The following is a 72,089-nucleotide window of genomic DNA, read 5'->3' as shown; positions in this document are numbered from 1 at the left end:
GGCAGTTTTATTCTCTAATCCACATTTTCCACTGTCTGGCACTGCTCAGGCAAATCAATCAGTGCAAAGGAAACAGGAAGAAAAAGGTAAAGGCAAAGGGGAATGAGCAGGCTTGTCTCAAACTGAATTGCAAAAATGGGCCATCAAGACAAGGGAAAGGCAAGAGATGGTGATGACTAATGAGATCATTCCTAGCCCTCCTCCTACAAAATGCCTGATCCAGTCAGCCATTCGTCTAGTTAGCTTTCTTTAAGTGTGATTTTAGCAGTATAAAAAGCTAGCTGTGTCACATGTCATCAGGTAAGAGTCTCTCCCTCTGGAATCAGCATCCCGTGAACTTTTCAGCAAAAGCTTTCAGGACATTACTGCTTGTTTCAGCTCAGCAGTGCTGGCAGCAATGGAAGAGGAATAGCTGGCGAAAGAGAGACAAAATGGAGGGGTGAAAAAATAATGCCCCAAAGGCAACAAAAACTCAAACACTAATCCCAACCACGTTTTATCTTCTTCCAGAGTTGTGCTATAACCTAGAAATGACGGCTAGGTGGTGACAAATACTCTTTTGAGTTGTAAGGCTTTCTAGCCTTTGCTTATTTCCTATCTTTTCAGAGGCCCTCTATTCAAACCCCTGCCATTCCCATTCATATCCCTCAACTTTGCCCAGCGCTATTCCTAATTCAATTCCGATCAGGCCAGGGAACTATGAACACATATAACTTCATGCTTTTAACAAAAAGCCAAGCAAGGAAGGTTGTGGAGAGTGGCACCTTAGATTACAATAACTATGGCAAATGTAAGAAGAATTTAAAAGTTGACTAAAAAGAGCACTGGCAAATAACTTATGGCACAGGGAACCAGGAGCAGATATGAACTCACTTCCTTGCCCCACTTTTATCCAACATTCAGTAATATACTTGAATGCATTCTCCTAGGCAAGGTGAATTTGTAATTATGTCTTGATGATTGGCACCGTGACATCTGATTCATGGGACCAAAGTTCTACCACTCTTAACCCCTGCAGTATCATTTAGTAACACATTCCTGGCTTTCCATGGAGATCACATCCAGAATTAAATCTATCAACGCCAAAGAATGCAGTTGTTCCATTTCTTGCTCAGAGTTTCTTGATCTTTGCCATTTTAAGATGTGTGATCTTCAACTACGTACTGGAATTGGTGGGTAACACATGCTGGCTGGGGAATTGAAGTACACGCATCTTAAAATGACCTCTTGCTCATCTCAGATCATCTGACATTTGTCCAAAGCAGAATGTTCCTGCATTATTCTTTCTTTTTCTCCCTCTGAAACTTGGATTCTTCAATGGCAATCCACTGCCGAGCTCAAGGTGGCCATGGTTTATAGATAGGATAAATTAAGCCATTAAAGCAGGATCCCACTGCCAGCCATATATTCCTGGATAACATATCTCCATTCCAAAAACTGGGATACCTCTTTTTTATTACACAAGGGTGATCTCTTTGAGCTGTTTCTCTATGTCAGGGGTGTCAAACTCAATTTCATTGAGGGCCACATCAGCATTGTGGTTGCCCTCGGGGGGCCGAGTGGGTATGGCCAGGGTGGGCGCGGCCTACTGGGTGGGCACAGCTGGAGTGCGTATGGCCTACTGGGTGGGCATGGCCAGCTCTACATCATTGGCATCAAGGGTGCCTATGGGGGCCTGGGCAGGAGTGGGACAGATCTGGGGGTCTCTTGCAGAAGGAGGGTCTCTGGGCTAGGGCCAAGGCAGCGGGGACCGTTCCCTCAATGTTTCCAGAATGGCTTCAGGGGCCACATAAAACCACTTTGCGGGCCGGATCTGGCCCCCGGGCCTTGTGTTTGACATGTCTGCTTTATGTCTTTCTTGTTGTCTGCATGATGTTGGAAGGTACAATAGAAGCTCCCCTCATTAGTTTTTTTCTTCATCAATTTTTTTTGTTTACCTCCCGCACTTGTTCACTGGTCAGGAGTTCTGACAGGCTAGATAGTCTTTGTGCTATTTATTTATATTTTATTTGGCAATTTTATATGGCTGCCCATCCCACGCAGAGACACCCTGAATAGCATGCAGCAGTTTCTTTGATGCCATGGATAGTAAGGAGTCTTTGGTGGCCCCTGGGTCTGAGGATTGGGTACCCTCACCTGACATTGTGCATATTGGGGCTAGCGGTCCTTTATAGCCAGTTGCTTACTCCAAATGAGGCTAGTGTGTTTGTGTGTGTGTGTAGATCCTAGAGATAAGGGAATTCTATGCAAAGTGGAATAATGTTGACTGATATTCCCTACAACAAGAGTTAGTTTAAAACTTAACATGACTGGGTTTGAATTAAGATAAATTTTACCTCCCCCTTTCCAGGTTAGCCCACTTTTTTGGTATACTCATGACACACTAATACCTCCCCCGAATTAAGCATGCATGGGAAAGGATCAGACACTTGCAATTAGGACATCTATTGTTGGCAGTTTTCTGAAGCACACAGAAATTCTTGGATTTCTACAAGAAAAGAAACTAATTCTATAGATGCAAAGACATGTGCAATTAGAACAGATAGAAGCAGATGTAACTCTAATATATATTGACAGATGCTTTTAGAATAGTTTCTGCATACCTGAATCTGTATTCAGTCAAATTCTTTGACAAGAGAATCTATGGTTAGCTATCAATCAGATTTTAGAAATAGCACTAGCTTCTGGGTATAACACAATCCCCAATAATTTAATTCATGCAATGTACTAAAGCCAAATGTGACTTTTTTTTTGCAGTATGGCTGAGCAAAAGTATGGCTTATTTAACAATTTAAGGTTAGATAAATATGGATAAGGAAGATACTTAATAATAATAAACCTTTATTGTCAAAGTACAACATGTGTACATTGAGATTAGCTGAGCCTCCCCCCGTGCTCTCTCCCCCCAACACACAGTGACAACAAACCCTCCATCCTACCACACCATGTGAACCAACTACACCACACACCGGCCTCCCAAGTCAATTCTGCATAAGATTATGTCCCATTTAAAAGCCTAACAGCCCACGGATAAAAGCTATTTTTCAGCCTGTTGGTACGGCTGGCTATATTCCTACTGTATATCTCCTACCGGATGGTAGGAGAGTAAAGAGATACCGTCCAGGGTGTGAGTCATCCCTGAGAATCTTCCTCACTCTTCCAAGGCAACAAGCCCTGGCGATGTCATCCAGTGGTGTCAGGGAACAGCCCACAATGTCTTGTGCTGTGCTCACTACCCTCTGTAATACTTTCCTATCTGCGGCTGTCAGACCAGCATACCAAACCACAATAAAATACGAGAGGACGCTCTCTATAGTAGACCGGTAAAAGAGGGTCATTAACCATTGTTCTACCCTGTTCTTCCGCAAGACCCTAAGAAAGTGAAGCCTCTGTTGGGCCTTTCTAGCCACCTGGGTTGTGTTAACTTTCCAGGTCAGATCTTCACAGAGGTAGACTTGGTAACTTGGTAACTCTGGACTGTCTTCCAATTGCTTTTGCAGCTAGTACTGCAAATTAATGGGAAATGTATAATATTAAGTGCTTTAACTGGGGAAAAAAGCTATATATAAATAACCAAGATGGAAGCAGTACTTTGCATTACTTCTCTCAAAAAACAGGCTTTCTCCCCACTCCTTTAAACAGATTGGGAAGACATCCTGTGAAGAAAATCAGATAATATTATATGCATGGCAAAGAAAAGGAAGAAAGCAGTCTTGTCTCTTTTTGCCTCTTTCCTCAATTAAAAAAACCCAACCACCTGACTATTCCTGCTGCAGTGCTGAAACAGGAATGCTTGGAAAGACTTAACAAAACCAATAATTTTAACTGCACATGTCTAGAGGCATGAAGATCCAGTCCCCAGGTATCAGTGGTACCACAGACACTACTGAAGATGTTCTGGAGAGCTGCAATCAGCTGCTGCAGTCAAGATGGGGCAGAGAATTGGTTTTCACTAGGAATGCAAACATATCCTTTAGATGCTCACCAAGGGTACGTAACTGAATGCAAGGATGTTTTTATACTCCCCTACAACAAAATTGCCCATGTGTTATAACCAGTGCTTTTGTAAAAGAAAAAGGTGCCGGAACTCACACATGTCATACAACCTGCCTTGCCTACCCTACAAGGTTTCATCCAAAAAAGGTGCCGGAACTTCGTTCTGAGCATTCTATGAGAAAAAAAGCCCTGGTTATAACTGTTGAAAAAGGTAAAAATGCAGATGCTCAGGTGCAAACCACAAATCTCATGCCCTTAAGAAGTAAGCATCAATGGAGGAACTGAATTCTATTACAGAACAGAAGCAAGGAGAAAAAGGAGGTGAAGCCAATGAAGTTTTAAAGAATGCTCCCCTTTTGCACGTCACTGAAAATTCATTGCAATGTACAATTTCCAGGATGGGGGAAAACAACTTACTTGTCTTTATCATTTTACTTCCAGGAAAGGTAGAACATTCTTGCATGAAGCTCCTGGAAAGACTTTTAACTTTCTAATGTAATAAACACAATTACATTTTAATGTGGCAAAGCACCACGTTGAGTGAATGCATCAATTAGCTCTCCTATGGAAAACTCTTACTAATGAAATACCCCAAAGAGATCTTTGCCACCATTTGGTTGTCAAATATACAGTATTATACTATTAACCCTACAAACCCTTAGCAAACTGCACTTTCTTACCACCACCTTTCATCTTCCTTCTTTCATCCTGTTGGCTCCCATTTCCATCTTTCTATGAATATCTGGAGGAGTGGAATTAAAGAACAGGAAAGCATTCCAAGAATGAGTTAACAAAATACAAATTGTCCTCGACTCAAAACCATTTTGTTTAGTGACAGTTTGAAGTTAAGGCACTGAAAAAAAAGACCCGATCATTTTTCACGCAACCCTTGCAGCATCCCCACAGTCACGTGATCAAAATTCAAGCACCTGACCCATGGCATGTGTTTGTGACAGTTGTTCTGTCCTGGGGGTTATGTGATTGCCATTTGTAACCTTCCCAGCTGGTTTCTGACGAGCAAAGTGAAGCCAGATTCACTTAACAACTGCAGTGATTCTTTAATAATTGTGACAAAAAAGGTCATCAAAGGGGGCACAACTCACCTAACAACTGCCTTGCTTAGCATTGAAAATTTTGGGTTCCATTGTGGTTGTAAGAAGAGAAGTGCCTGTGATCAATGGAACCTGGAGAAATATTGAGGCCCGTTGGCTAAGGGCTTCTGCTGCCTCCTGCTGCTGAGGACTCCAGCCATTCCATTCTTTTTTTTATTACTCCGCCCCCCTCCCCCTTATCTTATATAGCCAAAACTGTCCCCAGATTAGATTACAGATAGAAGTGATAAGATAGCCTTTGCCCTCAAGATTACAATCTGCAAGTGACAATGGTGGAAACTGATGAGGGGAGCTTTTCTTCCTTCTTCTAACAAACTGGTACAGCAAATATTTCAGGTAGCCTAATAAAGTGGCTGTTGTGTCAGAACAGACAATGGTATTTTAAAAAAGGTAAAGGTTCCCCCGCACATGCGTGCTAGTCGTTTCCGACTCTAGGGGCCGGTGCTCATCTCCGTTTCAAAGCCGAAGAGCCAGCGCTTGGCCGAGGACGTCTCCGTGGTCATGTGGCCGGCATGACTAGATGCCAAAGGCGCACGGAGCGCTGTTACCTTCCCACCATAGTGGTCCCTATTTTTCTACTTGCATTTTTATGTGCTTTTGAACTGCTAGGTTGGCAGAAGCTGGGACGAGTAACAGGCGCTCACTCTGTTACACAGCACTCAGCATTCGACCCGCCAAACTGCCGACCTTCTGATCGAGAGGCTCAGCGTCCTAACCCACTGAGCCACCGCATCCCTTTTGAGCCACCGCATCCCTTTGTTACTAAATGGTATTTAGTAACACACAAACCCATGCTGCATTTTCTACTTATTTACACATGTACTTATTTGACTGCATGTACCACTTCAGTACAGAGAATTTTGAGTACCGTATTTCACGTTTCCATCAAACAATAAGTTAAAATCACTAGACATTATTTCAAAAACAAAATAATAGTGAAAAGAATTTCAAAGAAAATAAGGCCACCAAGGGCAGAATAAAAGATCTTTTGTTACAAAACTTAAGTTTTTTTTTTCTCCAACTCTCAACCAACATTCCTTGGTAATACTTTTGTCTTCACCTTCTCAGCCTTAGGCCGCAACCCTAAAATCATTTACCTGGGAAAATTTCCATGGAACTCAGAGAGATTCACTTTTGAGCAGATGAGGACATGACAAGGATAAACTCTTTCAGGCTTTTAATTGACTACAGTGGATTTTTCTTTCGTAGGGGAAAAATAAAATATTCTAATGGAGAATGAGTGCAGTAAGAATCCAATAGACTAAAAGCCTAAATCTGAATTGAAATGGGCAGTTCTGTCTTCACATTTTCCAGTAATGCACATGAGTTCTCTGCCTCATATATGTCAAACTCTGAAAAAGCTACTTTGCTTTTTTAGCTGAATGTTTGTAGAACAAAAAGTCTCATGAAAACTATTTGCCCTGGCACTAATTCATTTTTGCCAGCCTGAACCAATCCTGTGTGACACTGTTGCAGTATCAGATTTTCTCAGATGTGACAGTCTGAACGGCAGGAAGCAAACCTATGCAGATTCATCAGCTTGTGCTATTCCATTGAGACAGCAGTTTCAAAATCTATGTAATTATTGAAAAGTTGCAAACACACATATATGGATTTCTGAACTGTGCAATGCTTTCTAATTTTGATCTTTTGCTAGTTTTGATTTTAATGCATGAAAAAGTTCAGTTTGTAACAGTACTTAATGATGAAGGATCTATATCTTATGTTGCTTTATTACAACTGTGAGAAACACTAAGTACTGTATAACATTCAGTTGGGTGCAGTGAATGATCTAGCTCAGGGTTGAGCAACCCGTTTTTAGCTTGGAGACATTTTTTCAAGGGAAGATTAACTAAGCAATTCACCAACTGTAAGAAAATCCATCAATTGTTAGAATCTCACTAACCCTTCCCACAAAATTTAAGTGAAATATATGATAGCAAACTAAAAAAAGAGAACTTAATTTGTAAAGTTAGAGTAGTAACAACATTTTAACTTGAATTAGCTCAAATGTTGGCTTATTGTAGTATGATTGTATTAGGCATGCTGCAGACAAAATCACATTTTTAACAAACCAATGAATAGTTAAAAATAGGACCTTGCTCCAAGCATTATTGCTGGATTAAAACCAGAGAAATATTCCTGTCTATAACAAGGAAGAAGTCATTATAGTCATTACTGACATTATACCTATATATAGATATAAGCCTTGACTGAGAGCAACAAAATGTTTTGGCTGTGATAAAATACTCCCACCTAATGTACACAGATGAGAAATGCAAGAAAAAGCTACTAAGCGCTTCTCTGACATACCTGTTTATCTAATTCCCCCCCCCCCATTCTGCCTGAAGAATAGCAATTTTTCCCCATGATCAACTCAGGTATTCCTAGCATTTGTCAGCACAAAATGGAGTTCCCAAGGAAGAGATAATTTAACGGCTTTTACTTAAAGCATCCTAGTCAATTTCTCCCAACAATGTGTACAGGATTTCTTCAAGTTGCAAGCAAACTTGACTACGAGGGAGGTTCATGCCAGCCAATTCTTTCAGGGTATTTATTTATCAAAATTATATAGACACCCATCTCACAAGAAGCATCTCTGGGAAGCGTACAACAAAGATCTAAAATAATAAAACATGTTAAAATAATCATTATTAAAATGTTTTAAAAGCATATGGCACACATGAGGTTAGACTAGCAAGGGAACCAGCAAAAGATCTCACTGGTCCCTAGCCCCCCCAGCTTTGATGGCAAAGCTAGATCTTTAGAGATCTCTGGAAAGTAAGTAAGGATGGAGCTGATCTCATTTGGGGAGGGAGGGGGAGAAGGAGAATATTCTATAAGGCAGGTACCAAGACAGAAGGCCCACCTCCTGGGACCTGCCAAATGTAATTCTCTAATACAGACATGTCAAACACAAAGCCCGGGGGCCAGATCCGGCCCGTGAAGTGGTTTCATGCGGCCCGCGAAGCCATCCTGGAAACAGTGAGGGAACGGCCCCCACTGCCTTGGCCCTGGCCCAGAGACCCTCCTTCTGCCAGAGACCCTCAGATCTGTCCCACTCCTGCCCAGGCCCCCATAATGCGAACGGTGTAGAGCTGGCCATGCCCACCCAGTAGGCCATACACACTCTAGTCACGCCCACCCAGTAGGCCACGCCCACCCGGCCCCCTGAGGGCAACCGCAATGCTGATGCGGCCCTCAATGAAATTGAGTTTGACACCCCTGCTCTAATAGATGGGACTTGCAGCGTGGCTCTTCTACTTGATCTAATGGGAGAAGGTGGTGTCATCAGGGAAAGGCGGTCCCTCAGATAACCCAGCCCTATGCCATGAAAGGCTTTAAAGGTCAAAAACAGCATCTTGAATTGGACCCGGAAGCAGATTGGCAACCAATGCAGCTCGCGGAGAAGACATCTTACATGTGCTGTTCTAGAAGCAGGTATGACTGACCACGCTATTGCATTTTGCACCTGCTGAAGCTTTCGGATACTCTTCCAGGACATCCCCACATTATAGTAATCCAATCAGGAGGTAACTGGGGCATGAGTGACTGTGAGGAGAGCCCTCTGATCCAGGAATAGATGCAGCTGACACCTAACGTCGAACTGTGCAAAGCCCTGCCTTACCCATGACCACCACCTGCTCACTGAGCAGGAGTCATGAGACCAGGAGGCCCCTCAGATCGCTCATCAGGTCTGTTTGGAGCAATGCAAGCCAATCCAGCACCAAAGATAGTATTTTATTTATTACACTTCTATCCCGTCTTTACAACTTTATAAGTAACTCAAGGGGGAGAACATACATAATACTCTATGGAGATTCTCAGCCATCCAGGCCATGGTTGTTTAAAAAAAAAGCACCTTTGGGACATACATAATACTGCCTCCTCCTATTTTTCTCACAATAACAGTCCTGTGAGATGGTGGGGCTGAGAGAATGACTGGCCCAAAGTCACCCAGTTCTGGAATCGGCAGGCCTCAAAACCCAAAGCTATTCAGTCATTTCCAGGGTTCAGTTGAAACCTGTTGTTCCCATTCAGACCCCTACAGACATCAGGGTAAAACATTCACAGCATTGCTTAAGTCATTAGGGAAAGAGATATATAATTGATAAATATATAGGATCAGTATGCTGAAGATACCTCATTCTATGGGAATGGATGAGATTGCCCAGCAGCCTCATATAGGTATTGAATAGGAACGGAGAGCGGACCTAACCATGCGGCACCCAACATACAATAATAGGGGCTGAAGGTGGGATCTCTCTTTCCCAATCATCACCAACTGGAATCGACCTTGAAGAAAGGAGGCAAACCACTACAACAGGGCTGCTCATGCTCAACCCTGGTCACCCAAAAGTGCCATTTTGAACCCATACTCAGGTCTGAATTCTGACCGAAAAGAATCCTGACAATCCACTTCAGCCACGTGTTTGGAAGTTCTCAACCAACTTCTCAACCACTTCCATCAGAACATGGAGGTTATCCTGGGTGAAAATTATCCAGTATTCTGGAGTCCAGCAATGGCTTCTTGAAGAGGGGGTAAACCAAGGCCTCTTTTAGAATAGGACCCTCTCACTCCAGCAAGAATTCACCACAAGAATCTACTCACACGATGCTCACCCCCCAAGCTTTTTTAACAAGCCAGGAAAGGCACTGATCTAAGGAGCAGGTGGCTGAGTTCACAATCCAACACACCCTGTCCACTTCCTCAATCCCAAGAGGTTTAAAGCATTTCCAGATAATCAGACAAGAGTTCTCCTAGGCCTCTCCTCCAGACCTGCAACAATGCTGGCATTGAACCCCAAGCAAATTCAAGTGAACAGATGCTGAAAAAAATTCCTTTGCACAGCCTTGCAGGTGATTCTCCGACCACCCTATACATAAGAAGGCACATGTCACCTGAAACAGAGCCAACTATCCAGATAGGGTGGCGAAATAGATGTTTTGCCACTCTTACTGCCACAAGCTAGGCCTTGATAATGGCTCTAAACCATGTTTGCTTAAGTTCACCTTTTGTGAACATCAGGAATACTCTAGATCAGGGGTCTCCAATCCCCAGTCTGTGGATTGGCACCGAGCTGCAGCATGCCAGCAACCGGGCCGTGCAAAACAAGCGAAGCCCCATCTTTGGGATGCAGGCATCTGCTCTAGATGTCTCTTTTTCAAATTCTTCAACTCTGTGAGTGGGAGACATTGCATGGATGTGATCTGATCTAAAGCTCAGCTGTAGCCCATTCCAGGCAGTGACCAAGGCTTCAGATGGACTGTGCAGCAGGCCAACAGGAACAGCCCCCAACTCCTTCTGAAACTCATCCAGGCTCATCAGTCACTAGGGATGGAGGAATCAAATGGGTCAAGCCTCCCTGCAGTGGATAGTGGTGCTAGAGAACTCCATGGTTATTAGGGGTTGATTTGATCCTCACAAGGGAGACTCCAAGAACTGCCCCAGTTTCAGAAGATATAGCCACTGCTCCCATAGGATCACCAGATCCAGTGTGCGACTACTGCCATTTACATTCTACCCTCATCCAATTCAGCTAGTATTTTTCTTCCTGATATTTTCCAATCTACAACTTTAGGCACTGGTTTCCCAACAATAAATAATTATATACAATATAAAGAATCAAAAGCATCACTGCATATACTGAACTGTTTAAAATACCAATTAAATTACTTCAAATGGATCAATTGATGGGAACAACCAACTGGTCAAGAAGAAAAGAATCGGAAAGCTGAGACTGAACACTACTCTTTAGCTTGTTAAAATTCGTTTTAAAATTGACATTCTCTTGTACTTCTTTCATATGACGAAAGAACATAGCTACTGGAGAATGCATATTCCATCCAAGTTATTAATTTCAAGCAAGAATCAATTAATCAATCCCCAAATTGCAGACATGAAGGAGTATAGATGCTGCTTGCCTCACGTTCTACATGTGCATCTCTTTCTACCCCTTCAACAACTCTTTTCATGTGTTTGTACATATAACTGTACACACCAGAGATAAAATACTTTTATATTCCAGGGATCTGATAAAGTGGGCTGTGATCCAGAAAAGATTAGCAGTCATAGATGTGTTAGCTTTTCAAGTGCCGTAAGTCTGTTGCTTTCTACCAGAAACTGCATTACAAGTTTTCAAAAGACAGTAAAATAAAGCAGTAAAAAATAGGAGAAAAAAGTCTTAAAGACAATTTCTAAGTCAATGTCACAAGATACAGGTGAGGTTCAATAATTATGTGTTATACTAGAGTACTTAACCACGCTGCTCACCACTGCTATTTTGACTCATAGTAGCTCTTCAAGGTTTCAGAGATCTTTCCCCTTATTTCCATTTTTTTTCTTTAGTTGAGAAGCCAGAGAATAAACTTGGGGTCTTCTGTATGCAAATCAGATATTCTATCCCGAGTCATTTTAATAGCACCATTAAGGCTGTAAATGTAGATATTCTATGGTGATATAGCCCAGATACCCTGTATTAGTATGTCTTCCAGAATGAATACATTCAGACTGGCGGCTTCTTATCTGTCACAACAGGGAAGTAAATGATGACAACTACTTCAGCAGATCATCTAGCGCAGACATGTCAAACTCACGACATCATGTGACGTGTCCGGCCTCCAGGCCGGCAGTTTGACACCCCTGATCTAGCGTGATCTGAATGTTCAAGGGGATCAATATGTATATCTCATGGAAAGCAGCTCATAATATTGAGGCACTATGCCTGCTGTTTACACAAGAAGTACAGTGATCCCTGTGGAAGTGGCTAACTGGATGGTCAATTGGCTGTTCTGCTATTCTTTCATTAACTGAGACATAATATTTTCTTCAGTGTCCTGCTTTTCTAGTAAAATGTACAAGCAGGAGAGTTAAAATACCTCAAAATATTTTGCAATCTCAGATAATAAAATCACCTTATGCTAAAGTTTTAAATCATTTTAAATGTATAAAAGGAGCAATACTCAGATTGGTGAATGTTTCTTAGAACATTCACCTTGGGATTTTAGCCACTTAGTAGATGTCAATTTAGTCCTATATATTTTATATTATGAAGACTTACATTTAAGCTCTGGCAGTGTCACAAATCTGCCTCACATTGAAATTAAGTTCACCATACCATACAGTATCGTACTATACCACACCACACCACTATACCATACCATACCCGGCCCCCAACACATATCACTATACCATATTTTGGACCTCAGCTAAAAGTTGCACATGGCTATTGTAGTTTTTACTTTCATTACCAAATATACAGAAAAAAAGCACCAAAGTAAAAACAGTACAAAACTTGATTCTGGTATAAATATGAGGTCTATTGAAACATCTTTACTTTCATTGCTGAATGATCCAGATAATATGTCCACTGAAAAGTAATTTAAGTATTCTAGTGTACTTGATCATTAAATCAAGACCTTGGCCGTTAAGTACTGTGTATCAACGGAGTCAGGTAAAAGTCTGATATTTGGAACGTCACTTCTTTTTCTCATTTTTTTGAGACCACCCATTTCACTGTCTGAAGATGGTTGAAGAAAAAGGATGCAATGTTCAGTTACGAACTATGGATTATCTTCTTCCAGAGCACATCAAGATGTTATCATACAAATCTAACATGTTCCCCATTACATTGGTCCAAACTGTGCTTTCAGCTCTGATGGGAAAGATATTATTTATATTATTCAGAGCAAGATGGTATTCAAGCAAAACTCACAAAATTAGTCCACTATGTATTGTGGCATACAAATCTTGAAATGTCTGTTGATATGTCAAAATATTACTAGTATATAACAGTCTCTGTTCTGTGAACTTATTCCAATAGGTTTGGGTGTTCAATCCAAGTAATCATCCAGTCTGGCTTCACACCCTGTGTGAATTCTCTTCGAAACCTTTAGAGAAAACAAAGTAAAATAATAAAGAGGCATAAGTCAAGCAAAAAACCCTTTGTGAGTGGCCTTTATATTACAATTACAAATGTAATATTAAAGTGGTGAACAAACATAATACTAAAAATAGATTTGGACTTGGCTGCCAAATCTCTCAGATAAGACTGCAATCTGACTTAAAATTGACAAAGCATGAAACATAGCAGAAGATTTCAAGAACATCTTAATAGTTGCATCTATTACTACTGCTATGTATAAATGAACATTAACGAAATCTGGAGGTTTATGCAAGTCATATAATTAGATTGAAAGCAGAAGGCGCATTGAGCATACATCGGAACTAGAAGCCCTTAGGCTCTTCCAGTAATTAATGTTGGAAGCTTTATTACGTTGACATAGAATATGGACACAGAAAATGCTGTGCAAAAGTAATTATCCAAATTACTTGTTCTCATTGTCAACAATCATAACTGATACTTTTTATTTATTACATCCCTTAATATAGTAATTTTAAAAAGCAGAGATGACTAGATTAGACACAAACATCCAATTGGAATCAGAAAAAAGCTATAGGAATGAACCAAAATATTTATTTATTTATTTATTTATTTATTTATTTATTTATTTATTTAATTTAATTTAATTTAATTTAATTTAATTTGTATACCGCCCTTCTCCCGAAGGACTCAGGGCGGTGAACAGGGCAATACATAATAAAAACAAGATACAAAAATTAAAAATTATTAAAAAGTAATTAAACAGTGATGCCCGTAATAAATTAGTACAGATTAAAAGTTAAGGACAATTTATAAAACCCAACCCCATCCCATCAGGTCAGGCCGGCTTGTTCAAAAAGGTGGGTTTTAAGATCGCGCCGGAAGGAGCGGAGATCAGGCGCCGTCCGGAGCTCGACCGGAAGATGGTTCCATAAATCCAGTGCGCCCACAGAGAACGCCCTCCCCCTGGGGGCCACTAGTCGGCATTCTTTGACCGGTGGCACCCTGAGGAGGCCCTCTCTGTGGGAGCGTACTGGGCAGAGGGAAGTTGACGCCGGCTGCAGGTGCTCCCCAAGGTATTCCGGACCCATGCCATGTAGGGCTTTGTAGGTCATTACTAACACCTTGAACCTCACCCGGAAGACAACTGGAAGCCAATGCAGCTCGTGGAGCAAAGGTGTGACATGGGAGTGTCGGGAAACTCCCAACACAACTCTCGCGGCTGCATTCTGTACCAGTTGGAGCCTCCGAGTGGTCTTCAAGGGTAGCCCCATGTAGAGAGCGTTGCAGTAGTCAAGACGAGAGGTCACGAGCGCATGAGTGACCGTACGTAAGGCATCCCGGTCTAGATAGGGCCGCAACTGGTGCACCAAGCGGACCTGGGCGAAGGCCCCTCTAGTCACAGCTACTATATGGTCTTCTAGGGAAAGCTGTGAGTCTAGGAGGACTCCCAAGTTGCGAGCCCTATCTACAGGAGGTAATAACTCACCCCCCATAGAGAGGGGTGGGATATCCTGAATGTCCCGAGATGCCGGTACGTACAGCCACTCAGTTTTGTCAGGGTTGAGTCGAAGCCTGTTCCTCCCCATCCAGACCCGGACCGCCTCCAGGCAACGGGACATCACGTCGAGGGCATCACTGGGGTGGTTTGGGGTCGAAATGAAAAGCTGGGTATCATCAGCATACTGATGATACCCAACTCCAAAGCCACGAATGATCTCACCCAGCGGTTTCATGTAGATGTTGAACAGGAGAGGCGAGAGGACCGACCCCTGAGGAACTCCACAAACGAGAGGCCTCGCGGTCGACCTCTGCCCCCCTGCCAACAACGACTGCAAGCGTCCCAGGAGATAGGAGGAGAACCACTGAAGGACCGTGCCTCCCACTCCCAATCCCCTGAGGCGCTGCAGCAGGATACCATGGTCGATGGTATCGAAAGCAGCTGAGAGGTCTAATAGGACTAGGACAGAGGAATATCCCCTGTCCCGAGCCCTCCAGAGATCATTCACCAGCGCGACCAATGCCGTCTCCGTGCTGTACCCGGGCCTGAAGCCCGATTGGTACGGGTCTAGATAATCCGCTTCATCCAGGACCAGAGGGAGCTGATGCGCCACCACACTCTCAACAACCTTCGCAAGAAAGCGAAGGTTGGAGACCGGACGAAAGTTATTTAATACAGCTGGGTCCAGGGCAGGCTTCTTGACATTTCTTTAGTAGTTGTACACACTTACTGTACGTTGTCCTTCAAGAACCGTTTTCTGCTAGTGTCTTTTAATTATTTGAATCACCTGAGGGTTTTATCTCTTTTGGCTTTGATTGTTCTACGCAAAGTCCCTTAGATTTTCAAAACTGTCTCCAAAAACCATAAGAAAACATGATAACTTAAAACCTTGAGCTTAAAAATGGAAGCTAATATAACTAAGGACATTAATGCAAAAAAAAAAAACAACAAAAAACAAACACCCACTCCAATTGTGATCACTACAAAAAATTACAAGAGAATATTTTTAAATGATACAAGATTCTGAAGTTTATGTGTTTTAACTATACCCAACAGAAAATTATTGGGGAAAAATGGAAATGACATAGACCCCTATTCATTTTCATTTTTCATTTCTTAGAAATGAAAATCTACACAATCTTCTGCTTAAGAACCATTCTCTCTAAACATCTGCTTCCCATTTAAAGCTAAGGAGAAAAGTATTCTTAACTGCCTTATTAAAAGCCATCCTCATATTATGATTTATGTGTGTGAATGTGGCTCTTGGCTTCCATCTCTCTTGAATAGGCACCGCCAACCACATGTTCTGCAGATGTGTTGGACATTTTTCATACATTATGCAAGAAAGAGAATGTAAGAGAGAATCCCACAAAGTATAATCAAAATCCTTTATTATATATTATCTTGTTACAGTATTAACTCTTCTTTCTTCATTTTATGAACCAAACCCATTTGTTTAGATACCTTTCAGGCTAAAATAAACTTATCAGAGAAATTGTCTGATAAGCAGATTAATATATATATACATAACTTCTCCTTTATAAGCTGATTATAAACCTTTGCCTTTCTGAAAGATCAACTTAATAATAGCTATTATTGGCTTCCTAGGCCATTTTGTTCATACTGTACTGCTTATGTTCTTTATTCCCTTCAACACTGACCTTCCAATAAATCCATTTTTTCCCCTTAAGTTACAGGCAGGGATATTGCTTAAGATGCAACAACATCATTTATATACTACAGAGCTAACCTTTTTAAAGTACACGGATTCAACTGAAGTTTCGCCACACCCCAAAAAACACAAAACCACAGTCAGATAGGAAACCAACGACTGACTTACTCGTAGTTTGCTAATAAAAGATGTCTTCTTTTTGGTGTGCTTTCACCTCTTAGTGCAATCTGGAATACTTTGGCTCCTTCTGGAGTCTTATCAGGGATGTCAGCACTGCTCAGATACCAGAAGGACATCAGGATACTAACAAACTTCCTGCCTGTTTGTGGGGCAAGATAGATTTGGAAATAGAGAAAGACATCTTATATGGAGCAACAGAAAAGGACATCTTTCTCTCTCTCTCTTTAAAACACACACACACACACACACACACTTAATAATTGGTGAACAGTGTGTTTTCTGGGTTACATTTGTAAAACAATCATTAACAATTGATTTCTATAATCCACATAATGGTTTTAGTTGATTTCCTCTTTTCCCAAAATATCCTCTTTTGCAAACATTGAGTTAATACAATTCTTATTGTTTTGATAGATGACAATTCAGTATCTATTTTTTCCCAATATTCCTAAAAATAATAATCACAGTGAAAGGAAAGCCTCGTGGCTGCGAGGCTGGAGGTGCTGCTGGTGGCGGTGGGGGGGGGGGGTTGGCGCTGATCTACAACCTGCTTGTGTCCATCAAAGCCAGAATGCACTCAGCGTTAAATCCACGGGGCAGCCCCACCCCATCCCCTGGGTGCGCGTGCAAGGAGAGTCCGGCGTCCCTGCTGGCTGTCTTGCCCTGCAGGCTGACTTCAGCCAGGATGCCGGCACCAGCCGTCTCCTGTGCGCACACACGGGGGGCAGGACACAGTCGGCGGGGCAGCTCCTTGCTGGTTCCAGTGGATCTTAGGCTGCGTGCGTTCTGGCTTTTTTTTTTAGACAAGTTTTATTAATTTTTTTTAAATATTTACATATACAAGTATTTGTGAAACAATATGGTGGTTGGGTAGTTAAAATAAGAAATAACCAGTTGTAAATAGTTATTGTAAATAGTTCAGGTTACATCAAAAGAGATGCCCTCTCTAATTCCCTTAGTTATTACATAGTCTGAATAGGCAAGTTAATACACTTCTAGTTGTAACCTAGTCAATCAACAAAACTTAAAATATATTTTCAGTAATACATATCAATATCCTGTTTTTAAATTTTATCTAATTGCAATAGGATATTCTAGAGTGGCCTATAGTATATAAGAAAAAGCTTAATTTTTGGGTAACCCACAATTCCCTATTTCAATAAAGAATAATTCTTTTGTCTACAAAACTTATATTGTTCATTACAAAGCATTCTTATGTTTTACCATTAAAGTCTAATTTTCATCTTAAGAATATGTTTTTTGCCTTAACCATTCAACAATTATTAAAATACTATCTTTTATATATAAAATTCTAGGTTCTATACTATATTTCAAAAGTAACCACTGAATATTCTATAAGTCATCTTGACTGTACATTGCTGGCAACGGAGAAAAAGCTGATACGTTGCGTGACGTCACATGATGTTGCGAGTTTGACATATCTGATCTAGGTATAGTCACAAATCAATTACTTTCTCCTACTAAGACCAACACAACCTAATTTTATGTATGTTTGCAAATATTAAATGGGAAGATTCATGACTTAGGTATGAATTAAGAGTTATTATTGTTTCTAATGTTTGCCATTCAAATGATTAATTCACCTTAAAAATAAAATTAGGAAAGATGTTTGTCCTGCTGGCCAACCTACAGGAAAGAAATTAGCTGTGTGCATTTCTTTTTTTAAATATTGAGTCAGACTCATTGTATTGCATCAAATCTCATACTGATAACTTGAAGTATAGTTGATGGTCAAAGGTATCAAAGGCTTTTCTCATCAATCTCTAATTAAACATTAGATATATATTTAACTAGTAAACTACAGATCTTCTTAAAGGGCCAAGCAAACTCATTGAGTTACTAGATTGTGTGCTGACATAAAGTCCATTCCATTCCATTGTTTTAGAACAGTGGTTCTCAAATATCTCAGGATCCCTTTACATTTTTTAAAATGATTGAGGACCCCAGAGAATTTCGGTTTGTGTGGGTTATGTCTACCATTAGTTACTGTAGTAGAATTTCAAACTGAAAAATTTAAAAAAAATATTTGACTTCACGGGCTCTCTGAAAGGGTCTCAGGAACCTCCAGGGATTCCTAGATCACATTTTCAGTGCCATTAAAAAAATGATAATAACTACTTGATTTTACTTTGGCCCAAAAGATTGCCAGCACAATAAAATATATACAAAACCAGACACAAGTAAAAATAACAGACAGGTGCTCAACATGAACAATATAATTAAATAGACAGAAAAGAAATTTTTAAGCACGATTTAAAAAGACTGAGGAATACTTCTGTGTTTTATAAGGAAAGTGAAATAGAATGGAGGCACACCGCTGTCATCATAGTAAATGCCCACATCTCCTGCTGCTGTGAACATGATTTCATCCATCTCTGCAGCCAGAGCTTTTTTGTGGTTTTCAGACAATGAAGAGAGCTTCTCTTTTAACACCTGAATCATCTGGATTGGAAATGGAATTGTTAACATTAGTGCTTATTAACTCCCTTACACCAACTCCCTTAATCAGCCATAAAATAGTTATATAAGATAGTTATTGAAAACTATGCTGCCATTTCTCCCTTCCACTTCCAAAGTCAAGTATTTTTTAAACATCAAGTGTTGCTTTAAATGTGGATTCTGAGACTCCCATTTAATATAGAAACAAGTAATTGGGGGATGGAGCAATGAGTGGCTGTTGTAGACATAACTTAATGAGGGGAATAGTCTTTTATACAGGTAGTCCTCCACTTACAAGTATTTGTTTAATGACCATTCTAAGTTATAATGGCACTGGAAAAAATATTTATGACTGGTTTCCACACTTACGTTGCAGCATCCCCATGTTCATGTGATCAGAATTTGGGCACTTGGTAATTGGCATCTTTTTATAGCAGTTGCACTATCCCAGGGTCATGCAATCACCCTTTGTGACCTTCTGACAAGCAAAATCAATGGGGAAGCCAGTTTCACTTAATATGTTACTAACTTAACAATTCAACTCACTTCAAAGCTATCTTGGTTAGCAACAGAAATTCTGGGCACAATTGTAGTTGTAAGTCAAGGATTACCTGTGAATCCTTAAAGGCACCATTATAAAACATTTAAGAGTTCTATTAGACTTAGTTTACTTTCTGAAAGCCATTCAAAGAAGTTGCTGTGGAAAACCAACGCCAGTAAGATCTGCTAAGCCAGGGGTCCCCAACCCCCGGTCTGTGGACCGGTACCGATCCATGGCATGCCAGCAATCGGTCCGCACAAACAAGCAAAGCTTCATCTGTGGGATGCAGGCAGCACACAAAATCATGCACTCTCCAGTCCATGGAAAAACCTTTCTCCACGGAACCCGTCTCTGGTGCCCAAAAGGTTGAGGACCGCTGTGCTAAGCATTCCACCACTGAGAGAAAGTCATGTCCACACCCTTTTGGAAAGCCTTGGATATTCAGACTATCCCTTCCTTACTAAAAGTTATTATATTAAAACTGTAAGCAGTTCTGTTTCTGGAAATAAGGTGGCATGAATGTTGTAATAATAAATTCTTTAATTAAACCAAACTTCTAGAAATGACAGCATAGCTGAAATAGCTAAACTATGAGAAAACCCAAGTTAAAATAAAGAGATTAATTAATTAAACCAAACTTCAAGAAATGACAGCATAGCTGAAATAGCTAAACTATGAGAAAACCCAAGTTAAAATAAAGAGAATAAACAGTTACTGTGGTTAAATTACACTGAAGCACTAATGGGAAGACAGAACCTAATTGTTGCCTTTTTTAGAAAGTCAAATGTGAATTGGGAATGAAAAGTTATCAGTTTAGATGCAATCTGCTTACTCTACTTCAGGAACAGAATATAAGTATAAATCCAAACTGTTTCTTTCACTTTTAATTAACTTAAGGCAGTGTTCTCCATTCTCACAGTCTCCAAATAGACTAAACTTCAATGCTTACAATTTCTAGCCAAAATGGCTAAATTTATACTGCAAATGTAGAAGCTGACATCTAACAAATCCAGGAGCACTATGTTGTGAAAAACTGGCTAATGCCGCCCTCTGTAAAAGAAATGTTCAGTTCAAGGAATAGTGAGGAGAATCATGTTTTTCACATACGAGAGATATTAAATATTTTACCTCTTTTGATACAAGTTCTTCCAATACATCGTATTTACACTGAGAAATTAACCTTGAAACAACAGTAAAGGCCTAGAAAAAAAGAGAAAAAAATGCTACTTTAATTAAGACTTTGCAGGTCAGCTACATGAATGTACCTATAATGAAAACATTCTTTTTAGCCTTTCAACTGATAACAGTATTCTCAATCTGAAATGCAGAATTCGATAAAGATGCAGGTAATATTGACTTAGAATGCAATGCAGTACTTTCTTTGTGCATATTTAAAAAAGTAAATAGTTTAGGCCAGGGGTAGGCAACCTCGGCTCTTTTATGACTCATGGACTTCAACTCCCAGAATTCCTGAGCCAGCCAAGCTGGCTCAGGAATTCTGGGAGTTGAAGTCCATGAGTCATAAAAGAGCCGAGGTTGCCTACCCCTGGTTTAGGCTCAATTAATGCGAAAGACAGAAGGCGAAAGACCTTGTGATTTTATTAAACTAAAAACTGATGGGAGTAGAAAGAAGACGACACACACACAGACACACACAGGCAGAGCAAGAGGACAAGAGCGCTCCGCTATTGTACAGCCACAAACACCACCTCATTAAGCAGCCATTGCTAAACCAACCCCAAAGCTTCCTCGGGAGAGGTGTTTTAAAAAAAAAACTATAACAGAAAGGAGAGGGGAAAAAAGCCGCCCTTCTTTTTTAGATATAACAACCCGAAATGCTCAAGAAACGACTCACGTGCTTCGCCCCTTGCATGAACTCCTGAATGCTGAAGTCGCGGTCAAAGTAGGTGCGGATGAGGAAGAAGTAGAGGCGAGTGCGGAGCCACCTCAAGGGGTTGGGGAAGCCCAAGAACACCGCCCGCTCCTCCGACCTGGAGTCACCGGGGCCGCTGCTATAAAAGCGCGCGGAGGGCGGCAGCAGCAGAAACGGGCAGCGGCCGGAGGGAGCCAGGAGTTGCCCGACCCCTCCGCGCCGGGGAGCCGAAGCGGAGGACCCTCTCGGGAGGGCGGGGAGCCCCCGCAGCTGCCAGCAGCAGCAGCGCCTGCAGAGGACTCCCCGGGTCAGCCCCATAACTCCCCGCCTCGGCCCTCCCATCATGCCGCGGCGACGGAAGAGACGCGGGGGGGGGGAATCGGAAGGCGGCGAACAGGCTTCCCTTGAGGCGAAGGAGCGGGCTTTGCGCCGCCTCTCGAGGAGGGTCTCGGGCCTGCAGGAGGGCGAGGGGGGGGCACCTCGCTCCGCCCTTGAATTAGAGCAGGGGGTCTTCAAACTTGGCCCTTTTATGACTTGTGGACTTCAACTCCCAGAATTCCTCAGTCACGCACACTGGCTGAGGAATTCTGGGAGTTGAAGTCCACAAGTCATAAAAAGGCCAAGTTTGAAGATCCCTGAATTAGAGCAAGAGCGAAACTCTCCTCGCGGTCTCTTTCCACCCCCCCCCCCAACCGCCCGGCGGTGCTGGGCGCCTTCGGGGCATGATTGGGGTCTATTGGATTTGCGAGGCCTCGTTTCCAGCGGAGGGAAATCGCCGCCGGACCCAAAGGAGGAAGTGACCGAGCGGCGGTTGCTTAGATTTGAGCGGGGACATGGAGAGGCAGCGAGTCCCGCAGTACACCGGAGTGACTCGGGAGCGTTTTTTGCAAGACATCTATCCCCTGGTGGGTGAAACCCGGCGGTTCAAACGCTCCCCCCCCCTTTTTAAAAAAAAAAACATGGCAAAGAAAGGCATGGTACAGAGCAAGGGTCTTCAAACTTGGCCCTTTTATGACTTGTGGACTTCAACTTCCAGAATTCCTCAGCCAGGAATGCTGGCTGAAGAATTCTGGGAGTTGAAGTCCACAAGTCACAAAAGGGCCAAGTTTGAAGACCTCTGGTACAGAGAATCAGTATGGTGTAGTAAGGTGCTGGCCTAAAAAACGGGGCTGTTCTAGGCCGGTCTCTTAGCGCAGTCCATCTCAAAGGGTGATTGTTATGGGGAAAATAGGCAGGAATAATTGCTATAAGTAAAAATTAAAAGGGAGAAAAAATATTAGTAAAAACAGTTCTATATACAGTACTCGGATGGGTCCTTTGTTTCTTGGACTTCAGCAAAAGAATAACTTTCTAATCCTGCGTTTAATTCAGTACTTGCTGTGCTCGATGTGGTTAGTATTTACATCATAAACCAGTATCGGGTGCACATAAGGCAAGACATATTTTCTTTCTCCAGATAAAATAGGAGATGGACATAATTAACCTTTTCTTTGTCAATTGTCATGTTTGGAATGTTGATTGCAGGTTAATTTTGGTAGCTTCTTAAATTCACTTTCAGAAAGTATCTGCCATAGTGGATGTTTTCAAATACAACATGCCAATTAACCAGAAATTTTTATTTATTTTAATTCCATTTATATCCAGCCCTTCTCCGAAGACTCAGGGCGGCTTACAAGCTTAGCAGAAATGAATATTTCCCAGCAGTTTGGCCTCCTAGAATGCTCATCTTATTTTTCTGAGTTTTTTTTCCTGATAACAAGCACACTCCAACGTTGAATTGCAGCCAATCACTTTTATTTGTAAAAAAATCTTACATGTGTGGCACTCAGAACTATTGTTAGAAATTCTGATTATGTTTCATGTTGCTTTATTTTCCAACCTCATGCCTTCTAGAAATGTGCAGAATATTACAGATTTCAACCAATTCAACTGTTTTGAATTCAAAATATTCTGGTTCAAGTATGAAATAAGGTGGGTCAAGCATCATGAATGTGTTTTGAATGTGATAACACTTTCAAACTTAACAATTTTTCAAAGACTTGAAAAGCCCATTTTGCATTCAAAACAGCTTTTGACACTCAAAATGGGGTGTTTCAGATTTGAATCAGTTTGCATATCCTTAAGAGATTTCTATTGTTTTGTTTTGTTTTTTAAAAAAATCCTTTTAAAAATCAAGGGGACAAGGGCAGGTATCCTTAGGCACATTGGCCCCAATAGTGCTTGTTGTATTTAGTCCCTTAACTAATGCTTAGAAGATAATGTGCTGAATTTGAAGGTTAGGTAGTTAGCATTGTTTGCAATTAGATCTATTATGGAAGTTGCCATTTAATTTTGGACTTAGAATATATTTCATTCCATCAACTTTCTTTTAAATATATTAATATATATATGCATTTTAAATAGTCAGTTTGAGTTTTGCCTTTAATATTTAGATTTGCTGCTATGTTCTTTTCAGTATTTTGTTTCCTGTCTCTTACAGATTTATTGAAAAACAAAATCTAAAGTATTGACTTGAACCTATAAGGTTCAGTGAACTGTGTCTAGATATATTATTTAGAAATCAGTTACAATTTGTGGGACTTGCTTCAAAGTAGTTGTACGAAGAATTAGACTGCAAAGCTTTATAAAATGTAGATTAATCCAGTACTGTGTTGTAGAGTGTTCATTACAGTACTGCTTATCCTGCCATGAGAATAAAGATTAATATGATGTATTTCACTAAAGCATGCTCTGTTAGAAAAATAATAAAAGTTAGAAATACAGAAGTTAATTGTACTGGTTACACAATTTTCAAAGAAAATGTATGCTTTTCTTAGGTTTGGATAGTTGGGAGTAATAGATAAATCATACCCTTTCGTTTGTTTGTTTCTAATAGCAAAATGGTGGCATGTTATTCAATAACTTTTTTTCATTCTCAGAGAAAGCCTGCAGTACTGAAAGGAATAGATCTGGGCCCTTGTGTGACCAAATGGACAGTAGATTACCTTTGTCAAGCATCAGAAAAAAAAGAAGTAAAGGTTCATGTTTCTGCTGTGCCACAGATGAACTTCCTTAGTAAGAACTTTGTGTATAGGTATTCTGTTCCAAGCTTTACTCTGTTTCTGTAAGTGGGAAGTGATAGCAACTCAGATGTTGCTGTTACATGCCATGCTTAGCTCAAAACAGACTAGAGATGTGCTGAAGAAGAACCAGCAGCTATAGAACTATTTGCATTAGTAAATCTTATGGCTCACTTAGCTTTTCCAGACTTAGATAGTAGAGATTTCTGTACTGACTTTTTGCTGTCAATCCAGCAACAGGTTTTCATGATGGCTGTGGTTGGCAGGCTTTATATATATATGTGAATTGTTGAATCTTTTTTCTAAGACCAAATTTTCACATTCTCCCACCTGTCTCTTATATAAACATGTTTAACTAATGAACCAAATGGGGTGATGTAATTTTAAAATTCAGTTAATCCAATTATTATTTGTTTATGAAATGCCTACACTGTTTTCTATAGTTGCCTTCTTTGTGCCTCAGTTAGTGACCCATTGCAACTACAATCAGGTCACAGCGTACTCTAGCTTACAGTCAGACTTATCCTCATTAAAAAATGAAAGCAATTCTGTATACTACCACAAAAGTGAACGGAAATCATAAGGTGATTTTGGATCAAATAGTTTGTTGGGAGCCAATATCTGTATGAGAAAATAATTGGAAACAAAGTCATTAGTTTCGACATGAAATGTATTTTACTGAGATTACAATGATAGTTTTCTATCATGTGGAAGCAGGGATCCAGCTGTCTCTTTGTATCTTAGGAATTGTTCTGTTCTAGAAATTTCCAGCTATTAAGCTGTGGAAGGGTAAATTATCTTCCCTAGTTCCCGATCTCCCCCTGTGCCTTAGCATCACCACCTGAATTTTTTGGGATGTCCACCAATCTTCTAGAAAGCATTTTGAGAGGCAGAGTAGTAGACAGAACAGGGAATTGTTGAGGATTCTTTTCCTAATTCTGCTAGAGGACATGCTTCCCTAGATAAAAAAAAACCTTAATTGGTTAGAAGAATTGAATCCATTTATGTTTCTGGAAGTCCATTGATGCCCATGGCACTTAAATTCTAGTAAGGGTATTAGGTATCAGTGTTAAACAGCTGTTCTTAACTGTACCTTTGTTCAAAGAAGATGTTTTGAGATAGTTATTATTAAAAGTCAGTCCCATCTGTTTAAAACATTTTGATAACTTTATTTTGAATTTCAGAACACTGCCTTTTGATGTATTTGTAAAGAGAGCAGCTGAAATCAAGCATTCAGATTATTTTCTTTCTGAGGTAATGTATTATTTCCTTGCTAATAGTTTAGTTTGGCTGATTTTTTTGGGGCGGGCAGGTTCTTTTTCAGTTATCAAATTACATGCACTTGATAAGTCAATTAAATATTAATGTGCTTATTCATTGCAATTTATTTTCCATGTGTTTGTATTTTTAAGGATGAAAAGTATTATTTACGATCACTAGGAGATGATCCCCGAAAGGTGAGTACATTGTATAAGAAAAAAACTTATCCTAAAAATGTTAGTTCTCCTCTGAGCTATTTTGGATAGCCTTTATATAAATTTTGTCCTTCGTTTGTGCTTTTTTACTGTGTTTATTTAAAACAGAGAGTGGAGAATCATAAAGCTGATAGAGAAAAGGATTGATTAGTGTTCCTGGGACAGGCAAGGAAATAGATGTTTTTGCAAAAAGAATTTTATCTTACCCTGCAACTCCCTGACTCGTGATTTGGAAAAAGTTTTGAAAAAACAGCATTTCGTTGTACTGTTCATTGAAGTTATGAGCCAAATGTTACCTTGTTTACCCATGTTAACTTCAGCAATTCAATATTAAAACTGCTCCTAACATATTCATATCTTTTCTATTCCTTTGTGAAATGGATGCCCCAATTTGTTCAGAATCTGGAAATAAATGTAGGATTTGAAGTGTTTCAAATGAAGCCAAAATATCTGTGCTTCTTGTGTATTATTTGAACTTGCTCAGTCCAAATATGGAGAAATTTGATGGATGACCTGGAAATGGGCTTGTTCTAAATGCCTTATTAGTAGCCCAAGCTAATCAACGTGTCTTAAATAGAAGAGATTTTGCAGTTCAGGAGAGAGGAAACTTTAGCAGGTTTGCAGTTATAGACTAAGGTCCTTTTGTTTTTCTGTAACATCCTAACAATCATTTTGCTCTTCCAGGGGTTTCAGATGCAATTAGATTCCTACGTTGTGCTAAGCCATAGAATGGTTTGCTTTTGGCTTTATATTTTATTTATTTTTTTATTTTAATCCCATTTATATCCCGCCCTTCTCCGAAGACTCAGGGCGGCTTACAATTTAAGCACAAACCAATGTGCTTAGCAATAGCCTTCATTCTATGTATATGCCTGCTTATTAGGGCTTTCGCCGCCCCCCCCCAAGCGGCATTATTACAAAGTCAGCTTATTGCCCCCAACAATCTGGGTCCTATATGCTATGTGAACCTTGCTATTATGATTTCTAAATGCTGCTTTATAACTTAGCATAATATGTAACTCTAGTCAAGATCAATATTTTTGTTTCAGGATATTGCAGATCTGAGAAAGCAGTTTCCTTTATTGGCAGATGACATTCAAATTCCAGAATACTTTGATAAGGAACAGTTTTTCTCTACTGTCTTCCGAATAAGTTCAGAAGGTCTACAACTTTGGACACACTATGATGTAAATAATACATTCCTAAACACTTATTAATGAAAAGTATGCTAAACTTATTTTGACCTTTATGCAAAGAGGGGTTTGTGTTGTTTCCTTGAAAAATATTTAAAAGGAATGCTGTAGGTGTTAAACTGTCAGGACTTTCTTTTTTATTTTTTTATTTTATTCAAATACAAATAATACAAACATAATACGTATAAATCTAAATAAAAAACAGTATTAAAAATACAAATACTACAGTGCACCCACCCCCCTGGAGACCATTTTTATTACCTACATTTCTTATCATATAACAAATAACAATATACAATTGTGCACTTATCCCCTCCAAAACAGCATATATTCTTGAGCAGGTTTATTCCCTTTGCCTTCCACAAAGACTGTTTTTATAAAATCATCCCATATTTCATTATAATTATTTATTTTAATCATACCTTTTTAAAATTTAATTTCTGTTGTTAATTTATCATTTATTGCCACATTCCATATTTCATTATACTACTCATTTCTTTGAATAGGCCAATTCCATCTCCAATATTTAACCATCACTAATCTAGCTGCCATTATCAAACTTACAATCAATTCCTTTTTTGCTTCATTTATATCTTGTTTTTCTACCAGTAATAGTAATGTAATCCTCTGTGACATATCTAAATTTGCCTTCAAAAGTTCTCTAATTTCCCTAAACACCATGACCCATATCTTTTGTGTGCTATTACAATTCCACCACACGTTTATATGTTCCAATCTTTTCTCGCACCTTCAACAAATATTTGTATATTTAACATCTATTTGATTTAATTTACTGTATGTGGTGTTACATACCACCTCCATATCACTTTATATCCATTTTCCTTAACTGGCATACTCTTATATATTCTTTTGTTCCAAATATTTTTTCAATCTTTATCGTTTATTTCTCCTAAATCTGTTTTCCAGATTAATTTTAAATCTTTTGCTGATCTTCTACTTCAGTTGAATATTGTGTGTATTTTCCCAATTCTTCCTTTACCTATATATTCTTCATTTTCCTCACTTTCTTTTATAATAATTTCAAATTTTGCTAACTGTCTATCTTTCACCCCAAATTTTTCTTTCCATTTCTCTAATTGTATTAAATTCAACCAATTTAATTTAGTATCTGATAAAACATTCTTTAATTGTATTCTTTATCTTGTTCTTCCAGTCTTCCCATTTATATATCTGATTTTTTAAAAAGTTTTTAGTAATCCCTTCTTTCAATTCAATCTTAGGGAATTTCTCCATTTCTACCACCGGTGTTAAAGGAGAAATTCCTGGCATTAACCAATATCTCCATTTATTCCATAATTCTATCAAATTTTTTAAAAAGGGATTTTGAATTCTCTTAACATTTTTTAATATCCTTTTTAAACCAATATGTTTCTATAGGATCACCTAGTTCCCTTAATTCCTTCAACTATATCGCTCCATAATAAATCTCTATTTACTGCTATAATATCTGGGACCACCCTTAATTGATTAACTACCCAATAATTTCTAAAATTTGGAAGACCTAGCCCACCCTTTTTTAATGATTCATACTATAATGCTTTACTTATTCTTGCTCTCTTACCTCCATTACAATACACCTCCAGCAATCTCTATATTTCCTTTAATTCTTGATCCGAAAATTTAATTGGGATCACCCAAAAAATAATAATAATTTTTGGTAAAACTCATTTTTATTGCTGCAATTCTTCTGAACAATGATAATTTTACTTTTCTATATTTATCCATTTTAGCTTTTATAGCTCTCTAACTTCTCATAATTTATCTTCTTTAATTCTTGAATATTTTTTGGGATGTCAATACCTAAATATTTGATACTATCTACTATTTTTAAATTTTCTTTTAATACATCCATGTTATATAATATGGTTATATAACATCATTTCTGATTTTCCCCAGTTTATTTGCAATCCACTATATTCCCCAAATTTATTCAAATGTGAATATATTTCTATAGTACCTATGGGATTTTGAAATGTTAGTAATGGATCATCTGCAAATAAATTTATTTTAGTTTTCTTATATACACCAATTCCTTCAATCAATGAATCTTTCCTGATTGCATTTGCCAAAACCTCCATCAATAATGCAAATAGAACTGGGGATAAGGGGCAACCATGTCTTGTTCCCCGGCTTAAGGTTGATTTATCACCTTTCTAAATTTCCCCCCCAAAACCTAGCTTCTCTATTAGCATCTTCAATGTAGGCCATTCCACACAATCAAAGGCCTTAAATACATCTAATGCTAATAAACCAACCTTTAATTTTTGATTCTTTATGTAATAACCTATATTTAATACCCTTCTTACTACATCTGACATTTGTCGGCCTCTTATAAATCCACACCAATCATTTTTAATATAATTATAAATGTATTCAATCTATTTGTCAGTATTGCTGTAAAAATCCTGATTAATAAGGGATATTGGCCTATATGATCCTGGGTTTGTAAGATCTTTATTAGTTTTGGTATCAATACTATCAGAGATTGCTTCGAGGAACTTGGAATAATTTCCCCTTCCATTTTATTAAACATTAACCTCATCTTTGGCACCAATAATCCTTTAAAATTTTTATAATATTCTGTGCCTAGTCCATCTAACCATGATGCTTTACCTATTTTCAATTTATTAATAACTTCCAGTATCTCCTACTCTTCACTTTGTGATTCCATTATTTCTTTATCATATTCTTGAATTTTACAGTTTAAATTCTTTTCTATATATGCCTGACTTTCTTCAACGACTTTCTTTCTCCAAGCCATGTACATTCCATGCTTGAATCAATTTTGCTTCATTTTCTTCACTTTTTTCTGGATATTCACGTATATGTAAATTTGATCGGCGCTGACGATCACATATCTCAATTGAATCCTTTTTCATCTGATGCATCATAGTTGTCTCGCTTTTTAACCCCTTATCATGTTCTCCCATCTGAGTCTTCACTTCTGTAATGTTTTGTGTCATTTCCTGACTTTGTTTCACCAGATCTTTTATTTTTACATCCATTTTATCTTTTATTTGCTTCATTTCTCTTAACTCTTGTAAGAGAATATCAAGTTTATCTGGTTGAGTAAGTGACTTCTCAGGCGATTTTTTCCTCACATCCATTTCTAAGGCTTTTTCCACTTGAATCAGACATAAATCTGAAGGTCTAAGGCGGGGGTGTCAAACTGCCAGCCTGCGGGCTGTACGCATCATCAGGAAACCACGCGTACTCCATTGCCGGCAATGGAGAAAAAGCTCTGATATGTTGCGCGACGTCATGTGACATCGTGAGTTTGACATGTCTGGTCTAAGGCCTGCTTTGGGTCTTTGCCAAACACTTTCTGCACTTTGGCTGCGTTTTGACATCCAACCACCAAAAAGAGCTCTTAACCTTCTAAGAATTTTTACACAGTCTATAGTCCATACACGTCACTTCCTCCCTTTATCTTGTCCTTATTAACTTATCTCCGGGAAAGCAACATGATGGAAATAAATAAATCCAAAGGCAGCAACTATCTTTATTACACACACCTTATCAAGGCTCTATCTTAAAGGTATTTAATATTTTCACTTTCACTGTAAATGACTGGTATTACCGCTAATATACCTCTAATTTAATATAGCTGCAGCAGTATTGAAAGTCTCATCACATGCTCAGTAATATTTACTATTTTTATATTTGCAGATAATGGATAACTTCTTAATTCAGGTGACGGGAAAGAAACAAGTTGTACTCTTCAGCCCCCGTGATGCACCATATTTATATTTATCAGGTGCGTTTGTGTGGGTTACTTAGCTTAAAAGCAGACACTACATAAAGAGTGAAGAACATTCCTGCTTTATCGGATCGCCTTTCCATTATTTGTAATGTTCCGGTTTCCATTTTGGTTGCCCAGATATCTCTAGGGTCCCTTGGAATAAGTGTCTCATGTTCTTTGATCCAAAGTGACAGACAAGCTCAACTTTGTATTGCTTTTGAAACCTGGATCATTTTTAGTAGCTGTCATTTTTCCCATTTGTAAACTTTACAGTTTTTCATAATCTTGGATATCCTTTTGTTTGTTCTCCAGAATAACCTTGATTTTTGACCATAATAATATAATAATAATTTTTTAAAGAGGCATTAAATTATTGGAACTTTTAATACTACCAGGTCTCTCTCACCCTGAGGTACCCCATCCTCCATTTGATGACCCACACATTGCGCTGGGGAGAGCAGAGATGGAGGGTTATAAAATGAGGTGCTTCACTTAGTGGCTGTCCTGACTCCTGACTGTAATGGGCAGGCTCCATTACAGTTGTAACTCAAAGAGATATTTGTATTCTTTTTAAATAAACACATCCTTTGGTGTTACCTATAAACTTTAAATAAACGTAAAATAAAAAGACAAAAAGCCAATAAAACAACACAGCCCCTTCCACCCACTAAAATAGCTAACTAGAATAGGCAGTTGCTAATGAGATGCAAATCACTAAAGATCAGTTTTCAGTTGCTTCGTGCAGCACCATCTGCATTCTAGATGAGACTGAAGAGCAGACTTGCTGTTTCCTTAACTAGAGGTCCCCAACTTTTTGGGCACCAGAGACCGGTTCGGTGGAGAGAGGTTTTTCCGTGGACCGGAGAGTGTGTGGTTTTGTGTGCTGCTTGCATCTTGCAGATGGGGCTTTGTTTGTGCGGACCGGTTGCTGGCATGCCGCAGCCTGTTACTGGTTCACGGACCCGAGGGTGGGGACCCCTGGCTTAAACCACATATATTTACATAGTTAGCATTCACTGACTAAAGGAGAGCTACTCTGGAATGAAATACTGTGAGTAATGTCTTTGATCAGTAGTTTTTCTGAGATTCCAGGGAAAGGATGTCCCATTTGGTCTAATAAAGACTTAAGACTTAAATTGCACCACACTGTAGTTAAAATTGATTTAGTAGGATCTGATAGCTTAAAATAACTAGAGAAATGGAAAAATCCATCATTTTGGCAGCTTAGTACTCAACCTGAAGCACATACACACATACAGTCTTCCTCTCCTGTATGTTTTACTCTCAAATGAGGGGGCTAAATATTATGCTGGTAGCATTGAGAGTAATACAGTTTAATAGAAGCATTGTCATTGATTGTTCATTGAAATTTTCATCAGGCACAAAGTCTGAGGTACTAGATGTGGATAAGCCAAACATGAAGAAATATCCTCTCTTTATCAAGGCTAGACGTTATGAATGTCAGCTGGATGCTGGAGATGTCTTATTCATTCCTGGTAAGAAAACCAACAACAAATTCAGCTGTTTTTTTAAAAAAAAAACTATAGAAGGCTGTCTACTCTTTGGTCTGATTCAGCTTAGAATTTAGTCAGTCAGTTACAGGAGACTGTTTTTTATGACTGCATATTTATGTGCAGCAAACTGTATTTAAAACCCACAGTAAAAAGACAATTCTATCTCAGCCATGAATTATAGTGATCTGACTCATATATCATGATAAAACCATGGCTTTTGACATGCTTTTTGTCCTTAACATGTCTCCGTATTTGGATATCATGCTAAGCCAGAGTTCAAAAAATAAGTGAACAGACTTCCATTCTTATTTGTGAGAACCTATGTAACGAAGTACATAATACAAACTCTAATAAAAAGTCTAATTTTTAAATGGTATAAAATTGTATTTTTTAATAAGTCACTGATGAAAAAAACTAGAGAAAATCAATGTGGTCTTTAAATTCTAAACAGCACAAAATTACATGGCCTTAATCTACATCCAGTGCAAAATTCACTTATGGTATCTGTAGCAAACAAGTTAATTCTTTTTCAATATACTTCAGGAGGGGAAAAGTGCAAGACAATAAGGAAAGGAGGAAGAAAATAAGTAAACTGTTACTTCCAACTTTCTTAGATCTTATATCTTACAAATATAAAAAACAACCTTTTGATTTAAAATTCAATAATAGACAATGGAATTGTTTTAAACAATTATAATGTTAAATCCCAAAATTAAAATAATGTTTCTTTCAGTTTCAAGCAAAAAGTCCAAAAGTGGGTATTGAAGCAAAAGTATAAAAAAATATATCTTTTCTTTAATCAAAGTAATTAATTTCCCCATCTCAGCCATCCATTAACTTTACTATTCATTATTACATTGTGGCAATCTATACAGGCAGTCCTCACAACTGAGGGCAAAATTTCCATTCCTAAGAAAGATAGTTGAGTTTTGCCCCGTTTTACAACCTTTCTTGCCACAGTTGATAATCACTGCAGGTAGTAACATAGTTGTTAAATGAATCTGGCTTGCCCATTGACTTTGCTCATCAGAAGGTTGTAAAAGGTGATCACATGATCCCGAAACACTGCAACCGTCATAAACTCAGGCTAATTGCCAAGGGTCTAAATTTTGATCATGTGACCACGGGGACGCTGCAATGGCTGTAAGAGTCAAACAGTCACTTTTTTCAGTGCAATTGTAATTTTGAACAATCACTAAATGAACTGTCGTAAGTCAAGGACTACATGTAGGTCTTTCCATTTCTGTATGTACAAGAGTCTTTCCACTGTTATCATATATAAAAACTAAGTCCTGTGGTTTTTCCCAAAAGGTTATCCATTAAACCTAAAAAAAACCCTTGGTTTCACTTGTACATTTGTTTAAAAATTCTGTGAATTAAAATACTTATTTGATGCCAATAATTTGTAGCTTTCTTACATGTCCACTAAAGGACATATAAAAGATAAAAAGTGCCTTCAGAAGGATTACATTTCCAACATATGTTTGACACACTGTTGTACATCTTTGACAATTTATCATGTATTAAATACTGACACATCATCTTGTAAAAAGTCTTGTTTCAAATTAGAGCTCAAAGTGTATTTTCAATCCCTTACTCCCCGTATTCTCCCAATGATCCAGCATTATATCTCTTTTCTCTCAATTAGTCATTCAGTCGTTAACATAATCATCTTGTACAATCATTTTCAATAAAAAGTCTATACATATTGGTAATAATTAGTACCCAAACCAAATTCAGTTTTGGCATTTGTAAAACCAAAACAATTCTTATGTACATTCAATCGTTCTATCAATTGAACATAACCAAAACAATGACAAGTGACGCGGTGGCTCAGTGGGTTAGGACGCTGAGCTTGTCAATCAGAAGGTCGACAGTTTGGCGGGTCGAATCCCGAGTGCCGCATAACAGAGTGAGCGCCTGTTACTCGTCCCAGCTTCTGCCAACCTAGCAGTTTGAAAGCACGTAAAAAATGCAAGTAGAAAAATAGGGGCCACTCCGGTGGGAAGGTAACAGCGTTCCGTGCGCCTTTGGCGTCTAGTCATGCCGGCCACATGACCATGGAGACGTCCTCGGACAAAGCTCTTTGGCTTTGAAACGGAGATGAGCACCGGCCCCTAGAGTTGGAAACGACTAGCACGCATGTGCGGGGGAACCTTTACCTTTAAAACAATGACAGTAAAACTCTCCTTTTCTAGTTCTTCCGTTGATTTTAATTTAAAGTCTTCAGAAAAAGTAAGTCTGCTTAAATCAACTAATTGTGTGGCTATCATTTCTTTTCTATGAAAACCTTGGGGGTAGCAACCAAAAGGAGTTTTGGAAATCAATCTTGGATTATATCTATTCCAGACCTTCAATTGGGCATACCTAACAAAGTAATTTTGAAAATTTTTATTAACCTTAATTTTGTCATTACATAGATATGTCATCCAGATCTCAAATCATGTCCAACTCCAATAACTTCTTAAAAGCAAATTAATTCTAACATAAGAAAAAAAACAGAAATTGGGGAAGAAACAAGCAATACTGAAATGTTAGCAGATGCAAGATGTGTTGCCCAGGTGTCTGCTTATATTTATGGGACTGCCTTTAGAATTTTTATTTATTTTTTATTTTAATTCCATTTATATCCCGCCCTTCTCCGAAGACTCAGGGCGGCTTACAAGCTTAGCAGTAGCCTTCATTCTATGTATATGCCTGCTTATTAGGGCTTAGAATACTAAAAAGGAATGTAGTAACATAATTAATACATGACTTAATCAAAGTTCATATACTCCATTTATTTAGGAATAAGGTCCTGTAGCGTTCTATGCGTAATGAGGGTGAGATTCTACTTGTGTCATAATTTAAGTATAAGATTAAATGTCCAATGCAACTGGGAGGTCACTCAGATTGCAGGAAGCTTCCCTTTCGACCTTCAATAGACGAGTTTTTGTATGGATAGGTTGAACCGTATCCTCATCTTATAAATAATACTATTCTGCATACTGGAAGAGGAAAACTGTTTCATCTGCAGTAGCCAAAATCATGGGCCAATAGTTTATGCCCTTTAATACATGTATTAGTCTGAAGAGATGCTGCTCCTCATTTTTACTCTGCACATTTAAATTGATGTCAGACCCATGACATGATTTAGATTCAAAAGAGACTGCAACAGTTAATTACATCCATTTTATTTATTAAAGTCTTCCAAATAATGTGAGAATTTGGAATACTTCCAAGGCTGTTCTTTCATCTTTTAGCATATTGGCTTGTGTACTACATGCACCAGCTGGATTGGTCTGTGGTCCTTTGGAGAGCAGATGTAACCTTTTCGTTATCAAATTTAGATTCTATTATGTTGGAGTGATGATCACTATAATTCAGTGGAATGCTCTTTGAACTAGAATAAAATGCCTCATGCATAAAGAATAACACTTCATTGTAGCTATCTGCTGATTTGAAAGCTCTCGGCATAACTACCACTAACAGGTCAATTTTTAATTCTTTCAAACTTCAATGAATCCATATCTGAACAGTTTGAACCCCAATGAGATTTGTGCATCTAGTACAGGTAATAATGATGTTTAGTTACTAGATGAGTATCCTTAGAAGTCTCTTAGTCTCTTTAGACCTCAAACTGGTAAGCATACATGAAAGAAAGAAAAGGGAGTAGAAAAACACAATGTAGATTTTTTGAAGCTGGATGCACTTCAATCTAAATTAGTTCATTAGGTGAAATGGGAGTGGTGATTTTCATGAATCATCCTTCCTTTCTCAGCCCCTCCTCCCAATCCCAATTGTTTTGAAATACAGATAGACCTCCACTTATGACCACAGTTGAGCCTGGAATTTCAGTTGTTGAGTGAAGCCGTTATTAAGTGATGATGCCATATGATCACTTTGCTCAACCATTGTGATCCCAACTCTTTCTGTTGTCATTAAATGGAGTGCTAGAGGGAAGGCTGAGTCCTCTTGGACATGGTGGAATGGGGAGAGGGCCAGGGCTTCCCAGCACATCTGAGAAGTTTGAGCCCTTACCTTACCAGGAAGAATATTCATAAGAATGATGGCATTCTCTAGTGTTTTGCCAGATTTGAGGTCGGTTCCTCCAGTGTATCAAGGGATTTCCCCTCTGGAGAGATTTGCCTTCGGAAAACCCTTAGCACACTGAAGGAACATATCTCAAATCTGTTAAAAAAGCTAGCGAGTGCAATAGTTCAGGGAGGCTCAGATCACTGATATTTGCTAGTGTTTGCCTCTTTCCTTTGGACAGGAAAAGACTAGCAAACACCAGCTTTCTGGAAGGCTCAGAAGGCTGCCATTGGCTAGTGTTTTTGCCAGATTTGAGGATTGTTTCTCCAGTGTGTGGGAGGATTTCCCCTTCCTGTATGGAGGAGAGATTCCGTGGCGTGCTTGGGGAATGGATCTCAAATCCAGCATTCCCCATGCTTGCAGTCTTTCCTGCTGGCTTCCCCACTGACTTTCTGGGCAAGCCAGCAGAGACGATTGCAAATGGTTATCACAGGGCACTTGGCAAACAGTTGTAAATGCAGACCGATTTTGAGGCTGTCATAACTGCAAACAGTAGTTAAATGACCGGTCCTAAATCAAGGTTACAAGGTACTTTCAGAAGTTTTGGATGTGCAGCTGAAGAATCAGCAAAAAATAGTTCAATTTCATTCACTGGGATTTCTGGTTAGTATTTTCCCAGCTACAATTCACTAGGGACGCGGTGGCTCAGTGGGTTAGGACGCTGAGCTTGTCGATCAGAAGGTCGGCAGTTTGGCGGGTCGAATCCCGAGTGCCGCGTAACAGAGTGAGCGCCTGTTACTCGTCCCAGCTTCTGCCAACCTAGCAGTTCGAAAGCACGTAAAAATGCAAGTAGAAAAATAGGGACCACTACGGTGGGAAGGTAACAGCGTTCCGTGCGCCTTTGGCGTCTAGTCATGCCAGCCACATGACCATGGAGACGTCCTCGGACAAGCGCTGGCTCTTCGGCTTTGAAACGGAGATGAGCACCGGCCCCTAGAGTCGGAAACGACTAGCACGCATGTGCGGGGGAACCTTTACCTTTTTTTACAATTCACTACTACAAATTTCCTCTTAGATTTATTGGTCTAAATCTAACCTAAATTATAGTCCCAAGTATATTTTCAAAACAATTTTCAAATCTTCAAATTACAGAAACATGGTATATTTATATGAGTTAATATGTTTGCAAGATTGAAGCATCTTCCTGTAAAGCTGTCACTGTAAAACAATTTCTGACTGATAACTAGAAATTAAATACATTTTCAATATATATAGTAATATGTGTAAAATATATTTCACAACTCCCTCCCCTCTCTCCAGCCTTGTGGTTCCATAATGTGACTTCTGAGGAATTTGGAGTTGGAGTCAATGTTTTCTGGAAGCAGCTTCCTTCTGAATACTATGATAAAACAGATACATACGGAAACAAAGATCTCACTGCAGCCTCGAAAGCAATGCAGATTTTGGATAGAGCACTAAAAAACCTGGAAGAACTTCCTGAAGAATACAGAGACTTCTATGGTAGGAGAATGGCATTACACATCCAAGAAAAAACTTACAGCAGTAATTATGAATAAAAAACATTTTTGAATACTTAACAGTTGTTCTGAAAAATATGTATATTAAACTTTCTTGTGAACCAGTAATAGGATGGCCACTGGTTTGCGTACCACTTAAGCCAGAGTACACACACATACTGCTAAAATGTTGTATTATTTATGAACATAATAGACGGGTATGCTAAGGAGATAAACAATAAGTCTATGCATCAATCTGTATTTGAAGAGATGATGTGCATATCTAATGATGTTGGCACATCCTTAAATGTGTTTTCTAAGAAGCTCAGAATTTTCAAGAATTTGCAGACATATCTAATGAGTTTGGAATTAACAAACTGTGAAGGTAGTACAACAATCTCTCTCCAGTGTTTATTTTTCTAATTTACTCTGTAGTTATACCCTGAGCAGGTATAAAAATCTTGTAAGAAATTTTTCTTGCAGAAATTACAACGTATGGTTTTCACTACTTTGCGACATATTGCTTTTCAGTAGAATAAGTACTTTACATTGCAAAGAGTTGTGCTTTCATCTGACACTCCTGTATCATAAATATGTAACAATCCAATAAAAAAAACACCACAGACTGCATTTTGAAATGTAAAACATTTCATCTTTGTTAGTTATCTTGCCCTTTGTGTCTGACTGATGTGTCCATAAAGTATCAGTACAATCTAAGCTACTGATTGGAAGCAAAATGTGTAACTAGAAGATACATTATTTATTTTTTCATGCTTAGAAAACTAATTTAGAGTTTAAAAATAAATCTCTAAATTACATCTACTCAAAGATTAGAACTGAACAATGTACTCTGCAGTTTAGTAAACATCAAAATATTTTACTGATTTTTTTTAAAAAAGCTATCTTTAATATTATACTAGTTTCAATTTTCTTGTTCAATGGTCTTCCAATTCTTTATAGAAACAAAAGTAAGTATCTGAGCTCCATTCAGGAAAATAAAGTTCAATTTATGTCAGTATCTACTGTAAGAAAAACACAATGCTTATTTATAAAAGCAGCCTTCAAAAGTAAACAAAGTATGTCACATTGAAAATATTTATTAGTACAGAAAATTCAGCATCTTTATATTGTGACAGTTAATAAGCTGTACTGAAGGCATGCAGTATACTATTTCTCTTATTTCAGCTCCAAATCTTACTTAATCCTTGAGCAAATTTGGGAAACAGAACTCACTTGACTGCTAGACATCATTTCAGTAAATAGATATATCCTAATTATAAATGGAATTAATTTTCTCCAGAATACTGTAAGACTCACCTAGTCTTCTGGCATCTTCTAACTTTTATTGTGAAGCAATATGTGAATAGTGTCTATTAAAAGCTGGATATTTTAATAGCTGTAAACTATTAATTTGAAGATGACTAAATTACCAGCATTTTATTATTTTAAAAGTATGAACTAATATAATTCAAAGTACAACAATAACAATCTCATTGGAATGTGTGAAAAGCAAAAATCCCTGCATTTTGGCTGCAGAAACATTATGAGATTTGACCTACTTAACATCCTGGCTTTCCCTCTTCCATGCGCATATCCCTTGGAAATACTGAAGTGAGGGGCATAAATAAAAAGGAATTAGTATACAATATCCCAAGTGCCCATAGTAAATTTCACATTTATACTGATGTGACATTTATACCATTTCACATTTATACTGATGTGACAAACCTACAGTCAAATCTGCTGCAGGAGGGTTTAGAGCAGGCATGTCAAACTGCCGGCCCACAGGCCGGATGCGTCATGCCGAAATCGTGCCCACCCCATTGCCAGCAATGGGGAAAACGTCACGATACGTCTCACGTGACATCGCGAGTTTAACATGCCTGGTTTAGACAACAAGAGGAGGAAAAATGGCTTCCACAGAACAAGCATATGATTAAATTCCACCCATTATAACCAAACATTAATTATATAGCTTACTCATGCTCAAAAGCTGTGTGGCTTATACACTGGATAGTAAGCAGGCAGTGCTTGCTCTCTTGCACATAAGGCTCTCCATTTGTATTGATTTCCTCTACCTTAACTTTCTATCCCATTTTAAAAAAATTACTCTTGAAAGGTGCCCTTCTTGCAAAACAGAATGGAATAATAATATGGAGAAATGTTATGGAGGAGGATATTCTGTGAAAATTAGATTATCAAACCGTTTGTTATAGCAAAAACAATTTGGACATAGCCTTTGATTTTTAACCTAAGTTTTTTCTAGCAATAATTCTAGTTTATTATCTTTCAACAATAAGTTTTAAGGCAGGAATCCCCAACTCTTGGGCTGTGGCCCACTACTGGGCCTTGAGCCATTCGGAATTGGGCCATGGAAGGGACAAGTGTGCGCGCACATCCCCACTTGCACAAGCAGTAGGTAAGTGCATGCGTGCCCCATCTGTGCGGAACCATCCCCTCTCCCCTGACTGCAAAGCTGGAAAGGTTCAGGAATTCTGTTTCAAGGGATCCTATTGTGTCATAAATCCTTTAAAATTCAGATAAACTGTATATTCTCCAAATTCTATCTTCAGATAGTGTTCTGGTTTCTAGTAATTACGTTTTCAAACAATGTATAAAAATATTGATCAATTGCAGTGATGCATTAATGATACTTTATTTTTTAACTACAGAAACATCAAAATGTTTTACACTGTAGTGATCCTTCTCTCATGTAATTGCTGTTTTATAGAGAATGCTACTTGATGTTCCTGTGTTATAAATAATAACTGTATATGCTACTACCATTTTTCCAAAACTTAACAGTATTAATATAATGTAATTAGATGGCTTCATATTCAGCAAAGTAATAATTACAGTTGTTATAAAAGTTCTAACAGTCTCAAGTTACAAAAGCTCAACATTGTATTGAAAGTTAGTTGCTTCACCATTAATATGGAATGTTGAACCGTGAGAGAGTATACTTTTTTTGTCTCACAATGCTTAATTCTCTTCCAATGCTCCCCCAAAGGAAAACAAAAATACAACATCTGTAGATGCTTGCAACGGTTAGAAACTGCAGGGCACCTCTGTCACAACAGTACAGTAGTTATTCAGTTTATTCCCAAGGTTAACATATACTTATTGCAATGAAGATAAACACTGCCAAAATAACCAATTTACTGCATTGCTTCTGCTAAAAGTACTAAATAATGTTAAGAGTAGCTTTGACATTCTAATAATTATCCCATCTAAATAACAGGACTTTATTCAAAAACAAACCTTCAATTTCATCAAATTAAAAGAATTTGAAGATGGATCTTTTTTATATATAGGCTTGAAAGTTTTGGTCATTATGTAGACAATTACACAAACCCGTCCTTTAACATTAATCTGAATTAGGTTTTTTTTCTTTTTGCTGTTAAATTGGTTTTCCTCATAGATAATACTGCCTTGCTCAGATCAAAAACTGTAAGTTTCTGGTAACCTGAGTTACAAGCAGTAGACTTGTAACATCAATATTCATCTTGGAAAGCATATACAATATTTCCTCTTCCAAGTGTTAAGAAAACAATTATTAAACTTGAAGTTTGAGATTATTTTGCAGATAACACTGGCATTATTATCAAAATACTTCATGCACTTTGAAGTGATTGTCCAAAGAAGGTGCTTCATCAGCAAAATGAAGTTGGCTATTTATATTCGCACCAAACTCCTCAAGAAGTTGTACAAATCTCTTGTGCTCTTTTCCAATCCATGTTCTCATTGTATCAAATACCTGATATGGTGTAACATGAGCATTAACTGAAATTCCAGTCTGTGAAAAGTCTTTCAGCACATGAGGGTACGTTACCCAAGTATTACTTCCTCCAGAATGACCACCATCCAGCCAGTACATAGCTTTTATATTTTGTATAAAAGCATCTATATCCTTGCCCTTTTTTGCTTCTTTCAGTTCGTGAAGTAATTGATTCAAGACAACACAACCTTTACTGAATCCTATTAATGTGAATGAAGCTCTATGAATAGCAGAAGGCTCATTAAAGCTCACAGACTTGCTAACAAGCTCACAGTGTTTCTCTGCTGCTGGGCAACCATTACTAGTGGCAAAAGTAGGCAATTCACAAGAAACTGCCTTTGTATTGTCGCTGAAATCATACATGCTTTTTTGAGACACCAAAAAATTTTGAGCAAGTTTAAATGCATTAGTTAGCAGGGCATGAAGGTGTCTGAAGGCTCCAAAGTCAGTACTATGTTCAGGTGCTCCAAACAAATTGCTTGCCACAAAATTATCATAGCAGCTGAACTTGTGCAAATGCATACGGGAACATTTTATAATCCAAATGTAACTGCCTGGAAAACGATGACCAAGAGTAATTGCAACATTTTCTAAGCACCATTGTTTCCACTGGAAGTTCTCTGAATGGCAAGCCATAATTTCATGATAGTTCTGAAATGAAATAAAGAGGCACTATTTTAGAGGAAACTATTGGAAAAAATGCAGGTCACATGCTTATTAACAAAGTAGAAATATATATTCTAATAACATTTGAGGAATGCATGCATTTGAAATGAATACAACTGTCCCTTTTAAGATTTTCCAGCCTACTATGCATTCATTCAATTTCTAGAGCCACCCATCTCAGACGATGACTCTGGGCGGCTTAAAAGTAAAAAAAAATTACAATTAAACCACTAAAGTATTTTAAAACAATCATATGATAAAAATAATAAAAACATCCAAAATGAATATACATAGCAGCCGAGATACTTGGTGAGTGTAGCAATAAAGCCAGGAAATATAGCCCTTGACATCTTCAGCATCCCAGGCTTCGGAACATAGCCAGGTTTTTAGGGTCTTACAAAAGGCTAATTAGGGTTGAGATCATTCTAATCTCTGAAGGGAGGATTGTTCCATAGAGCAGGGGCTACTGCAGAAAAAGGCTATCATCTAGTCATCACCAGTTGACATTCTTTGGCGATGGGATCTGCAGCATGTCCATTCTGCTAGATCGAGTTGGATGGGTAGAGACTCTTGGAAGAAGATGATCCCTCAGGTAATCTGGTTCCAAGCCACGTAGGTCTTTAAAAGTGATGATCAGCACTCTGAATTGCACCCAGAAACATACTGGTAACCAATGCAGCTCATACAGGTAACAGGTACTATAAATCTTGTGCCATTTACCACCCGCATTCTAGACCAGTTGAAGTTTCCAAATGCCCTTCAGGAGCAGCCCCACATACAGCATGTTGCACTAGTCTAAATGAGAGATTACAAAGGTGTGAAGGCAGGGCCTTCTGGTCTAAGAATGGGTGCACCTGGTTTACCACCTGAAGGTATGCAAAGGCTCTCTTAGCCATGACTGCCATTTGCTCTTTAAGCAGGAGCTGTGAGTCTAGCAGGACTTCCAGATTGCACAATGGTTCTCTCTGGGGTAGTATATCCCCATCCAGAACTAAAGATGGAAGAGCCTTGTCTCTTGAAAGTCCAAATACAGCCACTTCATCTTGCTAGGATTGAGTTACAGCCCATTGATGTTAATGCCATCAACCCCTTTAAAGCTTAAACGACTTAGGATATCTTCCAGCACTTCAATTTGTTTCAAAATACCCTGGATTTTGAATGAATACACAACATCTTGCCTCAACACCAACTTAAAAAATGGGGACAAATATCTTCTATTTCAATTTTCATCTTAGAAAGCTGAAACTCTCAATTTCTCTACCATGATAGATATAAAGATCCTTAGATCTTCCATTATGTCTTAACCTTTTCCAAACTAGGTATTATATGTTTTTAATTTCAGTTGGCTTAAACCTGATTAATTTTACTGGGCTGTAACTATAATAACGTTATTTCCCCCCCCCCTTGCCATCAGTTTTTTCACAGGAAAAAAATCCCACAGTAAGGACAGAGGCAACAGCCTCATTCCTTTTACTATGGAAATAAGAATAAATAACGGCCATCGTAGGAAAACTTTTTGGTTTGAAAATGATACAAACAAGCTAGATCAACTCAAAAGTCAGTCAAGATCCATGGTGCTTTCAGTTAATATAAGATACGTGCAAGATATCTACAGACTCCATTAGAAAAAAAAAACCCTCCAATATACATCCAATATATTTCTTGATTTCAGGAGCATCTACAATGGTACACCCATAAAGCTGTGAAATGGCAGACTTTTAATCGTGGCCTACAAAAGAGGTCATCTTCTGATGACACCCACCGGAGCCTTGGTGGAGCAGTGGGCTGATGCCTCCTTAAGTAACACCAGCTGCCTGCAATTAGTGCAGGTTCGCATCCCACCAGGCTCAAGGTTGACTCAGCCTTCCATCCTTCCGAGGTAGGTAAAATGAGGACCCAGATTGTTGGGGGCAATTAAGCTGACTTTATAATAATGCCGCTTGGGGGGGGTGTATGAAAGCCCTAATAAGCAGGCATATACATAGAATGAAGGCTACTGCTAAGCTTGTAAGCCGCCCTGAGTCTTCGGAGAAGGGCGGGATATAAATGGAATTAAAATAAAAATAAAAATTTAACACCGGCCAGCGTGTTCATAAATTCTTCTTCCTTTCAGTTTTAATTTTGTCAGCCAAGTACAGAAGCCCTAGGGCAGGGGTAGGCAACCTTGGCTCTTTTATGACTCGTGGACTTCAACTCCCAGAATTCCTGAGCCAGCACAGCTGGCTCAGGAATTCTGGGAATTGAAGTCCACGAGTCATAAAAGAGCCAAGGTTGCCTACCCCTGCCCTAAGGGAGAAAGCCCTCGTCTCTATGCCCCAAAGCAACTTCCCTTCCACGGCATTTCTTGGGTTGCCTCACTCCTCCGCATCTTCGCCCAGAACCAGGCGACGCCGCTGAACCTCTCAGGGACTGCGGCGTTCACTCGCCTCCTTCACCCAGCCCTGGCTTGCTTCCACCTCACCCCACCCCACCCAACCCCGGTCTGCGTTCGCACGTGCGGCTGAGCCACCAAAGGAGAGCCACGGCCGGGCGTCTCCCAAGCCAGGAAGGCGCGTTGCCTGCTGGCGGCGCCGTTTTCCTCGCGCGCTTTGCGGATCCGAAGAAAAGCCGCTGGCGGATGAGCGGCGGCGGCGCCCGCCTCCTACCTGCACGTCGCCCGGGAAGTAGACGACGTGATGCTGAGCCTGCCCCGTGGCGGGGGCAGAAAGGGGCAGGTGCAGCAGCACGTCATTGGCTTTGAAGGGCTCGGCGCCCGGCACCTCCGACAGCCGCAGCAGCCTCGGCCGCGACGAAGAAGTCGAGGGCAGGAAGAAGGCGCTCCCTCCTTCGTCAGAGCCCGCCCGGCTGCTGCCCGCGGCCCCCGGCAGGTAGGCAGCCGGATTTCCACGGAGGCTCATAGTCCGTGTCAGGCAGAAAAAAACGGAGCCGAGAAGTCCCCTCACGACCGAGGCTACAGGTGGACAACACCTGCTCATGGAGGCTCGAACGTTCTGGCCCCGCGCGACCAGCCGGGCCTCCAAGGTCTCCCAAACAAACGCGCCAACCAATCGACGGCCCCCGGCCTGCCCACACCTCCGAGGCGGCGTAGGGACGAGTGCGCAGGCGCCTAGGGGAGGCGAGAGGAGGCGCTTTTCCTGGCGGAAAGACGAAAGGGAGCCCTGATTGGTCGTTCCGAGTCGCTTCCGCGGGTTGGCTGCAAAAAAGAGAGCGGGAAATTGAAAAAGAGAAGAGGCGGAGCTGAAGGAGAGGCGGGGTCCTAGGAACAGAGGAGCGTGGGTGAAAATGTTTCGGGAGGTCGATTATACAGGATCAGTGTGGTTGATTAATGCCTTCCTTATAAAAAAGCAAGGTTTTCTATAATGATCAGTAATTAACCTTCAAAGGTGCATGTTATCATCATTTGAAGTACTATTTATTTATTTATTTATTATTGGGACTTATATGCCGCCCTATCTCCTGAAGGACTCAGGGTGGCTAACAACAATAACATACAATAAATACAGAAGTTAAGATAAAATTAAAATTAAAGGCCTCTGTACAATAAATTAAAATTAAAATAAATTAAAAATTAGAGTTAAAAAATTAAAAACATAATTCAAATCCCTGTCACTCCAGGTCAGCCAGGTGGAAAAGGAGTGTTTTGAGGCCGCGGCGAAAGGACTGGAGATCTTGGGCCATCCAAAGCTCATGGGGGAGCTGGTTCCACAGGGCTGGCGCTCCCACAGAGAAGGCCCTCCCCCTGGGGGGTCACCAGCCGACATTGTCTAGCTGACGGTACCCTGAGGAGGCCTTCTCTGTGTGAGCGTACTGGGCGATGGGAATTCGTTCCTGGCAGTAGATGGTCCTGCAAGTATCCCGGGCCTAAGCCATGTAGGGCTTTAAAGGTAAGTACCAGCACCTTAAATCTCACCCGGAGGGCAACTGGTAACCAATGCAGCTCACGCAGGAGGGGTGTAATATGGGAGTATCGGGGTGCTCCCATCACTACCCGTGCAGCCGCACTCTGCACCAGCTGAAGCCTCCGGGTGGTCTTTAAGGGCAGCCCCATGTAGAGAGCATTGCAGTAATCTATACGGGAGGTAACGAGTGCTTGGGTGACTGTGCGTAGGGCATCTCAGTCCAGAAAGGGGCGCAGCTGGCGTACCAGGCGAATCTGGGCAAATGCCCCCCTAGCCACGACTCCAATATTAAAGTAGGATTTTTTCATATATTTGTGAATTGATGAAGAATTTGAAATTGAGTTGGGGGGTGGGAGCACGAAGGTAGGCTCAGCTAATCTCAATGTATACATGGTTGTACTTTGACAATAAAGTTTCATTCATTCATTCATGAATTGATAAACTAAAGAGTTTAGGGACCCCTGCCATAAATGTATAAGAACCATATTTGCTAATCAGTTTGAAACTGTCACTTGCTTTATAAATGATTATTTTTCATTTCACCATTCAGATCCTTCAAATGCTAACCTGGCTTACACATTTTATCAATCCATCGTAAGTAAAACCTAGCTTGCCAGCATGGAGCTCCATTCCAGGTGTCTTCTGAGCGAAAGTGGCCTTTAGTAAGAATAGACTCATTCCTCTGGTATTCAACTGAAGAGATAAGCATCAACAGCTAAGTACTTAAACTATTGAGAAAGACAAAGCTGCCTACTCCAACCCATGCATATAAGGTATCATAAAAAAAATCTGAAGGGCAGTTGTAAGTCATTGTTTTTTTGATTGTTGCTGTAAGTTCCAATAGTCACTTGAATGGTCGTAAGTTGAGGACTACTTATACAGAATGGGAGCACTTTAGCTGATGTGAAAATAGAGTGTAACATTTTGTCGCAGTTCTTATTTCTCTCTTTCAGAACAACTTCAACCCCACCATTTTTGCCCTTTGTGATATTTATTTATTTATTTATTCATTCCCCACCTTTATTATTTTTATAAACTCAAGGAGGTGAACATCTAATACTCCTTCCTCTTCCTATTTTCTCCACAACAATAGCAATATTCTGTTGAAATTAGCATTCTTTTGCTGGTGCAATGAAGTTGAAATAGAATCCTTACTTAACTGACAAAAAGTATTAATTCTTACTATGAAATTTCTAATTCTGGAATTTCTAATTCTGCAATAAACTGATCACCACAAGATGGTGCTTTAGTTCTAGGATGAATGACAAATTCGCTACTTATCGTTTGGTTACTTAACAGAACAGAATAACAGAGTTGGAAGGGTCCTTAGAGGTCTTCTAGTACAGGGCTTTTCAACCTTTTCACCCATTGTACCACTTTTAGGATATGGCAACATCCGAGTACCACCAGTCGCCTAGCAAGGTGTCAAAAACTTGACAAAAAAAGGAAAAAAGTGATGAAGTACAGGTAGTCCTCGACTTACAACAGTTTGCTTAGTGACTGTTTGAAGTTACAATGGCACTGAAAAAAAGTGGCCCCCAAGCCACAGCCGAGCAAAACACCTGCCTGCCTGCCCGGTGGCGCTCTGAGGTTTTCATTGTTGTGAGCATTTCTGTTGAGGATTGGCAGCGGGGGTGGGGTGGGGGGGTGTTTGGTTTTTATTGCCCCCCCATTTGCTGGGTGGTTGCAGCAGGTTTTGGTCACTTCACATGACCCTGGGACACTGTGACCGTCATAAATATGAATCATTTGCCAAGCATCTAAATGTACATCACAAGACCCTGGAGATGCTGCAACATTCCAGCTGATCAGCGCTTCTTCTGGGCTTAGAAGCGCCAGGATCAGCACCGAGCTCCAGCTGGAGCCTGGCGCTTCTGCTGACCCCTGACAGCCCCAAAGAAGCCAATGCACCACAGGTGGTACCCGTACCACTGGTTGAAAAGCCCTGTTCTAGTCCAACCCCCTGCTCAGGCAGGAAACCCTATACTATTTCAGACAAATGGTTATCCAATCTCTTCTTAAAATTTTATATTTAAGGTTCATATTTTACATTTTATTTGGCAGCCGTTGTTTCTGTGCTGGCTCCATTTTAAGATTTCAAGGTTAGTTTCTTTAAAACGTTTCACAGTAAATATACATATGAGCTGCAGAAAAGGTTCATGGAGAAAGGAGAATTGATTCTCCAAGGACAAAGTATACTGAGATCTGGTTTGATACATAAAATAGCATGAATAAATTTAGCAGTGTTGTAGGAATTCATTTGCAGACATATTGCAGATATCTATCCAAAACAAAGCTAGTAGCCCCAGAATGCATTTTCAGCTCCAGGTTTAAGACTATAATCATATTTATCCAAGGAAGAAGAATATCTTTTGTTTGTGTTTATAATATTTATATTTTATCAGTCTTAGAATACATAGAATTAATACTTGAAATGCCTGAAGCTTGACTAGAAAGAGTCCAGATAATCTGCTTTCTTTAGGACCCTCTGAAGCTGTGAAACAACCACTCTAAAAAGAGAAGGATGGAGATTGGAAAGAAATCCTTCTGAACTGCTGCATCCAAGGATGGCCTCTTAGGAAGGGGACAGACAAACCCCTCTTTAAATGCAAATATCTTGTCCTGCAAAGAGGAGTTCACCATATCTTGTATCCAAGCATGCATCACTTCCCAAGAGGCCTCCAGCCAGGAGAGACATGGATCTAAAGCACAGGTGGCAGAAATCACAGTCCCAAGAATGTTGCCCACTTCCTTAGGACCAATCAGATGAAACTCTTGCCAATAACCCAACAAGACCATGTGTTCTGTACCAGCCTGCTACCGGCCCTGCAGAAAAGGCAGGGACAACCCCTTTTACAAGAAGGCAAGAGGCTGGAATTACGCCTGCCAAATTTATTGCTACAAAAACAAATAGAACAAGACACAAACCAAGAAACAGGAGCTTTTCAAGCGGTTGCCTTCAGCAAACCAGCCCTCCCACGCATTCCCCCTTTTATACAGTTCAAGGCGTGGCTTCTCTCTGCCTCCTTCTGAGGAGCCCCATTGCCTTCCTCTGTTTACTCCTGACTGACTGCCTCCTGCGTCGGGCGTCCTTGAACAGGGCCAGCTGTGGGTCATCTTCATCCACGCTGTCAGGCTCACACAGCTGGGTCTGCGTTGTGACCAGGTGGTAGGGGCCTGGCTGAGGGCTCTCATCAAGCTGTCCAACCCCCTCAGCAAGCTCTTCAACACCCCCCTCCTCCTCCTCCTCTGAGTCGTCCGACCCAACTGCCGAACCCACAGGCTGACCCTGAATCACAACACCATGCCTCAAGTCAGTTCCTAAGAGCTGCCCAGACAGCCCAGTTCTAACTGATCAGCCAGTCTGGATCTGATCAACTTTATCAATAGATGCTTACAGAAGTCCTTCCAGTCTTCCTGCCCCTCTCTACCAAGAAGAGACATAGCCAGCTATGGGGGTTGCTGGATGCCAGCTGTGAGAACGATAAGAATGAAGAAATAGCCTGTTTGTAAAGCTTAATAAAGGTTTTTAACCTGTGCTTGATCAGATTGGCTTTCTGTTTTCCTCCCGTGGTGCTGTGGGCATCTTCTAGTGTCATTTCATTCTGCAGAATTCCTCTGACCGCTAGAGGGCCCTCTAGGATCACAGAGAGGCTGCACAGGCATGATTCACTTGCTATTCTTGAAGAGTTTTTCTACCTTATTTTTTATTCTTATTCACATGTTATCAGGAGCATATTCTATTAGAAAAATGCTGGTTAGAACCTTAACGAATTTATGTCTGTCATTGGATCAGATCATGCATCAGAATCTCTATATAAGTCAGTAAAGAAATACAATTTATACATCCTTTTAGGCTTCATATTACCTCAAAGCAAACGTGAGTAACTTTAATCATGATAAGTAGTAGCACATGTATAATGATAATATTATTGACAACAATGGAAGGGTAACTTTGTCTCAGAGGTTAAGGAAGGGGATAATTTTTGTATCCTTGAGAGTCACTGTCAATTTACAAACAGTGTGAAAAATCATCAACTTGCCCTTTGAACGCAACTTGCCCTTTGAAGTTAAATTTTTCAAGTACAGGGTGTAGTTAATTTGATCAGGAACCGCATTCTGCAAATTCCTGGCAGTTTTTGTATGTTGTGTATTCCACCAGGGTGCTGGAAACCAGTTCTGGAGACCTGAGCCATCATGAAATTACCAATTACTGTAATAGCCTGAGGACTACCAGTATTCTACTTGTGGCTATCTGCTATTCCTTAAACTGAATGCATTTTGTCCCATATTTATGTTATAGCCATGTGATCCTAGACAAAGATGGAGCTGCTTTAAGTAGATTCAAGGAAACCCCCACTGAAGAAGAAACAATAAAAATTTTATCCTGCACCGAAATGGACAGGTTCACTCTAGAGATTAAAAATAAAACTGAAACAGAGTATTATGAAATTTGGAAAAATTTGTACGATTGGTTAGAGATAAGGAGGAACGCTGAGATGACTATCGATTGATTAGTTGATAACGTAAAGACTTCTTACTAGCACCTATATCAGGACACAATTGAAAGATATTTAAGTACAACGTTGATGACCAAAAGATGGTTTACCAGAAAATTTACAGATGTTATATGTACATTTTGTCATACTCTGTCCCATCATAGAATGTATTTTAATTTTTTGTTTTTCTTTTTGTCACATAAGGTCATACTAATAGCAGTGGTGTAGCCAGGGAAGTTGAATCATGTCCACTTTTGTTTTTAAATGTATATTTAATAAAAAAATTTTAAAAAGTAGATGCAGGGAGATGCTACATTCAAAGTAGGAATAGCACTTTGACTTATATACCGCTTAACAGTGCTTTATAGCCCTCTCTAAGCGGTTTACAGAGTCAACCCCAACAATCTGAGTCCTCATTTTACTGACCTCAAAAGGAGGGAAGGCTGAGCCGGTGAGAATTGAACTGCTGGCAATCAGCAGAATTAGCCTGCAGTACTTGCATTCTAACCACTGTGCCACCACAGCTCTTTTCCATGGTACTTTTTCCTCCAAAATATTGCATGTACCCAATTACCAGCAGTTGACCCGAAAGAGAAGGAAGGCAATCACTTACTGCTTTAGAACCTTCAGATAGGTTCTCTATTCACACCATAGAGCAGGGGTGTCAAACTCAATTTCATTGAGGGCTGCATCAGCATTGCGGTTAACCTTGAGGGGCCGGGTGGGTGTGACCAGGGTGGGCGTGGCCTACTGGTTGGGCGTGGCTGGAGTGTGTGTGACCTACTGGGTGGGCATGGCCAGATCTACATTGTTCGCGTCAATGGTGCCTATGGGGGCCTGGGCTGGAGTGGGACAAATCTGAGGGTCTCTGGCAGAAGGAGATGGGACTGGGGCAAGTGCCGAGGCATGGTCCACTGGAGGAGCCTCACTGTTCCTCTCAGGCCATGCGGGGGGGGAGGCTGGACGGTGATGTGTAGGTCAAATGCCCAGCCTAGCCCTCAAGCACCCGCAGCACTAAGCCCACCCCCACTTCCCCAAGGGGGTGCCCAGCTGCTGTGCTTGCTCTCCTTAGCCAGGTTGCTCATGATGGGTATGAGGGCAACGTCAAGAGGGAGGCCCACTTCCTCTCCATGTGAGGAGACCTGGCTTTGTTTCCAAAGCTTCCTTAGCAATAGGATGGGAGACCACCCAGGTTAGGCCAGGAGGAGGGGGCAAGGGGATGGTGAAAGGGCAGCAGGAAAGGACTAAGGCAGGATTTCCCTCAGACCCTCCCTTTCCTTCCTTCCTTCCTTCCTTCCTTCCTTCCTTCCTTCCTTCCTTCCTTCCTTCCTTCCTTCCTTCCTTCCTTCCTAAGAACAGAGTGATGGGAAAATATTTGAGATGAGGGAGGGAGAAAAACAGGCAAGAAATGCAGCTGGGGAAGTGTCATCCTTCATGAGGAATGAAGAAATGTACCATCGCCTGGAAGTGGCCAGCACATGGCCTTCTCCTCACAGCGCCAAGAGGCTGAGCCAGGTGGCACAAATCTGAAGAGAAGCACAACGCTGCCCAGCCCCTAGCCTGCCCGAAGTAGGCAGGGCCATGTGCTGGCCACTTCCAGGCGATGGTGCATTTCTTCATTCCTCACAAAGGGTGATACCTCCATAGCGTGCACCCAGGGGGTGGGGCCGATGCGGCAGGGGCCGGTCCCTCACTGTTTCCAGATGGCCTTGTGGAGCTAAGACAGAGTGCATTTCAGCATAGATGACCACCACAAAATTGTATATTGGCTCCTGGCCGGCCTAGGCCAGATCCAAGGCAGCGGGGGGCGTTCCCTCACTGTTTCCAAGATGGCTTCGCAGGCCACATGAAACCACTTCATGGGCTGGATCTGGCCCCCGGGCCTTGTGTTTGACATGTCTGCCATAGAGTAATCCTCCTTATGAAAAGGACAATAGTTAGTCTCTCTCTCTCTCTCTCTCTCTCTCTCTCTCTCTCTCTCTCTCTCTCTCTCTCTCTCTCTCTCTCTCTCTATTCTCTATGCTGCTGGAATTGGGTATGTCTAGTAGTTTAATAAAGAGAAGGACGAGGGGGGACATGATAGCAGTGTTCCAATATCTCAGGGGCTGCCACAAAGAGGTGGGACTCAAGCTATTCTCCAAAGCGCCCAAAGGCAGGACAAGAAGCAACTGATGGAAACTAATCAAGGAGAGAAACTTCCTGACAATTAGAACAATTAACCAGTGGAAAAACTTGCCTCCAGAAGCTGCGAATGCTCCAACACTGGAAGTTTTTAAGAAGAGACTGGACAGCCATTTGTCCGAAATGGTATAGGGTTTCCTGCCTGAGCAGGGGGTTGGACTAGATGACCTCCAAGGTCCCTTCCAACTTGATGATGATGATGATGTGATTTTATTGACAAGTGTTGTTGCTACCTATTCCTTTATATTAGGAAAGTGAGAGATAAATAATTTTAATCAACACATACTGCACACCGAATGATTTCTCTGCCTATAAGAAGTGTAGGATCTGGCTTACCAGATGTTTCTGAATTAGAACTCTTGGCAGCTCCAGCCAACATGGCCAAGAATGAGGGTGTCTGGGAGTTGTATTTCAACAGCATCTGGAGGACCTCAGATTCCCCACCCTTGAAATAAATGATACCCTATGTCCCTATCCAGCTCTCTGATTTTATGTTAGCTATATTTTTGTCAGCAGTTTTGTGCTGTGTGCTTGTGAAGTTGCACCAAATTGCAGCCTTTCAGTTTGGGGAGAATTTTTGAATGTGGTTTGAATGATCTGTTACACAAGTGAAAGCCATTAATCTGTGAGTCACTAACTAGCATGTTTTAATACTTCAAGGCAGCAGTGGTGTCTATATATTTTTCCCCTAGTATTTTTGTGAGGTTGGATATGAAGTTCAGTATGTAAGAAAATTTTTTTTTGTAAAAGGGAAATCCTGAGGCCTTTGAGCTTTATGAGTTGCCCTCTGGGCCCCATTTATGTTGGTGTGAACTTAAATGAAAGACCAGCAATACTTTTATTAGTTTCTTAGATAGAAGCTATACATCATAAAACAATGGTATTCTCTTAAAGACTGATGCTGCAAAATCCCAGTTCTTGGTATAATTGTTCTTTTTGCTGGATTTTCAATAAATAAAATCTATTTTATGTTTCTACTCAGGGAGAACTATCTATATGTCCCAGTAAGAAGAGCACCAATATCTTGCCTGCCAGGCTCAGAGTTACAAAGATTTATGTATGTCTGCTGAGTAAGAGATGGCTATGTACTATTTGTAAGTCCTCCATTGCATGTCTTCTTAAAAGGAGAATATGTCAGCATTTCCATGTCCATAATTCTCCACCCCAATGCTGAATTTCTGACCTCCTTTTGGTAAACTTGACCATAGCTTTTGTTTTAAGTTATGTATTATATTAATTATTTTATTGAGTGCATTTGTATCTGGCCATCCTTCCAACATGGAACTCATGATGATGCATATGTGGGGTTTCCCACTCAATTTCTATTCCTGATCAAATTCAAGCCTGCTTACCTTCAACCAGATGTCCTCAGACCATGCCTTTAAAAATCTAATCCAAGGCTTGTCAAAGCTCACCCACAAATCTCTAACATCCATGAACAAAGAATTTATTCTAACTCAAGTTGTGCAGAAACCTGAACTACCTAGAAAATCTTAGGACCATTTGTACCGCTACAAAATTTATTTCACATATTTAACAGAAATAGCAGAATAACAGGGTTGGAAGGGGCCTTGGAAGTCTTCTCGTCCATCCCCTGCTCAGGCAGGAAGATATTTACAATACCTTTAACTATATATCCTAAAAAATATTTTTTATGTTGCTTAACTTGCCCTTGTAGTTTTCTATAATGAATTGTGAAAATTATGTTTTCACAAATTGTGGAAAACTCACCGAGATTTACCTAACATTTTTCTTTCCCTGTGAACTATACTGATACAAGGAAATGTTTGTTCACGAGCTTTAACCCCTATTTCTAACTAATTTTACCTGAACTAAATTGAATTGAATTTAATATAATTTATTTCTGAATAAAGACAGTATTACTACATATCTTTGCAGTGTAGTTGTATTATAAATTTATACACTAATTATACTTATAGCATTCAACAATACTTTATTTTTCATAACATAAACTTAGAGAATGTCTTGAACTAAGTTATGTCTCTCATGCTTCTTTGATGGGAGTTTTATTAGCCTCGAGATAATTTATTTCAAACTTAAGACCAGGCATAACTCTTCAACATTTAGTGTATGTTTAAGCTGAATGTTTTTACTTGGCATCTGAACTAGAAAGCCACAACATTACAGAATACAGAATAACAGAGTTGGGATGGTCCAACCCCCTGCCCAAGCAGGAAACCTATACTATTCTGGACAAATAGTTGTCCAATCTCTTCTTAAAAACCTCCAGTGATGGAGAACCCACAACTTCTGAAGGCAAAGCTTTCCACTGATTAATTAATTAATTTATTTTTATTTATTTTATTATATTTGTATACCGCCCTTCTCCCGAAGGACTCAGGGCGGTGAACAGGGCAATACATGTTAAAAAACAAGAATACAAAACTTAAAAAAGATTAAACAAGATGCCCAAAAACTATAACAATAAGTTAAGTTAAAATACATAAAAAACAATAAAACCCAAACCCATCACCCATCAGGCCAGGCCGGCTTGTTCGAACAGGTAAGTCTTTAGATCGCGCTGGAAGGAGCGAAGGTCGGGCGCCATCCGGAGCTCAACTGGAAGATGGTTCTCACTGTCAAAAAATTTCACCTTCTAGATTAGATCTCTCAGTAAGTTTCTTCCCATTACTTCTTGTCTTGCTCTCATGTGCTTTGGAGAATAGCTTGTCCCCCTCTTTTCTGTGACAGCCTCTCAAATATTGGAAGATTGCTATTATGTCATCCTTAGTCCTTTTTTTCATTAGACTAGACAATCCAGTTCCTGCAACCGTTCCTTATGTTTTAGCCTCCAAACCTCTAACCATCTTTGTTGCTCTTCTTTGCACTCTTTCTAGAGTCTCAACATCTTTTTTGCATTGTGGTGATCAAACTGGACACAGTATTCCAAGTATGGATTTCCTTTGTCCAGTTGTATCTGATTCTAGGGGGCGGTTGTTATGTCCGTTTCTTAGCCAAGGGAGCCAGCATTGTCTGAAGTACTTCCATGATCATGTGACCAGCATAACTATATGCCGAGGCACACAGAGCACTGTTACCTTTCCACCAGAGTGGTACTTATTTATCTACTCACATTTGCATGAGTAGTATAAGTACATACAAACTTTTAGTGGAAATTATCAGTAGTTTTGATCAGTGACGTCATCAAAGTAAACAAAGCCACGTGCTGATTACGTCACCAGGCCATGCCCATAAACGGAAGTGACGTGCGCAGCCCTCCTCCCCGGATGTGATGTGCATAATCCTCCCCCCCCCACGTGGTACAGGACTCACAAGGTCATAACCCTAGCCGGATATGACGTGTTGGCCTAACCCCATCAAAATAAGCATGGGTAACCCTAACAGATAAGGTGTGGTGCAAGGTCATAACCCTATTTTCAGATGGTGCTTGCTGAACCTCATCCCATCAAGAAACATGTGGCAGTCAAGCTTCTGTGTACTTGATTACATTAACCCTAGACTAATTCTATGGACATGCAAATCCAAAAGAAACACAGACACCTGTGATTTTGGGAAGCAAAACCCTGCTTTTGGGGGGGGGATAATTAAAAAAAAAAGGCTTTTTCTTTCTAATCATTCTAGCCTAATGATGCTTTTAATTTTTGTGGAGTTTTAAAAATCAATACCTCAAAAGCTGGGGGTGGGGGGGAAAAAGGAGCCCCTAAAAGGCGGCCAGGGTTTGCATTCAAACCAGGCAATTTTAAAAACATTTTCCCTGAATGTAGGGGGGAAAAAACCACAGACCTTTTAAAGCTCACAGCCGGTTTTTACCTTTGTAAAAATCTAAAGACATATATTTTGGCATTTGTAACCCCCCTGAATCCATATGTACGCGTAACCGTTCATAGCACAGATTTAATAAATTTTATTCTAACCCTACAGCAAAAGACAAGCAATATTAACAGGATTTTTTAAAAAAAATAAATAAAAATAAATTAAAAAAATGCTCACAAGAGGTGGACAGTCAGGAACGCTGCTCCGGGTATGCGTGTTTGAATCTGCTAGTAAAAAAAATGGGGTTAGGCCTTGTTCAGGACATGCCTGGGCATGTCATTCCCCGTGATTCTGGACAGGCGCAAAGCTCAAGGACGTGTCATAGCATGCGCGGGGGAGATTGTACAGGCAGGTCTGAACAGTTAGCAAATTAATTCCAGTCTTTTGAAGATGGCAGATACTGGTGGAGATTTGTTTGATGTAAATTTGACCCCCAAACCTCCCAAGCATAGACGTAGAATAAGAAAAGGACCTGAGCTATATGGCTTCGTGGAAGACAACAAACTTATAAAGCCTTGTTGTTGCAGATTCTGCAAAACATCAAATGGTAAGTAAATATAAAAATTAAGAAAACAGTATTTTGATTAGTTGAAACAGCTAGACTAATTCTACCTTATTTCCTGTTTTAGAAACGATGGAATCTCAAAATGTCAGCATGCCTCAGATTCTGAAAGCGTGTATCATTAAAATATTACACCATTGTTTAATGGGATGTCTGCAATCAGATGAAGACCATACGGATGGAACCAGTGAAACAGAGCTTATTAGCAGCTTATGCTTTAGACTTTCTATGCCTCATGTTCTCTGGGTCATCATCAGTATTTCTGACAAAGTGAATAACTTATATTTCACCAGGGATTCCCTTGGTGAGCTCAAGAAATTTATACATTGTATAGCGCTTATTGGTAATCCGCTGTCATTAATGTCAAAGATTGAAGCCGAATTGCCATTGTCTCTGAAGAGGTTCATATGTCAGAATGTAACAGAAATTGATTACAAGAAACTGTTAACGCTATGAAATTTATAATAAAATGTGCTTTACAAATCACATGAAAGTTGTATTATATTTTTTTTCTTGATATGGGGTGGACTGGTCAAAAGGGGTGAAGAACTCACCAGAATTAATTACAAGAAACTATTAACACTATGAAATTTACATTTGCTGATCTCCTGTTTAATCCTATCGGGTGCTAGACACAGATATATAATCTAATCATTGTTCGTGTGATTCAGCTGGGGGGATTACCTGATTGGTGGGCGATGTGATTTTTGACATCGCCAGAGTGTACAAAAAGTAGGATTCATACTGACCCCAGACATGTTTTTCAGTTTCTGGCATATTCATACCTCTGGACCCCTGTGATCTGCCAAGAAGACCCTCTTTACAGAATGGATGCTACAAATGTAAGTAACTTTATTGCTAATTTTTGAAACATTGTTCCTCTTAGCTATAAAAAATGTGTTTATAATATTCATGGCCTGTTTGTTTTCTTTTACTAGATGGAATTAACTGATTCCGAATGTGTAAGGGGGGCGGCTCTTGTAAGTAATTTTATTGCTAAATTTTGAAACACTGCCCCTCTTAGATATAAAAAAGAATGTATTTATAATATTCATGGCCTGTTTGTTTTCTTTTACTAGATGGAACTGACTGATTCCAAATGTCTGGTGTTTTATAATCGTATTTGTTTTTCATACCTTCATACCTTCAGATTCTTACAAACATTTCTGCAACATTTCTGACCATTGGGTTTTTCTTTTCCTTCAGAATGGGAAGATGATCAACCATTTGCGTATCTCACTATACCCACAGAGCAGGAAGGACCCCGGCATGGCATGACCCCTCAACCATGCACAAGCCACACAGCACAAGAGTTAGGAGGTATAACATCTAGCATTTTATCCAACTACAAAACCATTAGTATTATTTTATAATCTAAAAAAGGGGGTGCGTTTGTATTACATTATTAGGAATGTTGGTGATAACATTTTGTTTGTTTGATTAACCAGGACCATCCTGCAAAAAAGCAAAAATGCATGGAGGCGAACTCCCCGCATCCCCAGCAGACAGTGATAGTAGTGAACCTACGCCTGTATCTCAACCAGAAGAGGAGATATATCATTCTATGCCCCAGCTACAAAACCCTAACTCTGTAAACTCTCAGAATATGAACAATGTTTATCTAGATTTGGTGCAAGAGTGGGAGCATCCTATCCGAAATTTCATGGCTGTGGAATACTATCAGCGATATAGATTTGTTAATGTTGACCAAATTCGGTCTTTTGTACATGCTATAGAGGCTATTCATAATGCTATACAGAATCTTTTGAATAATGTTGCTAGAGACATAGGACGAAATGATTTTGTTCAACTCTGGTTGGATGCAGATGGGTTAAATCATCTTCTCTTTTCTCTGAGGAGGAATATGGATGGTTTAAATGCTGATGATTTTCTGACCAGTATTGAAAATCTGCTTCAAATTAAGGCAGAGATATTGTGTGTGGGGGTGTGTGTGATTTACAATTAGTGGTTACCATTATGAGGAACAATGAGGGGGGAAGGCTTAGGAAGTTAAGCACTGTGTTGCTCACCAAAGTACTGGAGAAAAAAAGATGGCACCTAGTAGATTTCAATGTGGAAGGCGCATTTCTGTGTTTTGCTAGCTGTTTGCTCTGGATCATTGGTGGGGGTGTTAGTAATGAAGAAATTATTACCAGGGCCAGGGAACTTCACATCAGACTGGGTATTTCCACAGAAAACATGGTTAACTTTTCTCAGATACACCTCTTTGAAAAAGATTTAGGGGTTACTATAAAGATCTTGTTTTATCTGCAGGACGGATGGAGGTTTTTTGTTACAGGCCTCCCACAGCAAGAAAAAATAGTGTTTATATTGTTACACGACAATCATTACTATGCCATCAAAAATATCAAGGGTTTCCTGGGCAAACGCTATTTCTGTAAATTTTGCCACACCCACTATCACCATAAATTTAGTCATGGTTGTCAATATATCTGCAGAGCATGTCTCAAGCAAGAATGCCAGCAGGTAGAGAAGGAAAAGATGCGCTGCTATAGGTGCAAAGTGGTTTGTCGTTCTAAGGTATGTCTTGAAACTCACACACAGTTAGCTACGGAGGGAAACGTTGACTGTAAGAGTAAAGAATATTGTGAAAAGTGTGGGGTTTACGTCTTTACTCCCCACATGAAATGCAAGGAACCCAAGTGTGGGCAGTGTTCTGAGAAGGTTGAAAGTTTGGAATATCATTTATGTTTCCTAAAAGAGCTGGACCAGCCGCGAATTGGCCAAAGGTACATTATTTATGATTTTGAATGCTGCCAAGAGACAGGCACACATATACCTAATTATGCATGCGCCAGGGATATATTGAAGGATGATGATGATGATGAAGATGTTGTGAGGTGGGATTGTTATGGTGTTAGATGTCTGGATCAGTTTGTAAAGACACTTATAAATGATAAGTTTAAAGGATGCACTTTTATCGCTCACAATGCCAAAGGTTATGACGGGTACCTAGTACTGAGGCAGTTGATCCAGGAAAAGGTTAGGGTTCAGCTTATAAGCCTGGGAGGGAAACTTCTGTGTATCACCCTGCCGGCTTACAAGATCTGGTTTATTGATAGCCTCTCATTTTTGCCCCTTAAATTAAGTAAATTACCCAAAGCTATGGGGTTTCAAGGCTGCAAAGGATATTTCCCCCACTTGTTCAATACAATGGCCAATCAAGACTATGTTGGGCCGCTCCCTGAAACCAAGTATTATAGCCCTGAAACCATGATGCCCGGGGAAAGAGAAGAATTCCTGAAATGGCACGCTGCTAATACAGGTACTATATTTAAATTAAAGAAAGCTCTAGCTCACTATTGCAGGCAGGATGTAGATATATTAAGAGAAGCATGTATTCGATTTAGGGAGCAGGTAATGGAAATGACTGAGCATGAGTTCATCAGGAGGGGTGGTGGGGATATTGTTGAGGAGATAGTAATTCGTTGCATTGACCCCTTCCAATATATCACATTGGCGTCTGTCTGTATGGCGCAGTACCGGTTCATGTATTTGAACAACAACTCCATTGCTTTAGCTCCTATGGATAATTATCACAAGACACAGAAAAGGTATTCAGCACCTGCGATACAATGGTTGATGTACATAGAGCACACTGAGAACGTCAATATTCAGCATGCACTGAAGGGTGAGAAACAAGTAGGCAAATATTTTTTGGATGGTTTTGCTGTCATAAATGGCACACCCCCAGCTTTTGAATTTTATGGTTGTTTTTTTCATGGGTGCCCTGTCTGCTACTCTGAAAAAGACTTCAACAAATTACTTGGATCAACATATGGCACCCTGCACAGCCGTACTAGGATTAAAGTAGAGTACCTCAGGGCCCAGGGTTATGTGGTGCGCTGCATCTGGGAACACGCATGGAGGGCCATGGTTGAGGATGACACCTCTTTGAAGCAGTTTCTGGTTGAGAATAAGCTCCCAACACCTTTGATACCTCGAGATGCTTTTTTCGGTGGTAGAACAAATGCCACATGTCTTTACTACAAACCAAAACCTGGTGAGCAAATCTTATATTACGATTTCACCAGTTTGTACCCCTTTGTGAATAAGACCAAGGAGTACCCAATTGGCCACCCACATATTATCTACCAAGATTTTGGGGACATAAAACAATATTTTGGGTTAGCCAAAGTCAAAGTGTACCTGCCAAGGAATCTCTATTTTCCTGTCCTACCCCACAAATCAGGGGGCAAATTAATGTTTAGTTTGTGTGCAACCTGCACAGAAAAACTGCAAACCACCCCCTGTAAACACAGTGATGAGAAAAGAGCTCTGTCTGGGACATGGTGTACTGTTGAATTGAATGTAGCTTTAGAAAAAGGTTACAGAATTGTTGAAATCTATGAGATCTGGCATTTTGAAAGTACACCATAGGGGCTATTTTCAGATTATATTAACACACATCTCAGACAGAAACAGGAGGCCAGCGGCTACCCTGACTGGTGCAAAACAGAACAGGATAAAGAGCAATATATTCGCGATTATGAAAAGATGGAAGGTGTCCACTTATGCCGTGAACACATTGAGGTAAATCCTGCTAAAAGGCAGATTGCCAAACTCTTTTTAAACTCGCTGTGGGGCAAGTTTGGTCAGAGCACCAATCACCTGACAACCTCTGTGGTGACAAACCCTGAGGAATTATTCAAATATCTTTTTGTGCCCTATTATGATGTTTCCTTCTGTGAGTTTGTGGATAGTGAGACAGCCGTTGTGATGTGGAAAACTGCCAAGAACCATCCCACCAAAGCCTCATGTACTAACGTATTCATTGCCAGCTTTACAACAGCGTATGCACGGCTGGAATTATACAGGCTGCTGGATGGGATGGGCGATAGATGCCTGTATCATGACACAGATTCAGTCATTTTTGTAAGTAGAAAGGGGGTGTGGACTCCACCTTTGGGTGATTATTTAGGACAGCTGATAAGTGAGATTCTTCCAAACACTACGATAACAGAGTTTGTTGCGGCCGGTCCCAAAACATATGCCTATGCTTTGTCCAACGGTGAAGCGGTGCTAAAGGTGAAGGGAATCACACTAAACTGCAGTAATAGCAAAAAGGTTAATTTTGACAGCTTGAAAGATTTGGTAGAGGATTATTGTCTGTCTGGTGCAGAGAGAAAAAAAGAGATCAGGATAGAACAGTTGGGGATTGTTAGGGTTAAGAAACAGTGGACCCTAGAAACGAGAGTCCTCCGTAAAACTCTAAAAGTAGTGTATAATAAAAGATTATTAAAGAACGAAGATTATTGTACAGTGCCTTAAGGCTATTAAGGATGGTGGAAAATATTGCACAATTTGTACACCCATTCTCCTGTATTATAAGTGGTCTGTCCAATTCTGGCAAATCTTTTTTTATCAAAGAAATGTTAGAACATGGTGATGTCGTGTTGTCTCAATTGCCTCAAAATATTGTATGGTTTTATAGCTGTTGCAACCTCTGTACAAGAAACTGCTTAATAAATTCCCTTATATTAAGTTTATGGAGGGGCTTCTGTCTTCTTTTGAAGATGATGATTTGTTTCCACCAAATCAAATTACTCTAGCTGTGATAGATGATCTCATGGCGTCGGCCAGTGAGAGCGATCAAATAGAGAAGGCTTTTACACAGTACGTTCATCACAGAAACCTGAGCACTATTCTCATACTACAAAACCTGTTTTTTCAAGGTAAGAAAATGAGAACAATAGCTCTGAATTCCAAATATTTGGTTTTATTCAGCAACCCCCGTGATCAGATGCAAATTGTCACACTGGCCAGGCAGATGGACCCCACTAACACAAAGTATTTTTTAGAAGTATTCCAAGATGCCACTCGTAAACCACACGGGTACCTTTTGGTAGATTTGGCAGCCACCACTCCAGAATCCTACAGGTTGAGAACAGGCCTCTTCCCACCTGATTGGCCTGAGGTTTATACAATGAAAAAGAACTGTAAAAAGCAGTAGCCCGGTTGCCTTAGCACTAGTACATTTAAGATGTACTAGATGGGAAGTAGAGGGCCAGCCAGTGTTCACCAGGCAGAGTGTGAGGGTGGGTATTTACAAATAATCTAAAAGGTCTTTTGGAGATTTGTCTCTGGGGTAGCAGGTCACATGGGTAGACCCCTAGAAAGGCTTTATTTCCAGAGAACAAGTGGCGGAGTTGCAGTGTGTCCATACTCACATATAATCAAAGAGCACATTCCTTGTGTGACTTATTTCAATAAGGTTTTCAAAGATTGCATAGAGAATCATTTTGATGGTGTTGGGGAGGGGTTGTGCAAATCTAATTTCGACTCTGAGGTTACCGTTCCTGATCAAAGAATAGTGCTCAGAGCACCCCTGATCAGGACTCAAGTCAAAACAATACAAAGTACACCCTCAGTTAAACTCCTCCCTACTGATTAACAGTGGCCTGTCTTTCATTCCTTTGCCTGTGGCCTGCACCATCTGCATGTACTCTCTCACAAAAAGACCGTGCTCATAATCAGGCTGAAGAGGCTTTTCAGGAATCTGCTTGGATATGGCAATTTTTTTGATTCTTATGGAAGACCACCGGATAGCCTTCTCTTTTTAAATGGAATAGGCGGGCCCAATGCGTAATTCTTCTTGGTTATGATCATCCCTGATCCATCCTGCCCCCTCTCAACAACACCTTAACAAATAGGGTTATGACCTTGCACCACACCTTATCTGTTAGGTTACCCATGCTTATTTTGATGGGGTTAGGCCAACACGTCATATCCGGCTAGGGTTATGACCTTGTGAGTCCTGTACCACGTGGGGGGGAGGATTATGCACATCAAATCCGGGGAGGAGGGCTGCGCACGTCACTTCCGTTTATGGGCATGGCCTGGTGACGTAATCAGCACGTGGCTTTGTTTACTTTGATGACGTCACTGATCAAAACTACTGATAATTTCCACTAAAAGTTTGTATGTACTTATACTACTTGCATGCTTTATACAATACTTCAAGTGATCTTGATATTTTTCCTTTGTTGATGTAGCCTAGGACTGCATTGGCTTTTTTGGCAGCTGTGGCACACTGCTGACTCATACTTAAGTGGTTGTCCACTAGGACTTCAAGATCTCTTTCACAGATACTGCTATTGAGTCAGGTACCACCTATTCTATATCTGTGCATTTGGTTTTTCTTGCCTAAGTGTAAAACCTTACTTTTTTGCCACTCAGTTGCATTTTGTTGGTTAGGGCCCAGTGTTCAAATCGGTCAAAATCTTTCTAAAGTGTTGCCTATTCTCCATAACTTGGTGTGGTCATCAATTTTGATGTGCTCTCCTCCTGTTCCCTCATCTAAATTGTTTGTGAAGATGTTGAAGAGTACTGGGACTAAGACAGAATCTTGGGATACCCCACTGATACCTTCCTCCATGTACATGCAGTTCCACTGAGGACTACCCACTGAGTGTGGTTTGTCGGCCAGTTAAAAATCCATCTGGTGGTGATGCTGTCTCCCATATGTTTCTATCTTACCTAGAAGTAGGTTGTGGTGTTGAATGCCTTACTGAAGTCCAAGCGGTTCACTAGTCCACTAATTTAGTCACTTCGTCAAAGAATGAAATAAGATTTGCTTGGTATGATCTGTTTTTCGCAACACAAAGTTGGTTTCTTATGATAACTTTACTTGCTTCTAGGTTTGCAGATCTGTTGCTTGATTATCTGTTTCAGGATCATCCCAGATATTGATGTCAGGCTGATTGGTCTGTAATTTCCTGGATCCGTTTTTCCCCCCTTTTCTGAAGATGGGAACCATGTCAGCTCTTTTCCAGTCCTCTCGTGGTTCTCTGCTGTTCCAGGATCTTTGAAGATATGGTTCAATGGTTCTGACAACTGCCAGCTCCTTCAGAATTCTGGGATGTAATCTATCTGGCCCTGGTTATTAGAATTCAACTAGGGTAGACAGGTGTGGTTTTACTTAATTGTTTGTTTGTAAAATTTATTAGCCTCCCATCTTACCACACAGTAACACAGGGCAACTTGCAATACTAAAAGATAAAACTGTATAAAATCTAATGATATAAATAAAATACTATAAAAACCAACCTAGCTAAAAAGAAGGGAAGGGAGGGAGTGTGGTGAGAAGGGGAGAGGGTGGGATCTGTTATTAATCAATCCCAATGTGAAAACCCTCTTTTGGAGCCCTAAGCCAACTGGCAGAACCAGGTCTTTAAACTCTTATGGCAGGTAAGGAGGGTTAGAGACAACCTCACTTGGGGTGTGTGTGTGTGTGTGTAAGATGTTTCCAAGGGGAGACGCAACAGCAGAGAGGGCTCTTTTCCTGGACCTCACCAGCCAAAATACTCTGGCCGATGGGGCCCGCAGTATGCCTCCTCTGCTGGCATAGATGGAGTGTGCCAATCCTAGTAGATTAGGATCTTACCATTTTCTTGCCTATTTTGACTTGTATTCCTAGTCTGTCTTTTATGGATCTGCTTTTGGCAGATTGGGCTATTTTGTCCTTTTGCGTGAAGACAGATGCAAAGAATGAATTTAGTGGTTCCTCTTTCTCTCTGCTGCCCATCACTTCCTTGCCATCTTTTCCCATTAGTCGACCAATCATTTCCTTGACTTTTTTCTTGCTTTTTACCTGTTGAAAGTAATTTTTTTAAAATTATTTTTGTCATTTTGTTGCAGGTCTTAATTCGTTCTGAGCCTTAGCTTTCCTGACTTCATCTTTGCAGATTTGTGCTGTATGCTGTACTCTGCCTTCGCTATGTGTCCCTCTTTCCATTTCTTATACATGTCCTTTTTGTCTTTCAGATTAACAGACAGTCCTTTATACAGCCATGCAGGTTTCTTCTTGGATCTCTTTATTTTTCTTTTCAACAGTATTGTGCTAGACCAGGGTTGTCAAACTCGCAACGTCACGTGACGCGTCACAATGTATCGTGACTTTTTTGCCATTGCTGGCAATGGGGTGGGCGCGTTTTCGCTATGATGCATCTGGCCCGCGGGCCGAGAGTTTGACACCCCTGTGCTAGACTGTGGTTTTATAATCTCATTTTTCAGAGTTTCCAAAGTTTCTTGAGTTGTTTTCCCCTTTAAGATTTTCATCCATGAATCCTCCCCAAACTCCCTCTACGTTTATTGAAGACAGCTCTCTTAAAATCCAAGACACTAGTTTGACTTTGTTCTATTGCTTGTTAGCATTATATTGAATTTCAATATGGCATGGTCACTCTCCCTTAAAGTTCCTGAAACTCCTTCTATCATTTCATCTCTGGTGGTAAGAATTAAGTCCAGTATAGCTGACCCTCTAGTTCCCTTCTCTGCCTTTTTTAGTCTTTTTCTCCCTCTAGATATTGATTGATTCCAAACAACTTAATATAGTTTTTGGTTATAACTACAACAGATCCATCAAAGTGATATCTATTCCATTTGACTGCCTGAAAACAAGAAATATAAAATATTTTGAAATATGTTTAATTCCTTTGTAGAGAGTGTTTTAAGAAATTCTGGCTGTAGTCTTATTTATGCTTTTCTGAAAGTAAAGATCTCCCCCAGTTCTGAGTTAAAATGCCACACACTCATATTTAAATAAGCAGAAAGCTCTATTGGTGTGAAATTTGCTGCCCCCATTGGCATCCCCTATTCGATTCAGAGCCAAATAGTGGTGTTCTGGTTGCATAGCTGCAACATGTAATAAGCAAAGTGAATGGTTGAATCCTCCAGCCTGGCTACCTTCAGTTGTCAGCATATCATGAGCCACCAGGAGAAACATTCCCCAAATGCAAGGCTTTTTTAACTCATAGAACGCTCAGAACGGAGTTCCGGCACCTTTTTTGGATGGAACCTTGTAGGGTAGGCAAAGCGGGTTGTATGACATGTGTGAGTTCTGGCACCTTTTTCTTTTACAAAAAAAGCACTGCCCAAATGTAACCCAGCAGAAGGAATTGGGGGTGGGGGTGGAAGGGCTGTTTGAATAAAGGGCTCTCTTGTTCCTAATTTCCATGTTCCTCTTCCTACCCTTCATTGTCTCATAGCTTGACTTGAATAAACATTAACAAATTAAATCAGAATTATGAAGAAAACTAAGCAGTACAGTAATGCAGTATGGTAAGTTTGGTTTTTCTCTTTTCTTTAAATAAGCAACAAATGACAGCTTTGTATTTGGATTTGAAGGAAAAGTGGATACAATGGTGTCATTTGACAATTTCAGTATTTTAGCTCTGTGCTAAACTTGCAGGGGACATGGAGTTGAAGTACTTAGAGAGTTATGGCTGAGCAGTCAGTCTGATGCTACTGCATAGTAATGACTGCCTCCATGCCTTTAAGGAGGCAAAAGCAAAATGATGATAGACAGGTTGGCTAGCCTGAACAGCCAATAAGTGAATCTTTGATTTCAGCTACTAGTAGTCACTGACCACTGCCAACCTACTTGGGAGGATTAGCGTAACAAATGCTGCACATCAGGAGAGGACTCTTGTAGGCCAGGGGTGTCAAACAGGCAGCCTGCAGGCTGGATACGTCAGGTGCGGACCACGCCCGCCCCAGCTCCGCAAAGGCAAAAAACGTCGCAGTGCGTCACAATACGTCACGCGACAGGATTGAGTTTGACACCCCTGTTGTAGGCTGTCACCTCAACAGGAACTACAACCTTATCTGAAATTAATCAGGTTTGGAACTGGTGAGTGCTTGATTAGGAGAACACTATTATTAATGAACACTCTCAAAGAAGGCAGTGACATACCACTTTTCTACTGTTAGTGAGAAAAGTAAATAGTTTCCATTTGCAACTAAAGTGAGAGTTTTATATCTTTTTTAATCCATTGTGAACATTATTTATGAAGATCTGTGTTTTCCTTTCAGATTTATATGAGGAAGCATATTATTCCTTTTTTTTGTTAGAAAACTACAATATATTATTATTGCTATCTGTAAGGATGTTTTGCCTCTATGAATATGCTTGCAGAATGCATTCATGCTTGGGTCTGGGGCCCATCCTCCACTGATCGATGATGATTTGGAAGAATACGGAACAACCGCTTAAAGGAAGAAGATTTTTGAACATCCAAATTTTCACCCATCATGTAAGACTGTCAACCGATGGTCATTACAATGTTATGTATTTATTAGATATTTTAATCCTGCCTTTATTATTTTTCATAAATAACAAGGCAAGGAATATACCTAAATATTCCTTCCTCCTCCTATTTCCCCCCAAACAACAATCCCGTGAGGTGGGTTGGGCAGAAAGAAAGTTACTGACCCAAAGTCAGCCAGCCAGCTTTCATGCTTGCTGAATTACAACTTGAAGCAGCTGCAGAAAGCATGACCATGCTTTCCTCCAATTGTATTACCGTATTTTCCGGCGTATAAGATGACTTTTTAACCCATGAAAATCACCTCAAAAGTTGGGGGGTCGTCTTATACGCCCAGTCGCCTTATACGCCGGAAAATCAGTGGGTGGCGTCTGGCGGGAGCCGGCAGGGCAGTCCTGCGCACGCGCACACTCCCCGGCTGCTCCTTAGCAGCTGGGGAGTGCGCGCGTGTGCAGGACTGCCCTGCCGGCTCCCGTCCGACGCTCTTCCTTCTTGAGGCAGGGAAGAGCCGGCTCGCTCTTCCCTCTTGAGGCAGCAGCTGCCTCAAGAGGGAAGAGCGTCGGACGGGAGCCGGCAGGGAAGTCTTGCACACGCGCGCGCACACAGGACTTCCCTGCCGGCTCGCTCTTCCCTCTTGAGGCAAAATCTCAGTATTTTTTTAAAAAATTGGCTTATTAAAACTTGGAGTACTTTTTGAAGTTGTTTAGCAAAGGAACATGGGTATCCATAGGGGCAGATGGCAGATCAATGTCACAACTGCAGTCCTATCCCTTCGGTATGCCTGGAGAAAATGGGTGGAGCTTCTATTGCAACCATACACCCACAATCATGTATACTTTGACACATCCACTTGGATGTTGCTGCAAAGAGGAGAAAAGGCAATTAGAAACCCTTACTCTCTAATAAACACATCCAATAATTAAACTAGCTAGTAAAACTATCTCAAAAGTTCAGTCTAATAGTTCAGGTAAAAGCAATCTGAAACAAATAAAGTTTCAAAGGCTCTTTAAAGAAGTTAGTTCTTCATACCTATCCTATTTTTCAAGATAAGCCTCAGGAAATGCAACTCAACCTTGATGCTAAATAGAATTCTTTATAGTATATCTTTCTCCAGTTGCCTCTAACTATGTTCCAAATATGTTCTGGCAACATTTTTTCTGTGCTCTCTTTCTCTTGAGTTGATAGTATCAATGGCCACCTCAAAATGTCACACATTACTCCACCATGTCAGGAGTGAAGAGAGATAGTAAGATTTGGTATGTAGGATTAAAATGGAGTTTCTGGGCTGTTTCAGGCTGATGCAGGGAGGACCCTTCCCTCCGGTTCCAATCAGGCTTATCCCCGCTGTTCTGTTATTGTCTCCTAATCTAGGATTAGACACAGTAGCTTATTAATAACAGAATAAGTTGGAAGGGACCTTGGAGATCTTCTAGTCCAACCTCCTGCACAACCAGGAGACCCTATACCATCACAGACAAGTGGTTATCCAGTCTCTTCTTAAAAGCCTCCACTGACAGAGCTTCCAGGCCTCTAATCATCTTTGGAAAGAGTGCAGAAAAGAGGAACAGAGTCTCTACATCTTTTTTATAATATGGTGCCCAAAACTGAATGCAGTATTCTAAGTGTAGTCTTACTAAGGCTTTATAAAGTGGTACTAATACTTCACATGATCTTGATTCTATCCATCTGTTAATGCAACCTAAGATTGGATTGGCTTTTGGGGCAGCTGCAGCACACTGTTGGCTCATATTTAAGTGATTGTCCACTAGGACCCCAAGATCCCTCTCACAGTTACTGCTATTGAACCAGGTTTCACCTAATCTGTACCTATCAATTTGATTTTTTCCTTCCTAAGTGTAAAACCTTACTTTTCTCTACATATGAAACATGGAGTCACCCTACTCTGGTCATAACTTTCCCCAAGATTTGCAAGGCACTCCTTCTGTAGTGGTTAAAACCTGGCTGTTCCAACAGGCAGTATTGATGATCAGGTTCAGACGTTGTTCCTTCTTGTAGTGGTGCTAAATCTATTATATTATGTCTTGGCATTTAAGTACAACTGATCTGATTGGTTGTTATAGTTATTGATCTTGGCAAAGCATGGTTTTAATCCTGCTTATAAAGATACTGTGTATACATCTCATGGACTTGGTAACAATTGCAGGGTCATAAAAGTCTTGTAAACAGACAAATAGCAAAGCAAAACAATACAAAGCAATGGTACAACCATGAAATGGTATGAGAATGAAATATCACAAAAGGCCAAAATAACATGTGTGAGAGGCACAAGAAAAGGCCTAGAGAAAATGGATAGATTCCTACAAATAGATCTGCTCTATTCTTGCTTTACTTCAGAGATTGGCAGATGTTTTTTCCAAAGGGAGCAGGTACTGGAGACATGATCATCTAGCAATGAAAAAGAGGCTGCGGGCAGAGCTGCCCCGCCCTGCGCTGAATGGGAGAAGTTCAAGGCCTGGGGGGGAAGCAGGAGGGGCGCCGGCCGTGGCGGGGTGGCGGCTGCCCTCCGGTGCTGCCTGCCGCCCGGGAAACGCTGCGCCTCGGGGGCCGGCAGAAGCGCGGGAGCAGCGGGAGGGCCGGCGGGGCCAGTCGGGCCTTCGCCTCCTCTGAGACGGACAGGGAGGGCAGGGCATGTAAGTATTTTCCGGCGTATAAGACAAAAAACCTTGAAAAACTTCTTAAAAGTAGGGGGTCGTCTTATACGCCGGAAAATACGGTACTTATTACTTATTTCCTGTGTTAGTGTGAATTTCAGTAGTGCATGTGCTGAAAATCTTTCAGGCATATATAATAATGTGTAACCGCAAAATAATATAATAATAAAAGCAAATGCTGGTTGCATTGACAGAATAATGATAGAGTGACAGTCTGGAGTAGTAATTGTTCTGTTCCAACCTGCATTAGTCAAATGACACTAGAATATCGTCTCCAGTTCTTAGCACTGCCTATAGGAAGAAGTTAGATCAATGTGAGCATGTTCAGCAAAGAGCAATCAATATGATAAAAGGGTTTTGGAAGGAAAAGCCTTTGAAGAATGATTGGGTATCTTTAACCTGATGAAGAACAGATCACAGTGTGATCCAATAACTGTCTTTAAGGATTTTGAATTCTGTTCCGTAAAAATTGGGGCAAAGTTATTCAGAAATGTTTCAGAAAAAAAGAGCAAGAAACAGTGGATTTAAATTAAAAGAAGCCGGTTTAGCTTGGACTGCGGAGAAAAACATTTTAAAAATAGGAATTACTATTCAACAATAGATCGGACACCCTTGGAAGATGTAGACTCTCTTTTGCTTGAGGTGTTTAAATTTTAGGTGATCTGTCAGGAAAGTAAGAGTGGATTCCTGCCCTGGACAGGGGGTTGAATTTGGTGATTTCTAAGGTTCCTTCCAACTCTAATCCAACTGTGATTCTTTCTTCAGCCGTAGAGAGTGCTTGTTTCTTTCTGCCCCTGGATTTAGACAGTTTCTTTGGGGTCAGGTTGACCTACCAGGGAAATAAAGTCTTGTTCAAAAAAGCAACAGAGTTGGGATGTTTTAACCGGACAGTTTTCAAAGCAGCAAATATTAAATCTGATGTGGGATTGGCAGCATCTTCAGGTATGGCTTAGCAAGTTTGAAATGCAACCGTGGATTTTTATTTTATTTTATTTTATTTTTATTTTTATTCTATTTATATCCCGCCCTTCTCCGAAGACTCAGGGCAGCTTACAAGCTTAGCAGCAGCCTTCATTCTCTGTATATGCCTACTTATTAGGGCTTTCACACACCCCCAAGCGGCATTATTACAAAGTCAGCTTATTGCCCCCAACAATGTGGGTCCTCATTTTACCTACCTCGGAAGGATGGAAGGCTGAGTCAACCTTGAGCCTG

General features: G+C 40.2%; 3 protein-coding genes across 4 annotated transcripts; 1 reads left to right on the top strand and 2 right to left on the bottom strand.

The window, feature by feature from the left end:
• Positions 1 to 12,103: 12,103 nt before the first annotated feature.
• On the bottom strand, positions 12,104 to 21,697 carry MAIP1 (matrix AAA peptidase interacting protein 1). Its single transcript, XM_081333457.1, has 5 exons — positions 21,201 to 21,697; positions 20,474 to 20,545; positions 18,681 to 18,807; positions 16,333 to 16,483; positions 12,104 to 12,998 (listed from the first exon to the last, which is right to left on the bottom strand). Exons 1-5 carry the CDS (start codon positions 21,561 to 21,563, stop codon positions 12,920 to 12,922), a joined length of 792 nt encoding a protein of 263 aa, XP_081189583.1. The 5' UTR covers positions 21,564 to 21,697; the 3' UTR covers positions 12,104 to 12,919.
• Positions 21,606 to 38,383, top strand: TYW5 (tRNA-yW synthesizing protein 5). Of its 2 annotated transcripts, XM_081333434.1 has the most exons (9): positions 21,606 to 21,726; positions 21,871 to 22,123; positions 24,137 to 24,291; positions 25,462 to 25,531; positions 25,690 to 25,734; positions 26,802 to 26,939; positions 30,636 to 30,723; positions 32,088 to 32,204; positions 37,557 to 38,383. In XM_081333434.1, the coding sequence occupies exons 2-9, from the start codon at positions 22,052 to 22,054 to the stop codon at positions 37,811 to 37,813; spliced, it is 942 nt and encodes a 313-aa protein (XP_081189560.1). In that variant the 5' UTR covers positions 21,606 to 21,726; positions 21,871 to 22,051; the 3' UTR covers positions 37,814 to 38,383. The 2 variants fall into 2 exon arrangements, with proteins under 2 accessions (XP_081189560.1, XP_081189561.1); XM_081333435.1 differs by lacking the exon at positions 21,606 to 21,726 and having other exon boundaries at positions 21,824 to 22,123.
• Positions 38,384 to 39,338: 955 nt separating this feature from the next.
• LOC308673745 (mitochondrial protein C2orf69 homolog) lies at positions 39,339 to 45,808 on the bottom strand. Its single transcript, XM_081337686.1, has 2 exons — positions 44,843 to 45,808; positions 39,339 to 42,182 (listed from the first exon to the last, which is right to left on the bottom strand). Exons 1-2 carry the CDS (start codon positions 45,170 to 45,172, stop codon positions 41,358 to 41,360), a joined length of 1,155 nt encoding a protein of 384 aa, XP_081193812.1. The 5' UTR covers positions 45,173 to 45,808; the 3' UTR covers positions 39,339 to 41,357.
• Between the last annotated feature and the right edge of the window lie 26,281 nt (positions 45,809 to 72,089).

The sequence above is a fragment of the Vipera berus genome (assembly GCF_964194415.1).
Source record: "Vipera berus genome assembly, chromosome: 1".
In the NCBI taxonomy this organism is placed as follows: Eukaryota; Metazoa; Chordata; class Lepidosauria; order Squamata; family Viperidae; genus Vipera; species Vipera berus.
The sequence above is the reverse complement of the archived record's forward strand: the minus strand, read 5'-3'. Positions and strand labels throughout refer to the sequence as shown.

Excerpts from the sequence above, each read along its gene's own strand:
- MAIP1 (XM_081333457.1), bottom strand. The coding sequence starts at position 21,563 with ATGATGGGAGGGCCGAGGCGGGGAGTTATGGGGCTGACCCGGGGAGTC. Across the intron at positions 20,546-21,200 it reads TCATGCAAGGGGCGAAGCAC|GCCTTTACTGTTGTTTCAAG; the intron begins GTGAGTCGTTTC and ends CTTTTTTTCTAG. Across the intron at positions 16,484-18,680 it reads CATTTACTATGATGACAGCG|GCAGGAAGTTTGTTAGTATC; the intron begins GTGTGCCTCCAT and ends CCCCACAAACAG.
- LOC308673745 (XM_081337686.1), bottom strand. The coding sequence starts at position 45,172 with ATGAGCAGGTGTTGTCCACCTGTAGCCTCGGTCGTGAGGGGACTTCTC. Across the intron at positions 42,183-44,842 it reads ACTTCCCGGGCGACGTGCAG|AACTATCATGAAATTATGGC; the intron begins GTAGGAGGCGGG and ends ATTTCATTTCAG.
- TYW5 (XM_081333434.1), top strand. The coding sequence starts at position 22,052 with ATGGAGAGGCAGCGAGTCCCGCAGTACACCGGAGTGACTCGGGAGCGT. Across the intron at positions 26,940-30,635 it reads AACTTTGGACACACTATGAT|ATAATGGATAACTTCTTAAT; the intron begins GTAAATAATACA and ends TTATATTTGCAG. Across the intron at positions 32,205-37,556 it reads AGATGTCTTATTCATTCCTG|CCTTGTGGTTCCATAATGTG; the intron begins GTAAGAAAACCA and ends CCCTCTCTCCAG.